General features: G+C 41.7%; 4 protein-coding genes and 1 non-coding gene across 10 annotated transcripts in view; 1 reads left to right on the forward strand and 4 right to left on the reverse strand.

The window, feature by feature from the left end:
• Positions 1–1,627: 1,627 nt before the first annotated feature.
• On the reverse strand, positions 1,628–13,986 carry Rbm23 (RNA binding motif protein 23). Of its 3 annotated transcripts, XM_076849993.2 has the most exons (14): positions 13,830–13,986; positions 8,853–8,928; positions 8,199–8,311; positions 7,664–7,711; positions 7,244–7,417; positions 6,770–6,823; positions 6,503–6,620; positions 6,258–6,410; positions 6,039–6,176; positions 4,966–5,031; positions 3,281–3,476; positions 3,091–3,198; positions 2,910–2,994; positions 1,628–2,825 (listed from the first exon to the last, which is right to left on the reverse strand). In XM_076849993.2, exons 2-14 carry the CDS (start codon positions 8,916–8,918, stop codon positions 2,822–2,824), a joined length of 1,323 nt encoding a protein of 440 aa, XP_076706108.1. In that variant the 5' UTR covers positions 8,919–8,928; positions 13,830–13,986; the 3' UTR covers positions 1,628–2,821. The 3 variants fall into 3 exon arrangements, with proteins under 3 accessions (XP_076706108.1, XP_076706110.1, XP_076706109.1); XM_076849994.2 differs by lacking the exon at positions 1,628–2,825 and having other exon boundaries at positions 2,906–2,994; XM_076849995.2 differs by lacking the exons at positions 8,199–8,311; positions 8,853–8,928; positions 13,830–13,986 and adding an exon at positions 7,872–8,188.
• Positions 13,987–15,513: 1,527 nt separating this feature from the next.
• Positions 15,514–23,455, reverse strand: Prmt5 (protein arginine methyltransferase 5). The gene is made up of 17 exons (XM_076848158.2): positions 23,325–23,455; positions 22,610–22,728; positions 22,225–22,310; positions 21,909–22,043; positions 21,090–21,202; positions 20,896–20,945; positions 20,532–20,695; positions 19,922–20,083; positions 19,673–19,750; positions 19,522–19,580; positions 19,317–19,439; positions 19,053–19,228; positions 18,108–18,217; positions 17,791–17,884; positions 17,511–17,627; positions 17,245–17,309; positions 15,514–16,074 (listed from the first exon to the last, which is right to left on the reverse strand). Exons 1-17 carry the CDS (start codon positions 23,432–23,434, stop codon positions 15,922–15,924), a joined length of 1,914 nt encoding a protein of 637 aa, XP_076704273.1. The 5' UTR covers positions 23,435–23,455; the 3' UTR covers positions 15,514–15,921.
• Positions 23,456–23,802: 347 nt separating this feature from the next.
• Positions 23,803–23,875, forward strand: Trnar-acg (transfer RNA arginine (anticodon ACG)). Its single transcript has one exon. It is a non-coding gene; the product is annotated as a tRNA-Arg (tRNA).
• A 19,157-nt stretch (positions 23,876–43,032) lies between these two features.
• On the reverse strand, positions 43,033–52,761 carry Haus4 (HAUS augmin like complex subunit 4). Of its 4 annotated transcripts, none has more exons than XM_076848161.2 (11): positions 52,619–52,761; positions 50,980–51,231; positions 50,778–50,854; positions 47,866–48,008; positions 47,646–47,777; positions 47,086–47,220; positions 45,149–45,245; positions 44,326–44,471; positions 44,058–44,188; positions 43,655–43,723; positions 43,033–43,511 (listed from the first exon to the last, which is right to left on the reverse strand). In XM_076848161.2, exons 3-11 carry the CDS (start codon positions 50,830–50,832, stop codon positions 43,328–43,330), a joined length of 1,092 nt encoding a protein of 363 aa, XP_076704276.2. In that variant the 5' UTR covers positions 50,833–50,854; positions 50,980–51,231; positions 52,619–52,761; the 3' UTR covers positions 43,033–43,327. The 4 variants fall into 4 exon arrangements, with proteins under 4 accessions (XP_076704276.2, XP_076704275.2, XP_076704277.2 ...); XM_076848160.2 differs by having other exon boundaries at positions 52,438–52,761; XM_076848162.2 differs by lacking the exon at positions 50,980–51,231.
• A 9,889-nt stretch (positions 52,762–62,650) lies between these two features.
• Positions 62,651–69,931, reverse strand: part of Ajuba (ajuba LIM protein) — a 10,306-nt gene continuing 3,025 nt past the window's right edge. Inside the window, exons 2-8 of the mRNA XM_076848163.2 lie at positions 68,729–68,830; positions 66,889–66,956; positions 66,709–66,771; positions 65,528–65,658; positions 65,393–65,444; positions 64,653–64,721; positions 62,651–64,194 (exon numbers count right to left, since the gene is read on the reverse strand). Coding sequence (XP_076704278.1) covers positions 64,069–64,194; positions 64,653–64,721; positions 65,393–65,444; positions 65,528–65,658; positions 66,709–66,771; positions 66,889–66,956; positions 68,729–68,830 — 611 coding nt within the window. The 3' untranslated portion in view covers positions 62,651–64,068. The remainder of the gene's footprint in view (positions 64,195–64,652; positions 64,722–65,392; positions 65,445–65,527; positions 65,659–66,708; positions 66,772–66,888; positions 66,957–68,728; positions 68,831–69,931) is intronic.

Consider the following 69,931-nt stretch of genomic DNA (forward strand, 5'->3'; position numbering starts at 1 on the left):
GGGAAAAATCCTACTTCTACTGATAAAGGATCTGGGTCACAGTTTTACCTCTCTACCCACCCATGCTCAGGTGGGAGAGTTGGAGGGAGATTTCTTTTACGTTAGGCTGGGCACAAGGGTGTTCACTGTCCCCTTCTCTCCCCTCTATAACTACCTCCTATAGAGTGATGAGTTAACAAGATGATACTGAGTCATACATAATGACACCAGCTATCATCCATGAAATGCCATCACCTTACATAGTGTAAAACTAGAGCGGTTGTCTTAGATTGTTTCCTTACTTCCACCACTGTCTTCCTCTTAGCAAGAGACTATATGAAGAACTAAGAACAGGGAGCAAGGAGAAATTGAGGTAGAAGGACCAAAGTAGCTAGGATGAGAACATAAGGAAACCAAGCAGAAGTGGAGGCTCATCTGAGAAGGTGGGCAGGGAGGCAACGCTTGTGGTCTAATATTCTGGAGGAGTCTAAGCAAGCACAAGGAGACCCAGTTCACAGCATCAGGATAACAATAATGGCCCACATTGCACTTCTCAAGGTGCATTAGCAGCTAAATCAATACCTATAGCGGGACTGGGCCATAGCCAGCAGTTCCTACCTAAAAATAGTGCATCTTCCTTCCCTTCCTCCAGGTCAATAGAGTAAACCAGGATAGGACCGGGAAGGAGTGGGGCAGTAGCAAAGAACAGGGGCAGGTGAGACTGCTGACCAGCAAGAATCAGGAACTAGTCCACAGTCCCACTGGCCACCTGACAAGCAAGCCTCCAGTGCTTAGTGATTTAGTATAGAAAGCAACCTGAGAGTCTAACATCTCTACAAAACATTACCCCACTTAGAAAGAAGTCTGAGAGCTGACAAATTAAAACCTATCTGCAATTATCCATATTTTTAGCATAATAAAGTCTTAACATTCTGTTGCCATAGAGATCAGTAAAGAATGAAGGAACCCCACAGAGCCCTGCCCAGGAATTCAGGCCTTCTCCTTTGGTTGGTTCCTAGGCTAGTAAGCTAGCTAGGTTCTTTCCCACCCCTTGTTATACAGAGCAGGCAAGGGAAGGTGTAACTCCCCTAAGGCAGGGCTATTCCTGAAATACTCTGCTCTCTGGAAATTCACCAGTCCCAAGCCTGTTCTCAGGCAAAGCTACATGAAAAGCAAGGATTCAGAGAACTGGCCAAAAAAATAATAGATGAAGTCAGGTCAGGGAAGCCCTGATATAATGTCCAGATCCTTTTAGATAGTGGATTGGGATACAGAAGGTGAAACGTAGGCACAAAACCTACAGGGTAAAACTATGAGCTTAAGAGACTTTTTTGGTACTTAAGCTCCTCAAGATCACAAAACACCTCAAAGAAAGGTACAGAATGTGCTACTGTCACACTGCCATCTGGTGGAAAAACAAGCTTTGTCCTTAGGCACAGATAGGAGTCAAAAGTCTATTCAGAGGGCAGGCAGGTATGAAGACCCTTGAGGTGATGAAGCCCTGCAAGGTAGTGCATGCCTGTAATCCCAGTGACTTGGGAGACTGACGCAGGAGTTTCAGAAGTTCAAGGCCAGCCTCCACAACTTAGTGAGACCCTATCTCAAAAAATAAAAAGGGCTGGGGATGTGACTCAGTGGTAAAATAAACCCTTGATTCAATACCTAGTACCTGCCCCCACCACACAAAAAGATGACAATAGATGGAGACCATGGCTAAGAATGGAAGGTAGATACAGATGGGGAATTCCACCAGATGTGAGCCTTCTACTTTTTCCATAAAGGTCAAATACAATAAAGAAAAGGCACTGGTATTATAAATGTTTTATATATCTCCCTGGAACCATCATGGTTTTGGCTCCGAAGTTTAACATCAGAACAACACACCAATTGAGACCACATGGATAGCAGCAGCCACAAGAGGGAGACTGGCTTTTATATAAAGTTTATATGTATATATATATATATATAATTTTTTCTTTTATATGTACACAGACACAAGGATATAAAATCAAGTGAGAAGGGCTCACCCATACTCAGGTAGGGGATGGGAGTGGCTTTAACCACCAGGGTTGAAACATCAGTAGAGGCACATAGGAAGTGGTGGGAAATAGCAGCCTCCCCTCCATCCTCACACCCTAGGCCAAAGGGAGGACTTGAGAAGAAGGACAAGTGTACAAAGGAAGATGGAAAGGTATCCCACCTTTTACTTAAACTCCTGAAAGCCCCTGAGGCTTCAATCCCAATTGCCTGGCAGGATAGATCACTACTGTGCCTCCCAATAAGATGATGAGCCTACAGTAGTAGTTCTGGCTTCAAGCTATAATTAAGTTGAGGCCTGAGCCAGGTGTCATAATGTACATGTCCATATCCATGCTATCTGCCAGGGTCCTTAAAGCAAAAGTTCAGCACCTTCAAAGTGCATCCCGTAACTCCAATGTCCTCCATATTCAGAGATCCTATGATAGTTTATAGGGTAAAAATATAGGAAGAGAGGTTAGGTCCTATAGTTAATGCCCTATGACCTTCCCAATGGAGGAAGAATCACTAAGAGGTGATGGGAAAGGGAAAGAAGGTGGTCTTGGGAAAAGATACACAAAGACAAAAGTGTTCAATGCAGGTGTAGATTGTAGATTCAACTGGGGGCTTTGCTCAGCAGAGTCCATTCCCAGTGGGGCATGGGCAGGAGCTCTTCTTGTTGTCTTAAGAGTGGCCCCAAGTTCCTCCAGAATCAATGTCCATGCCCTCAGGATGGCTTGGTCCCAAATGGAAGACAGGGCAGTAGAAGGAGAAGAGAGTGGCAGGACCCAGAGGGTACAGAGAGGTAGTTTGCTGTGCCACTGATTTACCTGTAACAAGGAAAAGAGGTAAATGAGAAGCCCAAAGAAAAGAGAATAACCAAAAAATAAAATGAGCTAAGCCTTGAGACTCACATGGTTTGGGGGGTAAAGAGGCTGGAAAGCTGGAAGCACTGGGATGCAATTGCCTGGGAGGCAAGGTTCAAAGCCGGACTCAGAGCTAAAACAAAGACATGTAGAGTGATTTGAGTGAGCAAAAAGCATTCCTTTCTTCCAAGCACCAACCCTTCATTCCCTGTTCCAAGCCTATGTCTACCAGTCAGAGCTGCTGGGTTCAGGGCCCCCAAAGGAACTGCTCCATTCAGTTGTAAGGCAGCAGCTTGGGCAGCAGCAGCAGCTGTGGTTGGCAGCTGGATTCCAGAGCCTAAAAGAAGAAGAGGTGGGATTAAGTATCAATCCTTGATCTAAAATTCAACCCTGTGTTCTCCACCCAGCAGATACTCTACCTTCTGCCAGTTTGGCCACAAGCTGCAAACGTCCACCTGCTGATCCCAGATCCAGCTCCTGGTCCCCATCAGGAAAAGTGATGTCTGTGCCACCATCCAGCCGCTCAGTCACTTGGCCAACCCTCATAGGTCGACCAGCAAGTTCAAAACCATTCAATTGTTCCAGGGCCCGCCGGCCACACTCAGAGTCAGAGAACTACGAGAAACCCAGGCTGTGTCAGTCAACTCCTGGTCAGACATGTTCTCAAAGCCCACTTAACATTCCCTGGTCCCGCTATCACAGGAAAGTTACATATTCACTATAGTTCAAAATTTTCTTTCCCAGGGAATGTAACCTAAGATCCCCACTGCCTCAAAATGATCGTCTGAAAAAGACTGAGTGGCAACTACTTTTCAATATTCCAGCTCCATTAAGATATCTACCAATGCAAAAAGTATATCACTTGTAAGGAATCTAGCCTGACAGGCTGTTTTACAAATGGGCATGTAAAATGGAAGTAAAGTCTTCTCAGTTTTTCATTCATCCCTCAGGCTTAGTAAGTTTTAGTTCTCAATCAAGTACTAGGAATCCGGGACTCCAGAGCCCAGACTCTGGTACTCCAGAGCCCAAGCTTAGGAAGAAACACAGTGTGGTATTGAGAGCAGATAGTATCTTCATCCCGACCCAGTGCTGGAAATTAAATGATGGGCAGACAGTCTCTGCTCTTTAGTCCTTTTTATCAGCCGCACCCGCAGTACCCAGTTTGAAGATTCCCAGTTGGCTGTTGGTATGTCAAGGCTGTTGACCAAACGGCAGCAACAGAAGCCTTTCCATGTGTGAGTCACACAGAATTAGAAATGGTTACTTGCCACTAAGGAATCATCAACACCACAGCTGGCTTTGTTTACTCTGGTATTCCTTGCTGTAGGGCCTGGCATGTGGTACTGACAGTTCCTAGGTGGTGGTGTAGGTGGCTTGCTTTTACCGGATACTTCTAAGGTGAGCAATTCCCATGACAGAACACAACCTACTGCTCTCTGCCCTGTAGGCAACTGTGAGGGCATACACTGTCTGGATTAAGCCCAGAAAATATCAGTTTCTATCCAATTTTGTGGCTGGCAGCCAGTTCTCAAACTGGAGTCACAAGGGGCTGGAAGAACCAGTTATAGGAAGTAGAAACTATTTTGTTGGGAGAGTCAGGAAAGGCTGCCCATTACTAGGGCAGCCTCACTATTCTTCCTACAGTGTTGTTCCTATAGTGGTGTTGTTCTCAATGGAGAAACTGCTTCAAATGAGGTAGTGCCGGGGGGAAGTATTAACTTCCTATTCCCATCCTTATCATGAGAATGCATTGATTCTATAAATCTGTCTTTAAACACCCATGTCTAACCTCCCCCTCATGCCCCCAACCTTTTAGCTGCAGCCTGGAAACATTACTATTACCCAAAGAGCAAGATGCAGCACCAGGGAAGCTGGTTGAAATTCCTGGACACCCCCATACCAAGGCCACTGACACAGTGTAGGAGCAAAGCCAAGATCTCAAGCAATGCACTCATCTCAAGGGGCAGAAGGCTAGTCCAAGCTTCAGGCACCAGGATTTATGGGTCACTTAGTTCCTAAAGGAGGAGGATGAAGCTAAGCTGCAAAATCAGACAAGTGGAAAAACCCAAAGAAAAATTTAAAAACTAGAAGACAAGAGACTCACCGTAATAAAACCATAACCTTTAGAACGGCCTGTATCTGAGTCTTTCATCAGGATAATATTGTCAATCTGCAGAGGAACAGGAAGGAATTATTAATTATATTTTCAGTAGCCCACAATCTTTCATCTCTCTTACTCAAATTATTCTAAATACCTCTCTCTGCTTCCGGATAACAAATTATATCTTCCCAAATCACCTCCTTTTTTTTAGTCGTCAATGAACCTTTATTTTACTTTTAAGCAATGCTGAGATTGAACCCAGTGCCTCACACATGCTAGACAAGCACCCTCCCACTGAGCTACAACCCCAGCCCCCCAAACCTTCTTTTAAAAAGAGACAAAGGCAGGGTGTGATGGTGCGCACCTGTAATCCCAGTGACTTGGGAGGCTGAGGCAGGAGGATTGTGAGTTCAAGGGCAGCCTCAGCAATTTAGTCCCTCAGTCACTTAGCAAGAACCTATCTCAAAAAACTTAAAAAGGGTTGAGGGGCTGAGGCTGTGGCTCAGTGGAGCATTTGCCTAGCACGTATGAGGCACTGGGTTTGATTCTCAGCACCACATATAAATAAATGAATAAAATAAAGGTCCACCAACACCTAAAAAATAAATAAATAAATAGGGTTGAGAATACAGACCAGCAGTAAAGTGCCCCTGGGTTGAAACCCCAGTATCAAAAAAGACAAAGGCCATCTTTTTCAAAAACACTTTTTCTAACTAATCTTATTTAATCTGGACCCTCTTGTTTGATTTTATTGTGCCTGACTTGGTTTTCTCCTGATCACCATGATTAGAGATGGAACCTAACTTTCATGCCATGGACCCATTTGCCAAGGACATATGCAATGAGTTAATCATAATTAGACAGAAGAGCAGTACATGCACCTACTCCACATTTTTCTCCTTCTTTCTATCTTTTTTTTTTTTTTTAGTTGTAGATGGACACAATATCTTTATTTCATTTATTTATTTTATTTTTATGTAATGCCAAGGATCGAACCGAGCACTCTACCACTGAGCCATAACTCCAGCCCCATTCACATTTTTCAATCCCCTTCACAAGTTTTCCTTTCTACTCACCTTGCCAAAAGGCTCAAAGATGCCCCGGAGCATGTCCTCAGTGATATTGAAGTGCAGGGAGCCCACATAGAGGCGCATTGGTCCACCAGTACCCTTCTGCAGATTGTTAGCCATGGCTGCCAATCGGTTTTTCTCAGCCTAAAAAAGCAGAAATACATGAAGGGTTGTGTTCCACTTTCCTACCCACCTTTTATTATGTCACCTTCTTAACCTGCTCACCTGTGAGGCCTGTACAATGATAGGTACTCCCAGAAGTCGTTGCCCAGTCAGCCCAATGGCCAGTGGCACAGACTGCATTTCACAGAATTCCACATACGCAATGCCTTTAGAACGACGTGAGTTCCGATCTGAGATGATACGCACATCACGAACCTATCCAGGGAGACAAGGAAAATCCTATTGAGAATAAAGGTAGATAGATAGAAGATAAATTACTCAGAGGAACACTGAGTTGGGAAGGTTACCTTGCCAACAGCAGAAAAAAAGTCCTCCAGGTCTCGAGGCCGGATACGGGCAGCTAATTGCATACAGAAAACTGTGCGGGCATCACGCTCCTCAGGGCTCAGATTATCAATTGGCTGCCTAAAACATAAAACATGTGAGACTGCTCCTCTCAATCCTTGGTTACTATTCTCCAGTTAACCCTCAAGTAAAACACATTCCTATAGTTTGGCTCTACCAACATTTTATTCATATTTCACAATCCCTAAAAGTGCTCATTATTAACCTACCTGACCGGGCTCTTCTCTTTGAAATGAGGGCTCTTACTGTGTCCATACCTACGTCTAGAAACAGAGAAAAACAAAAATAAAACGTTATTCAATGCTGGGTCTTTCATTATGAGAAAACCAGATTCCAGCACCTCATCTCATATATGAACTATTAATATAGGTGGAGCATACCTAATCTGAAAATTGAGGATTGCAGTCAAAACATAGGCATACTAAAATGCACTAAAGTTACCACCAATCCCATAGTATCTCATTATGTATATGTAAATATTACGAAATTGAAAACAATCCAGGATCCAAAATACTGCTAGTATCAAGCATTTCACCTAGGTGTACTCAACCTGTACCATCCCTCCAGTGACTGTGCAACCTGCCTATCACAGTGGGTGATAAGCACCCTCAGGCAGGATCCACAGTGCACTTGTTGTAGCCAGAGTAAGACAGAAGGGTGACATTGTTTAGAAATGGTGATACCCAGTGGGAAGTGGAGGACTCCTATAGCGCACACGATCTTCACGTCGCCGATCTCGACTTCGAGACTCAATATTATGTCGCCGATCCCAGCTGCGGCTGCGGTGATGACGCTGCCAATCTCGACTTCGGCTTCGACTGTTTCTCCGTCTATGCCGATCCCGTTCTCGGCTACGACTACAGATAAAAATAACCTCTTCTGAACTTTAACCTATAGCCTTCCATGCTATCTTCCCATTTTAACAATTCCCCAAATCTGGGCTGGGGTTGTGGTTCAGTGGCAGAGCACTTGCCTAGCATCTGTGAGGCACTGGGTTTGATTCTCAGCACCACATATAAATAAATGAATAAGGTCCATCAACATGCTTAAAAAAAAAAAAAAAAAAAAATTCCCCAAACCCAACAGTTTCCAAAATTACAGACCTGCGCTTTCTATCCCTGCTTCTACTATGACTCCGACTCCTCTTCTTCCTGTGAAGGAGCAGAAATTCTTACTACTGAGAAAGTTTTATTATCTTTCCCAAGGAAAAAGAATTAGAGTAAGCACAGAGTGAAACAGAAAGCACCAAAAGACCAAAGCCCAGAAGATAATCTGGCAGTAGTTCACATTAACTGCACAACACCAACTTACACAGAGCCCTGATTGCTGTCAGTCATCTGAAGTGGCCAATTTCCCCCCAAAGCCAAGCAAAAGCTGGTGTTTCCAAATCAGGGGTCCTCTTGCTATTTTATTCAAATGAAATATATCGATGCTAGGACTGATCCACAAATCTACACTGGAAAGCGAAGACTAGAAGATCATTAAACCAACTCACCAATGTTCCCATGACCCAGTGGAGCCATTACTAAATGTCAGCAGTCTTAGGAGCCACCGCCTCCCTATTCTGGCTGTTTCTCCAATGGATGCCGTTGTTTCCCTTCCCCAAGTTGCCAACCCGTTTCTTCACCCCACACTCACTTGCTTGTCTCCCCAGTGGTGGTGCTCACACTGGTACCACTGCCACTGTTGCCGGTGTTGCTGATGGTATTGCTAGGACTGTCCTTTTTAACCTCTTTCCTTTGCTGCTCATCCTGAGGAGTTCGCCAGGAAAATATCACAAGGTACAAGGTGGCAGACACACAGATTCCATTGGGCAAAAAGAACAAAGGTGGACAAGGAAGAAATCAAAAGCTCTCGATTATCTAGCCCGTTTTGGAGCACCTGGATCTCCTAACAAGGGGAATAATAGAGGAAGCAAGGAAACTACCAAAAAGGAAGAGATCAGAATGACAGACTTTGATGTCAAATGTCAGCTACCTAACATCTATTTCACTGACATTATGTCCCAAAAGAGTGAGAAACTGACTTTCTACTGTCACTGAGAGTTATCAGCAAAGCACATGATATCACCACCACATTATGTGCCCACCCCTGGCTTTCAGGGTCCTCTCTAAAAGAATGGTCCTTGAGTACAGGTCCCCAGCAAAGATTATGAAAGACTATGCCTTTTAAGAATAGTCACTGAGCATAATAAACAAGCAGGGAAAGAAGATTCACAAAATGTTTCAACTGATGATCCACAACTGCTCTTTCTTATTAACCCAATTCCAGGAGTCAGGTGGGGAATATTACCTCCTCTTTTTTATAGGGAGCTTCCAGCATGGCCTCAATCACTATATCAAAGTCATCAGATGCCATCGTGTCAGATCTGAGAAGATATTAAAACATAAAAATCTGATTTATATTTTTCCTTCCCTTCTAGCACCACATTCCTTTCCCCCTCCAAGAAACAGACTTCAGGAATACAGTTCTTTTTCTTAAAAATTTAAAAGGATCTTACCAGCTATTGTTTATCCTACATTTATTTTTACACCCTACAGATTTAAACTAGTTATGCTTTGTGGCTTAGAAACAGTCAAGGGTCTACCACTATGTTAAGGAAAGTAAGTCAAATTCAGAAGGCTAAAGGTCATATATTTTCTCTCATACTGGGGAAAAAGGAAAAGAAAAGTAGGGGCGGATCTCTTGAAAATCAAAAGGAGATCTGTAGAGGAAAGGGACCCATGTTTGCTGGGGAGTGACACTGGCCAAATTATATTGTTATATTGTGTATCTTGTGCATGTATGAACATGTAACAAATCCTACCAATATGTACCACTAAATATGGGGGAAAAAAAGAAATGGTCATGGGTCTAGAAGGAAACTGAATACCCAGGTAGAGACAAAATACAATATAATCCTTATTCTGTGAAGAGAAAACACTGTCAAATGTTTGTTTCATTTTGGGGGTACTGGGGACTGAACCCCAGGGTATTCCACTACTGAGCTATATCCCAAGTCCTATTTTATTTTATTTAAGACAGGGTCTCACTAAATTGTCCAGTCTAGCACTGAACTTATGATCCTTCTGCCTCAGCATCCCAAGCAGCTGGGATTCCAAGCTTGTACCACCACACCTAGCTGAAAATATTGGTACTCAAAATTACTATTCACTTTAAAAGGGACATTAGGCTTCCATTCTACTGCTCAAAATTCCCACCTGGCTAACTGGCTTAAATTTATAATGTAAAAAGACACTAATAGGGGCTGTGGCTGTGGCTCAGTGGCAGAGCACTTACCTAGCACGTGTGAGACACTGGGTTCAATCCTTAGCACCAGATAAAATTAAAGGCATGCTATCCATCTACAACTATAAAAAGTTTTTAAAAAGATACTAATAAACTTAAATCATAAAAATAGGCACACATTTCCAATAAAAAAGTAAAGGCGCAAGACCAAAAATCAGAAGCAAGACAAGGCAAAACCAGAATGATGCAAATTTGCCTTAAGCTCTTCCGCACATGACCCAAACATGAATAATTAGGGCCTCATCACTAAGCATTTTCAGTGCAACATAAACTAGAGTTTAAGCAATTCAGAAATGTATTATGATTAAGTCAGGCACAATAGCACACATCTATAATGTCAGTGACTAGGGAGGCTGAGGCAGAAGGATCGGCAAGTTCAAGGCAAACCTCAGCAACTTAGGCCCTAAACAGGTCTTTGGCTCAAAATAAAAAATTTAAAAATAGATGGGGATATAGCTCAGTGGTAAAGTATCATTGGGTTCAATCCTTAGTACCCACCCCAAAATACATATATGTGTATACGTGTATGTATGTGTGTGTGTGTGTGTGTGTGTATTTTTTTTTTTTTTTAGTTAAAATCGCTTAAACAATTCCACTTTGAAGCCTTTCTGTCTGGAAGACATGGAAAAAGTGCTCACATCCCCCAAGCTTTCACATCTAGCATCTATCTTCACTTAGGTTGTTTATCAGAGGTCTTTTAAATCAGAAAAGCAAAGATACCAAACAACATTATTATTAAAAATGATTGCTTTGGAATTATTGGATGAATCTACATGGATGAATCTCCAAATGATGCTGAGTAAAAGAAATCAGACCAAAACACTGAATAATTCCATTTATATAAAATTCTAGAAAATTCAGACAAATCTACAGTCACAGAAAGCAGATCAGTGGTTATGTAGGTATAGGAGCAGGTGAAGAAGGGCTGGGAGGAAAAGATTTTAAGAGGGCATAAGAAAACATTTGGGAGTAATGTTTTATGAGTGTTTACACATAATAAGACCCAACCAACTGCATATTAATGTCCACAGTTTTACTGTAGACATGTAATTACTTATACATCAATGATACTGTAAAAAGAAAACTAAACTGAAGAATTTCTATCAAAATCACTTTCCATATCCACAAAAGCTTTATCTTTCTTAAAGCAGGTAAGGCACAATCCAACAGTGCTATTCTAATTGCCCTCAAAGCCCATACCCTATATTGATGCTTTAGTATGTGTAATTATTATACCTACCTACTCATATGAATTGTAATTTCTAGGCACTGTTTTAAGTATATTATAGAGATAAGAATCTTAGAAGAAGATGAAAGAGGATGAAAATCAAACCAAAATCAAATAGGAGTCTAAAACCCAGTGAATTAAACTCTCATAACAGCACCTAATGTTTATTTAGCAATCAAAGGTAATATATGCTGCAGATAATATCTGACCCATTCACAGATTTTTTTTAAATGAGATTTTTTTCAAATGTATAAAGTCAAATAGCTCAAATAAAGGGGTTACTTCTTGATTACAGAGGTCTTCTGACTCCAAATCTAACAATTATATCAGGTTACCTCTTTCCTTTGGTTTAAACTTAAAAGAAATAAAAAACAAAACAGCATACTAAAATATTTAGTTTTAAATATAGATCACTGAACATAAATGTTCTGATAGGTTTATCAAAACAGTCCCATTTGTCACACCTTCAAAGCTTCTATATCTGTGGCTATACAGTATATGTTTCAAAATATCACAAACCACACTAATGACAACGTGTATTATCTAGCCCACTGTGGAAAAATGGGTCTAAAAATAAGTTTTCGACCTTAAAGTCATTTTTCAGTTACTTTGCCTGCCAAATCTACAAAGGTTTTTTTAATATTTATTTTTAATTGTAGTTGGATACAATACCTTTATTTTATTTATTTATTTTTATGTGGTGCTGAGGATCAAACCCAGGGCCCGCCATGTGCTAGGCGAGCACTATACCACTGAGCCACAACCCCAGCCCCAAATCTACACAAATTTTCTAAGTGTTAAAAATTCTTCTTTACAATCCGCTTTTTCCTCTCTAAATTAAATGCTTCTAATTTCAAGAACTGCTATCATGAGTGGAATCATAGAGCACAGGTAACAAAACATATACAAAAACTTTCAGTTAGGTGGCTGGGTGTAATACAATGTGCTTAGAATTTTAGCATGCTGGAGGCCCTGGTTCAATCCCCAGCACCAAAAGAAAAAAACAAACAACAAAAACCCCAGAAACTTTCACCAAAGTTGATAATCCTCTCCAAATGAACTCTATGTATGAAATTTTCACCCTGAAACACATCTAAGTACGGACATATTGTCATGTGCCATATAATGTTGTTTCTGTCAATGGACCATATATAAGACATGGACCATAAGATTATGCTGTTTAATAACAGTAGGGGCTGGGGTTGTGGCTTAGTGGTAGAGTACTTGCCTAGCATGTGTGGGGTACTAGGTTTGATTCTCAGTACCACATAAAATAAAGGTCCATTGACAACTAAAAATATTTTTAAAAAAATAACATAGTAGCCCTCCTAGTTTGTGAAAGTACACTCTGATATTTTAAATGGGAGGAAATTGCCTAATAACACATTTCTCAGAACATACCCCATTGTTAGGCAATGTATGACTGTAGAACATGTTAATGTGAAACTGGCAGTCTCTCTGGGTTGTGTCTTTTTACATGTCCTAAAAGCAACAAGTGCCAAATATACATTTTTTAGATTGGTAGTTTTCGAATTCTATATCCCAGTTTATGGGTCAAGGTGCACCAGTGTATGCTTCCATCTCTGATCAAAAAACTACATCAGAAGCCTACAACCACTGCTGTGCTTGAACTTTGTAAACACCACTGTTGAAGGGGCAGAGAAGAACCACTATTCAGGAAGAATACACCAAATCTTGGAGTCACTGGACTGATGAAAGCACCATTTCCTGGATTAAATCACTGAGGCAGCATAAACAACTCCAAAACGAAAGGCAGGTTAATTAATAAAAAGAATTAGACAAAAAGGACTACCCTCCCCATGTTGTGCAATGATCCAAAATTGCTCTTTTAAAAATGGTCCTATAGGGCTGGGGCTGGGGCTGGGGCTGGGTTCAGCGGTAGAGCGCTCCTCTAGCTTGTGCGAGGCCCTGAGTTCGATCCTCAGCACCACAAAAAAAAAAAAAAAAAAAAACAAACAAATAAAGGTATTGTGTCCAACTAAAACTAAAAAATTTTAAAAAATAAAAAATGGTCCTGTAAGGGCTGGGGTTATAGTTCAGTGGTAGAGCACTTGCCTAGCATGTGTGAAGCGCCGGGTTCCATCCTCAGCACCACATAAAAATAAATAAAATAATAATAATAAAAAATAAAAAACAAATAAAGGTATTGTGTCCAACTACCGTCGTTGCAAACGCCAGCGTCCCAGTGCTCCAACCTCATGAGGCCTCACCATAAGCCTAGGGAATGTGTGTAGTCGAAAGTTAAAAGCTCACAGAGGCCAACACATTAAACATAAGTTTTCAAAGAACTGGGAATTGAGGGAGAAATCTCAATCCCCTTATCTCTCTGAGTGGTGGCACCAGGCACCAACGGTAGAAACATTATATGGGTCTTCTCAGACTGCGGAGGGTCAAAGCTCCCTCCCCAGAATGAGCGACCCTAAGTGCCCCGGCAGCGAGGTCCGGAAAAGCGATGTCACTGGCATCCTTGAAGCCGCATCTTTACCGGTATAAGTTACAACCATGAGGTGCCGATATCTAAAGTCACGCCAGTGGACTACATTTAGATAGTGAACGTTTCCAGAACAAAATAAACAAAAAGTTGGGTTTTCTGTTTTTGTTTTTTTAATTTTAAGTTTGCCTGATTTGCTCATGACGCCATTTTCTGCCTGTGACGTCAGGGGGAGGCGCCGCACAGCAACGTCACACATAGGTGACGTAGCGGCGGGGGACACAGTTTCGGGGTTTCTCACCAGTTCCGGGTCCCCGCAGGGGGGTCCCGGTTCTCTCCGTTCCTTTAGGTGTGTGTGGGGCGCGAAGCTCAGCTATATCCTACGGTCTCAGCTAAAAAAGCAGCACAGCAGTCAGACCTGCTCCTCTTCCCGCAAAATGGCGGCACCTCCGCTATCTTCCAGAACCTTCCGCAATCTGCGCATGCGCCGGAAACAGGCGCTGGACCTCATCTCTTTGGTTTCGCGGCAACAGTCCAAAGTGAAGGTTTTCATTGGCTAAAACTCTTAAGTACGGGTGGAGTGAAACGTAAATGTCTCTTAGCAACCATCAAATTACCACTGATTGGCCAGCTTCTGAGAGACTCAAGGAAAGTGAAAACCCCTTTGGTAGTTGCCTTCACTCTCTCATTGGCTAAGTGACTTGCGGAAGGTGGGGAAACCAGGTCCAGAACAAGAGGGAAGGGCCCACCTGTCCCATTCTGGGGACTAGCACGGACTTGGCCAAAGCGGCGGGCGGAGCCAACGAGGAGGGACGGAGGGTGGAAGGATGTCCTTGGCAGTCTCTACTGATTTGCCGATGTGCGAGTGTCCGTCCTCCCAGACTGTTTTGTGGAGAGTAATTGTGCTGTTTTCTCATGGGGGATGTGGGCCTGCACACCCCCTTTCTCAGCCGGCTTTTTACCCAACACCTCCTGACTCGGGTATTTGGGACCTGTGAAACGTAGTCGTACGAGATTTGTCTGCCATGTTCTGCGTAGTCCCACACATTCAATTCAAATCATTGCTGTCCCCGCCCCCCCACCCCACCTCCCACCGCAAAGTAAGTTTGAGACTGTTTCTCAGTATATTTCCTTGGATTCAGTAGTATTTTGCCCTCTGACCAGGGATAACTGAGTCTACTCACTTTCCAAGGGCTTGGACACAATGGCTACCTAACATAGCTGGTAGAATCAGCTGGTTATATCGTGGAGTCAGAGGACCTGATGAGTTCTGATTCAACCCCTTTCAAATCCAGGGATGGTTTACCACTTAGATACATCCTCAGCTCTTTGAGCCAGTCTCTTAAATTGCTGAGGCTGGCTCTCAGCTTGGGATTCTCCTGCCTCAACTTCCAGGTCGCTATGATTACAGGCAGGTGCCAATAAGCTTGGCTAGATTTGATTTGGATATTTAATGTCATTGCATTTATTTTTCTTCTTCAAAATGGAAAAAAAATGGACTAACGATCCCAGGTCTTCCAACTGATTTTATTAAAAAAAAAAAAAAGGTATCTTCTTGCTGAAGATTCCTAGAGCTAGGCTTTCAGTGTCTCTTCTCCCAAGAGGTAACAAAAGGAGCTGGCAATGCAGCAGCTCAGGAAGGCAGAAGCCTTCATGTTTTTCCAAGGTGGTGAACTATGCCTCCTCCCCAGAGAAAAACCTAACCCCAGGTCTTAGTGGCAAGAACTCCCTGTAGCTAATCAGAAAGGACTATATGTAGGAGTCCAAATGTAACCACTTAGCATTTGAGGGTTTTGTTATTTCTTGTGGTGCCAGGGATGGAACTCAGGGCTTCATGTACTCTAGACAAATGCTCCACTGAGCTCCACCCCCAGCTCTCACTCAGCTTCTTTAGTGGAGAATAAAGCTAGAACCCTTTGGATCTTAGGATAATGGGACAGATCTGATTATGCCTGCATCTGAGTGAGGTATGGGAGGCAGGAGGGTAGAGCAGAAAAGGGCCATAACTTCACTTTATTTGTACTTCCTCTTACACAAAACCATCAAAACAGGAATACAGAAGGCAGGGAAGAGCTGAAAATTTGTTCAATCCACATGTTCTCAGGGTTATTCCACGAAGCTCTTGGAGCTGAATGCTCTTGGAGTTGATGTAACTTCAGATCCAGCACTACTAATTTCACACACCCTGGTCTGACGTCTTCACAGATTGGTGACTTGGGCTCTGCAATTTTTAATCCCTTGCCCACCTTGATATAAAGTAGGTAAACAAATGGAAATGCTCCTCTGATGGACAAAGAATTCGTAGATGTACTGCACCCACAGATGTACGGCACCTTCTGTGCTATAGGAGAACCCAAAGCTGCTTCCAAGGCTCTAGACTCTTGCACACAGGGCTAGAGGCCAATAGTATATGAGCGACCTGTGGGGTTGTGAATAGCAGAACAGACTGGTGCTGTCACAGCCCACTCATACCACACCTTCTTGGAATTGCTGCATCTCCAGAAACGCACACAGATGGTCTGGCCTTCACGCACGGTAATGGGCTGCTGTAAGAAGAAAGAAAAGAAGGTTCAGGGTAGAGCTAATGAATTTTAAGTGGCAATGTATCAGGGTAGGTATGGTAAATAACACAGTAAGCCATTCCAATCCTCATAAAACTTGTTTGAAATCTATCAGAATACAGAACAATTGAACATTGAATAAACAATTACCGGTGGAGATATTGAATAAATAAAGGTTGGATGAGTGCTGTGAATGTGTACAGGGTGCCAGAAAGCATCTATGAAAGAATGCTACTGGACACAGTGGTATACAATGTACACCTGTAAGGCTCAGAAGGTTGACACAGGATAACAAGTTCAAGGCCAGCCTGGGCAATTTAGTGAGACTCTAAAAATAAAAAGGGCAGGGGACATAGCTCAGCAATAGAGTGCCCCTGGGTTCAATCCCCAGTACTTAAAAAAAAAAAAAAAAAAAAAAAAAAAAGGTAGGGGGTGGTGATAACTAGGAGGCCAGGGAGTTTTATCTAACACTAGAAATATTCAAGTAGATCTGAAAGATGGGTGAAAAGATGAGCAAGGCAAAGAAAAGAGATGTGAAAACCTGAGGCAGAAAAGAAGGAATATTAGAGAAATAACAAAAAAAGGTATATAGGGCTGAGGCAGTGGGAGCCAGGGAACAGCAGCTGAAAGGTAGCCAAAAACTAAATCAGACCAACTTTTACAAGCAGTTTCAGATTTTGATCTTTATCCTATAGGGCAGTGAAAAGGCATTTAAGTGTAGGAGAACAATAAAATCAGATTTGAGTTTTTAAAACATGACTCTTGCAGAGAAGCCAGAGTAGATGCGGGAAGGCCAGGTACTGCAGATAACCCTACGAGGACCTACAAGGACCAGAACAGCACAACATAGGTCACAGCAAATATCATCCTGAGAAAAGGAAAGAAGCAAGCACCAATGGCAGAAATTACTCCTTAACCTAGTCTCCCCCCTCCCCCAATGCCTCCCAGGACTGGGAATTAAACCCAGCAAACTCTACCACTGAGTTAATATCCCCAGCCTCCCAGCCTCTTTTTTTTTTTTTTTAAAGAGGGTTTCACTAAGATGCTAAGACTGTCTTGAACTTGCAGTCCTCCAGCCTCAGCACCCCGAGTTACTAGGATTACAGGTATGCCCCACTATATGTGGCCCTACAAAGTTTTAACAGCAATTCCTACCTTAATGGGGAATAGGATGGGAAACCATGAGAACATCCCAGGAGAGTGAGTCTCTGGACGAATACCTGTGCCAACAAAATAAAGAAAACAATTGATATGTGTGTGACTATGCCTTTTGCTGAAGCTGAAAAGTGTCTCTTCTATAATCATGGAAACAAGTAATCAAAGATTTCCACTGACTCTGGGGCTTATTATGAATCTAAAAGAGACATGTACACAAACTCTCCAGACAGCACACCCTAATACCCTAGTCCCCAGACACTCACTCAGAGTGATGTCCTGATAAAGCACAGTCTCAAAGTAGCCTGCAAACCCATGTAGCACAGTGTTCACTTCCACAGGAAACTCCAAGGTACAGTAACGGTTGTTGTCAATCATAGGATCTGATAGGAAAGATTATGGGGGTGATGAGATGAGGAGTCAGAAGTCCTGGAAAACTTGGACTAAAGCATGAGAAGACCCAGAAGGGAAACCTAGATAGGGCAGACTTAAGAGAGCAAGTGGAGAAAGCAGGAGGGTAGGTGAGCTAACCATGCAGGAACCTACCTCTGTTGGGATGGCTAAAGGTGAAACAGGGCTGGGGCGCAGACAGCTGGTGAAAGTTGTGCAGCCGTACCACATAAGGCATTTCAAACTGGGCCTGTCCCAAGTGAGAGAGAGAAAGCAAGAGCTGGAGGACAAGACAAGAGACACCTACTTCCCTGGGGAGAAAAGGCTAAAGACCCAGGGACACAGAAAAAGATAAGTTTTACTTCAACCACTTTCCTCCATCCCCAACTTCTCTTTCATCACTTCATCTTTTCCATTGGAAGAAAACAGTACTAAAGAGTATCACTTCCTTCCAGAAGAGAATAGTTTTTTACCTCGGGGTCACGGTCCTTTTCCCGACAGGCTCGGACTTCATTGTACAGCTTGGAGGAGGAGATGGGAGCCAAAAAAGAGGTGTACTCCCCAGGAATGCTCACACCATCATCTGCACAGCAGGAAGGTCAAAGTAGGTAAATGGTATATATCTACACTAATCAAAGGTTCAAACTTCTCACATCAAAACTCATAGAACGGTGCCATCGCCATGACAGGAAGACAGCTTGATATTGTCACATTCACAGACTAGCCTATTCCTAACTTCTCATCATGAGGGATTCTATTTCTAGGTTAATTCATAGAGTCACAGATTAAAATTGAAGAAACCTAAGATACAGTCATGCATTAATAACAAGTTCTGAGATGTACTACTGGGTGATTTTTGTCATTGTGTGAATGTGATAGAGCGTACTTACACAAACTAAGATGGCTATGAAATCACTAGGTGACATAATCTTATGAGACTACCTCATCTATGCAATCCTTGTTGATGATACATGACTATATTCTTAGGTTGTGGTTGTGAACTTTTGGGGGGGGTCACAAAGTTCCACAAAAATTCCTGATGATGGGCTGAGGTAGAGTGCTTGCCTCACATGCACGAGGATCTGGGTTCAATCCCCAGCACCACAAAAACAAACAACAACAACAAAAATTCCTGATGAAATCAAGCCCAATGTACATATTATACCATATCTCAAGGGAGTCCATTGACCTCAGGTAAAGAATCTCTACTCTATAGCCTACTACTCTTATTTTACAAATCTCTCAGAGAGATGACTTTATTTGCTAAGGGCACATAGGCAGTGAGTAGTAGCTCACTCATATGGATCAAATCATGATTTGATCCAAGTCCAACCCACCTTCCCCTAAATTCTGCAATGTTCTGCAGGTTGCTGCCCCACCCACCATCAAACACCTCATACAACCCAATTTGGAGGCACCTTTCAGAAAGTGCTGTGCTCCATCCAGGCATTCAGGTGACAGTTCATTATCAGCAAAGGAACCCAGAAGCTCACTGACAATGATGTCTGCTTTCTCTGGAGCCACCCATTCCCGCATGTCTGATGAGACTACTGTCACTTGGCTTCCCCATTCTTCAAACTGCCAGTTCTCTAGCCTGAAACAAGAGATGATGCCAGTGATGATAATTCTTACAGAAACCTGCCAACAGGAACAAACTTCCCAGCAAGCAGGATGCTACTCACGTCACCACAGCATTTGGGTTCTTCTCCACAGCGTACAGCTTTATCCGCCGGTCAGCCTGCTTGGCTGCCCGCAGGGAAGCATTCACCAGGGGACCCCGGCCTGCTCCCAGCACCATTAGAACCCTAAGAAAGGAGAAGAGTCAAGCAAATCTGGCATATAGAGAAAAGACGCAAAAGAACCTGGGACTGCAGGGAGAACACTCACTGGACATTGGTATCCTTCTCCTCTTCCGGTACTCGGTCTAGCAGACATTTATAGATGGCCTGGGAGAAGAAGAGAAGACCTCATGGCTATAATCCCATCCTCACCGAGGTCATCCAGGCCCTGTGCTTTCCAACCTGGGCCCACACTGTACCTGCTGGTACTGGGAGTATTTGATAGGATCCTTTTCAAATACTTCATATGTCTGAGATTCTAGATTATCCATTAGTGGCTGACAAATGAGAGGAAAAAGACAAAGTAAGTTAGCCAGTTTCTGGCAAGATGATGCACCCAAACATCAAAAACTTCCCACTGTCTCATGAGTTTTGGTAGGATTTGGAGGTATCTAGTATTAAGATATTTTCTACCCCACCACCTGCCTGTCAATGCATCCCAAACCCACCTGGAGTGGGGACTGCAGATAGTCTTCATAGCCCTTGGCAAAGAGTTCATAGGCATTGGGTGGAGGGCGGTTCTGGCTTAAGTATTCCAAGTACTGGAGGTAAGAGCAAAACTCCTTCTCTGAGTGGTGGTTGGTGCCTGTGATAATGAACTGCACCTCCAACTATGAGAGAAGTCAGATCATTAGATACAGCCATCAAACCAAGATTCTGGGATACTGTGGTTTATGGCCAAAGAGCCCTATTATGAAATAAGGACAGACCAACAGTTCTCAAATATCTGCCCTAATACCAACAAAAGAAGCAAAACCACCAATAAAATTACAAAGCCATTTTATAGTATATTAAGTATCATATTAGCTCAAAGGGCCACATGGATCCTTGCTGTGTAACTTCCTAAATGAAAATTTCTGCAAAGTTCTCATGTGGTCTTGCTCCTTTTGAAAAGTTTCTGGGGTTCTTACTGACATTTGTCCTTTTTTTTTTTTTTTCCTTAACTGAAATTATTCTCCAGAAACCAGAGAAGAAAACAGCCCTGTAGGGGTTGGGGGAGAGGGAAAGCAGCTTACATATATAGTCAAGCTAGACCACCTCTAGAACTGTTTCACCCACCTTGAGGAGCCGGAATATCAACCTCTGGTGCACCTTAGAAAGAACAGGAAATCCCTTCTTGTTGGTCAGGAAAATGCTAGTAGGGAGAATGGCTGCTTTGATGGGCTCCCCAAGCCAACGATCAATGACATGATTAGAGGGCAGGTCAGCCCCAATTTCAAGAGCTACACAAGGGAAGAAAGAGACCTATCAACCACTGCCAGTCAAAAGCCTTTCCTTGCTCCTTTGCACAAGATTTGTTTCCTTTTCACAAGTACAAGGCAGATTGAGGAACAGGGAAAGTAATCAAAATGCTCAGTATACATGATAATGTTGACTTTTATTCTCAGGAGGTCATACTATCCCAGGACCCTTATGGACTTACCTACTGCAATCCTCTTGCTATAGTCACATAAAGTCCGGAAGTTGTGCCACCTGTCCAGAGTCAAATACAGAAAAATACTATCAAATGCATATGGCCTACCGATCACCATAGCTCAAGGAGAACTCTTATTAGTTCCACCCTGTACTTCCCCTCATCCTGTACTTTGCCCTGATACAGCAACAAAGGAGACATACCACATCCAAGTCTTCTCCTCTCCACTGTACTCTTCTATGTGTGTAGCTGGTGCATTCTCAATTATATCATCTCTCAGGTCCTCTGGTGCCACCAAGGGTACCCGCATCCAGAACTGCATATGAACAGGTAGCCTTTTAGAACTTTGTTTTGAATTAATTATGTCCAGAAAGTTTCCCCCAATTAAAAAGATTCAGATTGCAAATCAATCCCCTTGTAAGCCTTTCCCAATTTATGATTATGTCTATCTTGTACATATATTAAAATATTTAGCTATAGACGAACACAATACCTTTATTTATTTATTTTTTTAATGTGGTGCTGGGGATCAAACCCAATGCCTTATGCATGCTAGGCAAGCGCTCTACCTCTGTGCCACAACTCCAGCTTGTATCTTGTATATATTTTTTTAAAATATTTTTTAGCTGTTGATAGACTTTTATTTATTTATTTATTTTATATGTGGTGCTGAGAGTCGAATCCAGTGCCTCACACTTGCTAGGCAAGTGCGCTACCACTGAGCCACAGCCCCCATATTCTTATATGTACAAAAACCTGCCTTGTCTTTTATTTATGGAAAAGATTAACTGTAGGCTTCTATATCATTTTAAGGACTGGAGATCAAATCTAGGGCCTTGCAAATGCTAGGCAAGCAGCTGACCACTAAGCTACACCCCCGGCCCTATATATTCTTTGATAGGGGTTAGGGAGAGCAACTGACAAATCTGCCCAGTACACCACTGAACAGCTGGGCACTGGAAGGTACTTAGTACAGCCTGACTGGCATGATATGCAGCAGAAAAAGAGCCCCACAGCCATACCATGGAGGAATGGTGGCCAGTGTGGATGTGGTTGGTCAAAACTCTGGCCAGGTTTGTATTATCTTCCTGATTAAGGGGCAGCAGGAAAGCTGGAAGACCCAGATATGCCCCAAAATTCAGCTCCTGTAACATAGCCTAGAATGGAGATCAAGAGTAAAAGGTTAAGAGATAACAACCAAATAGTTTTTATTATACTGTATCTGTTGATTTACCTTGATATGCCAGGCTATGGGGTGTGGGACTACTCTCCCTTCCCAGCTTCATGAGAGACCTACCAATCTTTAGAAAGATTCTATGGAGAGTTCAAAAGTCTTACCGCCTCCGAGTTCCTGCGGATCTTCTCCACTTTGGAGTCTGGATGAATCCATGGGGAAAGCTTTCCCACAATTAGCGTATTCCAGTCTGCACTCCCCCATCCAAGAAAGACAAAGACTGAATAAGGTTCAGCACTTTTTCAATTTCTAGTTCTTAGCAGGGAACAGAGTAGAGATGAGAGACTTTTGCTATCATAGATATGGGACAGCCTGATGCAAAATAGGAAACTAAGGCTTTTAGCAAGCAGACAAGGAGAAAACAAGAGTTCTCTATATCCCAGGACTAACCAATATATCCAAGTCAGAAAAGGAAGAGTCTGAGGGCCCTGATAAAGCATAAATTGTCACTGCCTCTAATAATTAAAGGACACAGGGGATGGTCCCTACCCCTTCCTGACAGCAGTAGGTCTGATCGTGTCTGGGGGCCAGGCCGATTCTTAGCAGGTTCCTGAGTGAACTCCCTCTTGAAACGCGGGTGGAAGACAGGCATGCAGAGGAAATCAAACCTACAACCACGACAGACCCAGAATCATCATGTAATGTGAGCAGCAGTGCCCAGAGATCCAAAAACGGTTTAGACTATCATGCTTTTGCACAGCCTTTGCAGCTGCCATCATTCACCCCTCTGGGTTGCTGAGTTCAGCCCACCTTGGGGCTGCATTGTGCCTCAACTTTTCCAGAAACACAAACAAGGAAAAGATGAATAAGAAGAAAAGATGGAAATCTACGAAAAGCAGCATTCTTTCTTTCCTGATGTCACTGGCCTTCCAGGACTATCACGTTCAGATTTGCCCCAGTACTGCCCATGCCTCCCCACTCAAGATTAACCTCTTCTCTCCCTTACCCCCTAACACTTCCTCCCACTCCCAAACAATAATCTCAACCTCCCTAAACTGACTGTGCGCCCTTTTGAGTTTCCCCAACAACTCCCCCGACTTTTGGATTCAGTGACCCTCCACCCCATAAGTTTCTTTCCTCGCGTTCCAGGGGTCGAGGATTCTCCCCTCAAGTAATGGTTTCTCATGCCCTCATCCCCGATAGAGTCTGCCCTCTCAGTCCCCGAGTTCGGACCCCGAATTCCACTCGGAGGTCCGGCCCTCACCCCTGCTTGGCCACAGCCCCCAATGTGTCAGCTATTTCGGGGACGCAATTCAGGTCCCTCCCGCTGGACACGCGGCTCCCACCAGCACCACCGACCGCCATCGCCGCCATCTTTTCCCTCGCGCTGTCCACGCCGGGATTCCTTGATACTAGTAGCCAATCACAAAGCGGAAAAAGGTCCCCAGGAGGCGGGACGAGTCGCCTTAACAACCAGAGCGTCGTCCACGGCTCCCGAGCAGGAGGCGGAGGGGTGGGGGGGGGGACGGCTCCTCCCGCCAATCCGCGGGCTGCACAGTGACGTGCGGCGTGGCTCCCGTAGATCCACCAATCTCAGCTTCTCGTCTGTGACGAGCTCCAGTCTCCCAGAATGCCTCATGTATCCGTAGAACCCAACTATGAGACTAATGAGACTACACGTCCCAGGAAACCCTGCAGTGTAAGCTTGAAGTGTCATCACTGAGCCTAGCGCGATTGTCTCGGGGCCAGTGGCGCAATGGATAACGCGTCTGACTACGGATCAGAAGATTCCAGGTTCGACTCCTGGCTGGCTCGTTGGGACTGGTACTCCTTTATTGCAACCCTATGCACCCATTCTTTCTCTTTTACTGTTCCCTCATTATCTTCTTACTCTTGATTTTCATGTCTCAAATTGGTGAGCGCTCCCTGGCACTTCTTTCAAAGGTGTTTTTTGTATCATTACTTAAGTCCATCTGAACACAGAAAACGAGTTTAGAGGCTGGAACAATTAAATTAGAATTTGCCCCTTTAATGTGCTTCATTTTAAAACAGACTGCGGTAAATTAGCCACTAATTCCTACTGATTCTCTGTCTGGAACAGAAGATGTAAATAAATACCTAAACACACAACACACACACACACACACACACACACTTCAAGATAAAGAAAGGGAATCAATGGCAAAGGATTACAATGCACAAGATTTGTGGAACTACCTGGAGGGGACTCGATTTTTTTTTTCCATGTGAATAGCTGCTAGAGACACAGAAAAGGAGGAAAAGAATGAAGCTAGGAAAGACCTAGAGAGGATAATGGAGCACCTGAAGGCAGGGAGCCCCACAGGTGTTGAGCGCCCGTAGTGGGGGTTGCAGAGGAGAATACGTACAGGAGTCCCTACACAGGAATTGCTGATAGAATTCAGGGGCTGGCTAGCGGGGAGCCCAGAGAAAGAAGTCAGGGGGATGCCCAGGTTTCTGCACAGTAACACAGGCGAGAAACTAGAGTAATGCCCCTAAAGGGAGAATCAGGATTTGGGTTTGGATATGCTGAATTGAACATCTAGGGGGCGCTGTGTAATACAGAGTTGCATGAACATTGATCTGAATCAGACAAGATTTGGAAGTCTCCAGAGGAAAAGCAGTTTGAAGCCATAAGAGTGGATGATCATCGTGGCCCCGGAGGGCGGGGGGAGGGAACAGAGCCCTATGAAACACAGAAAGGGTGTGGAAAGGATATGCTTTGAGGATATTTATGTAAGTGCCCCAAGAGGATGAAAGTTAGAAAACCAAATAACTAAATGTACTACAAAGGGGTTGGAGGTGCTTTTGTCCCATTTTAAAAATTATTATTATATTGTTGTTACCATATCTTTTTCTGCTCCAGGATTCCATGAAGGATACTATGTTACATTTAGTTGTCATGCCTCCTTAGGCTTCTATTGGCTTTGACAATTTCTCAGCTGTCCCTTGTTTTTGATGAGTACTGGTGAGGTATATTGTAAGATGCCCCTCTTTCGTAGTTTATTTTATGTTTTTCTCATGATTAGACTGGGGTTGTCTGTTTTTAGGAAGGAAGATCAGAGAGGTAAAGTGCCATTTTCATTACATCATATCAAGAGTACTTGGATAGTAATCACCATGATTTATGACTGTTGATGTTAACTTTTATCACCTGGCAGAAGTAGAGTTTGTCAGCTTTCTCCACTGCAAAGTGATTCTCCCCTTCCCACTTGCCTAACCCCAACTTTCCATACTGTAGTCTTTGGAAGGAAGTTACTATGTATGTCCCATATCTAAGGAAAGGGGAGTTATGGTCCTCTCCTTTAGGGTGCAGTGTCTACAGAATATATTTGGAATTCTTTTCTGAAGGTCTTTCCAGTAGATAGTTGCCCCCAGGAAGTGGATGAGTGCTCTGTGGACATGTTAACAAGTCAAAAGGAGTTCATGAGGAGGCTTGCTGCTTATTTGCCGGTTTTTTGCCCAACCTTCTACATTCATAGAAGACTTATTACATGTTGTTTCTTCTTCAGATGCTAATTATCTGGGTTGTGGACCATCTGTGCTTCTGGTGTCAAACTGGTGGCTCTGTTGGTTGTTAGTACCCATTCCTGTGAGAGGAAAAGAAGGAAATCTATGAAACAGTTATGTCAGTTTTTCTACCAGTTAAAATAATTTTCAAAAGGCTTTGTCTAAAAAAGAAAGAAAGAAAGAGCCAGGCTGGGGCTGTAGCTCAATGGCAGAGTGCTTGCCTAAAGCATGTGTGAGGCATTGGGTTCATTACAAAAAAATAAACAAAATAAAGGCATTCTGCCCATCTACAAAAAATAAAAAAAGCTTAAAATGTTTAACTGACAAAGTAAGTTTACATGGGCTGAATTTCATTCGTCTGTGTTGTCCTTGTTTTTTTTTCATTCAAAATGGCCTCAGCCATGTGGCAAGCATCATGCTGAATAGTTCACAGTAATTCCAAACCACATTACTCCCATTCTTTGAGCTTTCATAGGCTATTTAAAAAAGAAAAAAAAAAAGTATGTAAGTGTGGGTTTGCCTATCTGAGCTGTAGAGAAGCAAGAAGGGAAAGACTGAAAAAGAAACAGAATCTCTTATAGGACTTGGCTGCATGTACTAGGCTTTAAGTCAAAGTTGGTGACATTGATCTTATGCTCTGCTTCCGTCTGCTCTGCCCTCCACACTGAACTCGTATACTCTGAAGCATGAGAATTACTGTTGTAGAATGTAGGCCTTTGCTGGGATGAAGATTCACACAGAGGGCAAATGCTTTGGTTACTTTTTCCAGTAGGAGCCAGTGACCAACAGGCCAGAGAGCATTAGAGATTTGTTTAGAAGGGAAGGAGTACTTTATTCTCAGATAATTCTCCCACCAAGCCCGCCAGTATTCCTTGCCTTCACGCCCAGTTCTATCTGATCCCCATTTTTTGGTCTTTGTGTAAACACCCCCAGTCCATTGTAAAGCCTCTTTTCATCTTTTGTTGTGCTCACCTTCTCCCTCAGTACTTGCCTCTCCACCAGACCCACCTCTGTTCACCTAGCTCACCTCAGTGCCTGTCCAGCCCGCCACACTCTTCAACAACACAATAACAGCAGGTTTGACCCTCCTACTGCTCCAAATTGCTTCTTCACAATCAAAGCTGTCCTCTAGCTACAAAGTGGCAGAGTTACTGAGGCAAAATAATCTGTGCCAATTTGCATTTTCTTCCTTGTCATCTCTATTATATGGTATTTATCTGTCAAAATGAATAGAAAGAGCAGGCACTGTTCTGAACATAGAAAAAGATGGAAAACTACCCAATTTATTTATGAAACCAGAACATTCCTAATATCAAAACCTATCAGAATAGCACCCCAAAAAAGCTATTGGCCAGTCTCACTTATGGATATAAATGTAAAAATCCTAAAATATTTAGAATTAATACAAAATTTAACAATGTATTAACATAATAATTATATAACACGACCAATTAGTATTTACCTCAGGACTTAACACAGGTTAGGTGTAAAGAAATTTATATAATGGGTCAAAAATAAACAAGGCAAGTAGTGGTGGTGGTGCACATCTGTAATCCAAGCTACTCAGGAGGCTGAGGAGGTAGGAAGATTATGAGTTTGAGGCCAGCCTTAGCAACTTAGTGAGACTCTATTTCAAATAAAAAATAAAAAGAGTTTGGGAATGTAATTCAATGATAGTGTGTCCTTCAATCACCAGTACTACCAAAAAAAAAAAAAAGTGATCCTTTTTAATAGCCAAAGAATAAAACATATTAAGTTAGTTTTATTTCCTAAAAACATTCTTTTAAAAAATATATTCTTTAGTTGCCAAGGATTTTTTACTTTATTTCTTTATTTATATGTGGTGCTAAGGATCAAACCCAGGGCCTCACACATGCCAGGCAAGCACTCTACCTCTAAGCCACAAATATTAATAGTCTGAATATTTGAATATTCTTCATATATACATATATCTATTAAATTCAACAACTCAGGTAAAGATAAAATAAGAATGTCTAGTTTCATAACTAAATAATCTTAGTATTCTGAAAAGTTTAATACAATGAGACTGGAAATAGAAAAAAAAAGAAGTTATAAATTTTGGAATGGGAGAAGTAAATTTATCATTGTTTGCAGATGATATGATTGAATGCATAGAAAACCTGTGAGAATCAATTTTTAAGTGATGAGAATAATACAATGCAGAGAAGTCAGGTGATGCAGACAAATGTGAATCAGTAGCCTTTTTATATACCAAGAAACACTTAGAAGACATAATTAATAAAAATATCCAAACTGGGAATGTAGCTCAGTGGTAAAGCATCTGCCCAGCATGTGTAAGGCAGATGATTACGTTGATCCCAGCAATGTAAAATAAATAAATGAGAAGAGGGGCTGGGGATGTGGCTCAAGCGGTAGCACGCTCGCCTGGTATGCGTGCGGCCAGGGTTGGATCCTCAGCACCACATACAAACAAAGATGTTGTGTTCGACGAAAACAAAAAATAAAATATTTAAAAAAATAAAATAAAATAATAAATAAATGAGAAGATCCCAGTAACATCTTAGCTAGGGGTATTGCCTGAGGAGTGGATGAGTTTAAAGCCTTGTTCATCCATGTACTAACCAAGTGAATGTAGCCTCTGGCTTCACTTTCCTCATTCATAAAATAGGAATGTAAATAGTAATTCTTATCTCAAAAAAGTTGTTATAAAGATGAAATTATTAATATAGTGAAGTTTTTAGACTCTACTCTGCACATGGTAAACTTTCCATATACGTTAGCTATTGTTACTAGGATTTTCCCTATCCACAATGATAAAAGTAACATTGAGATGAAATACTTAGTTGTAACTTTCTGAAAAAAATGTTAGGAACCTATATAAGCAAAATTACAAAATTTTGCTGAAAGATATAATAGAAGTCTGAAAAAAATGGAGAAATAAACCTTATTCTTAGAAAAAAAAAATGAATCCTATAAAGATGTCAGTGCTTACTGAAGTAATTTCTCACTTTTACAACATTCAATCATGATTTTAATGGAATCTTTTGTTACTTGATAAAAATAATTTTACTGTTCATTTGCAATAAAATCAGACAAGAAAAGCAAAGAAAACTCAAAAAGAGAGAGGGAAATCTCAAATTTTTAGCTCTTTACCTCAAACACTGTGAAACAAATAATATACAAACAAATAAACAGTTACTGTAGTTGGTAAAAAATAGAATAAAAGAGCCAAATCAATAGCCCAGAAATAGGCTGGTTATATATGAAACATATGTATGATTAAGTATATGAATTTAATTTGTGACAATAATAACAGCAAATATTAATTAACCTATTATTTTGTGTCAAATTGTGTGAAAAACACTTTACATTCACAAGAACCCTGGCAGATAGGAAGTGCTTTTTTTCTATGGATGCAGGAACTAGAGCCTGGAGAATCTTTGATCTTTTTTTTTTCTTTTCTTTAATATTTTTTAGTTGTCAATGGACCTTTATTTTATTTATTTATATGTGGTGCTAAGAAACCCAGTGCCTTGCTCATGCTAGGCAACTGCTCTACCACTGAGCCACAACCCCAGCCCCAGAACCTTTGATCTTAACATTAAAACATCATCCTGGGGCACAGTGGCACACCTGTAATCCCAGAGCTCAGGAGGATGAGACAGAAGGATTGCAAGTTCAAAGCCAGCCTCAGCAACTTAATGAGGCCCTAAGCAACTCAGTGAGACCCTGTTTCTAAATAAATACAAAAAAGGGCTGGGGTATGGCTCAGTAGTAGAGCACTCCTGAGTTCAATCCCCAGTACCCCCCCCCAAAATAAAAAACCACCCTAAGATACCATCTAACTCCAGTAAGATTGGCAGCCATTAGGAAGTCGAACAACAACAAGTGCTGGCGAGGATGTGGGGAAAAGGGTACATTTGTACATTGCTGGTGGGACTGCAAATTGGTGCGGCCAATTTGGAAAGCAGTATGGAGATTTCTTGGAAAGCTGGGAATGGAACCACCATTTGACCCAGCTATTCCCCTTCTCAGTCTATTCCCTAAAGACCTAAAAAAGAGCATACTACAGGGACACTGCTACATCCATGTTCATAGCAGCACAATTCACAATAGCAAGACTGTAGAACCAACCTAGATGCCCTTCAATAGACGAATGGATAAAAAAAATGTGGCATTTATACACAATGGAGTATTACTCTGCATTAAAAAATGACAAAATCATGGAATTTGCAGGGAAATGGATGGCATTAGAGCAGATTATGCTAAGTGAAGCTAGCCAATCACTTAAAAACAAATGCCAAATGTCTTCTTTGATATAAGGAGAGTAACTAAGAACAGAGTAGGGAAGAAGAGCATGAGAAGAAGATTAACATTAAACAGGGATGAGAGGTGGGAGGGAAAGGGAGAGAGAAGGGAAATTGCATGGAAATGGAAGGAGACCCTCAGGGGTATACAAAATTACATACAAGAGGAAGTGAGGGGAAAGGGAAAAAAATACAAGGGGGAGAAATGAATTACAGTAGAGGGGGTAGAGAGAGAAGAGGGGAGGGGAGGGGGGGAGGGGGGATAGTAGAGGATAGGAAAGGCAGCAGAATACAACAGACACTATTATGGCAATATGTAAATCAATGGATGTGTAACCAATGTGATTCTGCAATCTGTATACGGGGTAAAAATGGGAGTTCATAACCCACTTGAATCAAAGTGTGAAATATGATATATCAAAAACTATGTAATGTTTTGAACAACCAACAATAAAAATTTTAAAAAGAATTTTTAAAAATTTAAAAAAATAAAGAGAGAGAGAATTTTTTAATATTTATTTTTTAGTTTTCGGTGGACACAACATCTTTATTTTATTTTTATGTGATGTTAAGGATTGAACCCAGCACCCCACGCATACCAGATGAGCACACTTTTATTCTTTTTTAAATCATTAAAAAAAAAGAATAAAATCAAGGCACTTGCAGGTAAATGGAGTTGGAGAATATTATGTTAAGTGAAGTAAGCCAGTCACAAAAAAACCAAAGGCCAAATGTTTTCTCTGATAAGTAGATGCTTACCTCTATAGTGGGAGGCATGGAAGGAATGGAGGAACTCTGGATAGGACAAAGGGGAAAGAGGGCAAGAGAGGGGTCATGAGGGTAGGAAAACTGGTGGAATAAGATGGACATCATTACCCTGGGTACATGTATAATGACACGAATGGTGTGGCTCTACTTTGTGTATAACCAAAGAAATGAAAAATTGTGCTCCATTTGTGTACCATGAATCGAAATACATTCTGCTGTCAGGTATAACTAATTAGAACAAATAAATAAATAATTTTTTCAAAAATCAATGTTGTCAAAGAAAATTTAATTATATAGAGAAATGCTCACAATATGCCATTAAATCGGTGGTTCACACCTGTAATCCCAGTGACTCAGGAAACTGAAGCAGGAAGATCATAAGTTCAAGGCCAACCTCAACAACTTAGTGAGGCCCTGTCTCAAAAAAAAAAAAAAAATTAAAAAAGACTGGGGATGTAGCTCAGTGGTAAAACACACCTAGGTTCAATTCCCTAGCGCACACACAAACACACAGAAAGCCATTAAATGACAAAGATTACAAATTGTACATGCAGAATTACCTCAACTATGGAAAAAATCATCTTTTCTCTCAATTTTCAATATTGAGCATGATAAAATATTATAGACAGCATTTTTAAAGTATGTATTACACTTATGCTCTCTTTTTTGGCAGTACTAGGCATGAAACCCAGAGCCTCATACATGCTATGCAAATGTACTCTACCACTGAACTACATCCCAAGTCCTTTTTGTTGTTGTTGTTCTTTTTAGTCAAGTCCTTTTTAAAATTTGCTTTTGAGTCAAGGTCTCACTACTCACTAAGTTGCCCAGGCTGACTTCGAACTTGAGATTTTCCTGCATGAGTGGGTGAGTGGCTAAAATTACAGGCATGCACTATTGTGCTGTTTCTTTCTAGTTTACATCCCTTCTTTCAAAGGTCTATCCAATGCCCTTCTCTGTAGGCTTCTGTAGCTGTCCAAGCTTCAGCAGTTACTCTCATATCATAACAATAATATGGTAGTCCTCCTAGCCAGATTAATATTTATTAAGCTCTACTCGTGCAAGAACTTTAAACATATTATCTCAATCCTCAAGATTAAATTGTGAAGTAGGAATTATAAATATACTCATTTTGTAGACGAGAAAATGTTTCAATTAAATGGAAGAGCCATAATAAGAAATCTGGTTCTTCTGATTCTCAGAGAATTTATTTTTCTTTTATGATAGCATTTGCCAATGTGGTCCAAGGACCAAAATGTGCATTAATACCTCCTATGGGAATATATGAGGCAAGATTCTCTTTATTTGCTTCTGCCTAAGCTGCATATCTCCACAAAGAGAAGCAGATATGAGAATCTAGCTGCTTCTATTAAGGCAGATATCAAAGAGATTTGCTAAAATATGAAACAATTCCACTCTCTTCTCTCTCTTGGAAAATTGTTATTTTTATTAAAATGTGTTATTTATGTTAGCATGCAATGGACTTTTTTTTAAGAGAGAGGGAGACAGAGAATTTTTAATATTTATTTTTTAGTTTTTGGTGGACAAAACATCTTTATTTTATTTTTATGTGGTGCTGAGGATCAAACCCAACGCCCTGTGCATGTCAGGTGAGTGCGCTACCACTTGAGCCACATCCCCAGCCCCAACATGCAATGACTTTTAAAAACAAATGAATTTTTTTTTTTTTTTTTGGTACCAGGGATTGAACTCACAGGCACTGACCACCAAGCCAAATTACCAGCCCTATTTTGTATTTTATTTAGAGACAGAGTCTCACCAAGTTGCTTAGTGTTTCACTGTTGCTGAGGTTGACTTTGAACACAGGATCCTCCTGTCTCAGCCTCCCGAGTTGCTGGGGTTATAGGCATGCGCCACTGCACCCTGCTAATGAATAAATATTTTAAGTATTCTAGCTTTAATTTTTAATGTAGGAAATATCTATAGATAAAACTTATAAAAACAAAAGCTCTTGGGAGGCTGGGGCTCAGAGGTAGCATACATGCCCGGCAGGTATGAGGCATTGAGTTCTATTCTCAGTACCACATATAAATAAAATAAATAAAGGGCTATCAACAACTAAAAAAAAAAAAAAAAAAAAGCTCTTTTTTTTAACTGATAAAATTTTTTTTTTCACTTTTGAGTTTTTACACTTTTCTTGATTGTTCTGTGTAAGGTGAAACTAGAACTGTTTAAAAGACATACACAAATCTAGTACATCAATAACCAGGGATTTTTCTTTTTTGCTATACTATTTTCACAACCACAGGTGTGAGATAATAATAACCATCACAGAAGCAAACATTAGGCAGAATACTGGTAAGGAAAACAAAGCAGAGAGCTACCAGATATACAGACAGCTTGGTTCCACATTCACTACTGCATTTTCAAGTGCCAAGTATTAACTGCACAGTTTTGTTCAGCTAGAAAGAAAAAGATTTTATTTTTAGTTTTTTTTTTTTTTGGTTTGTTTTAAATCAGTGCATGAATTTTTCTTTTCTCATTTCAGCAGATGGACAAACAGATGAACTCTACAGCTATATGGAATGCTAAGGGTAAGGGGTGATACTGTGAGACTGACAGGCCTGGCTATTGTTGATTCTCTCCTTTGCAGTGCCCATGCAACTTCCAGGCATTATAGGGTCTTGTGTAGACATGTCTGAGAACTGAGCTGGATGAGTACACTTTGGAGATCTGGTGATAGGCACTAACAAGCATTATCAGGGTTGGTTGTAATAAAGGGAGAAATCATTAGAAATACTTTTTTGATTCAGATCGTGGTATGACTGAAGAGCAACAATTGTGCTGAGAACTGGAGGAAGACAGGGATATGGTGTGAGAAGCTCTTCTCAACTCTGAAGCAAGCTTTACTCACCAAAATGCTCACCACTGTCTTGCGCCCCCTTCCCACAAGGCATAAAAAGTAAACAAAAGATACAGATTTCCAAAGGACTCTTTAGAATCCTAAAAAATCATTAGGAGAGTAAAGCAGTCCTGAGACCAAAACAATTGAGAACATCTGCTTTACAACCACCTGCCTCCAACTTCCAATATTTTAGATAGGTCAAATGTGTTTCTTAACATAGTGATGGCTATTCAAGTTTGCCTGGTAAGTGCCCTAAAGAAGTTGAAACAAAGTGTTTGTGGGGACTTAAACAGTAGTGAGAACTTTTCTAACTGGAATGATAATGGCAAAGCAGAATTTGAGATGGGTCTCAAAGGTGATAGCATTTTATGAGAAGAGTTCCCTCTAGAAACAAGCACAGGAAAGCATAAAGTGGTAAATGGGCCCATCACAGATTTTAGTGTGCTAGTGGGGTGGGTCCATCAGGGATTTTAGTGTGCAAGGGGGGTGGAAGATTGGAAAACGGGGCTACACCTTGAAGGCTTGAATCCATAGATAAACCATGTGAACTGTTTGGTATGTAATGGGGAGATCTGAAGTATGGTTTTTAAGGGGTTTTTGTTGTTTTTGGTACTGGCAATTGAACCCAGAGGTATTTTATCACTGAGCTACATCCTAGCCCTTTTTAAAATTTTGAGACAGGGGGCTGGGGATGTGGCTCAAGCGGTAGCGCGCTCGCCTGGCATGCATGCGGCCCTGGTTCAATCCTCAGCACCACATACAAACAAAGATGTTGTGTCCGCTGATAACTAAAAAATAAATACTAAAATTCTCTCTCCCTCTCTCACTCTCTCTTTAAAAAAAAAAAAAAAATTGAGACAGGTTGGTTTCAAACTTGGGATCCTCCTGCTTCAGCCTCCCAAGTTGCTGGAATTACAAGTGTGCATTATTGTGCCTGACTGACCTGAGTATTTTGATCAGAGAAATGACAAAATGAAGTTAAAATTATAAAATATTTATGAAAAGAAAACCAAAGTCATCATGAAAGTTGAGGTGGCAGTGATAAGCATATTAGGTGGGAAGAGAGGCAGTCAGGACAATTTGCAGGGACTCAAAATGAGGCCCCGAGTAGGTTGGGGGAGTGAAGGGGAAAGATGGCCATTGGCTGTGCTAGCTCATCTCTTAGGGATGTAGGTCTAGGACACTGGCAAAGCCTTCTGGTTCAGGGACTGGCCACACTTTGCCAGCTCAATGCTTCCATTTGTTAGCAGGCTCTATGTAACTTCAAGTCCCCGGTATTTCACTAGAGACCAGTATTTAGGTTGCACTGTCAATGTACATGGAAGGATGGTGCTTTCCAGTGGTATAGAGGTATTCATCTGATGTATGGAGCCATCCCTTCCATCCATCAGGAAACTCGGAAGGCCAAATCCATACACATGATGTTGCTTTGAGGGTATATGTTTGGATCCAAGCATCAGAGGGTCTTTAGGGCTGCAGATTCTGGAGCCATACTTCCTGGGTTCATGCCAGAGCTTTTCAATTTACCATCTTTGTGTCTTTCTACACCTTACTGATCTTTCTACACCTTACTTAGTTTTCCCTATTGTAATGGAAGACAGTAATACTATTTAATTTCAAAAGTTTACTAATATAATTAAATGACCTACTATATGCAGAATGCTTAGAAATCATATCTGATATCTAATAAAGTTTCAAAGCCATCCCTCAGTGCTGAGAATCAAACTCAGGGCTTCACATTTGCTAGGTAAATGCTCTACCATTGAGCTATATTCCCAACCCTTTTTGTTTTATTTGAAACAGGGCCTTGCTAAGTTGACTAGGATGATCTTTACCTTCAAGTCCTCCTGCCTCAGCCTCCCAAGTAGCGGGGTTACAGGCATTTGCCACCACACCAGGCTTCAAAATTCTTGTTTTATGGAAAGGAATTACAACCATGGATTTTTCCTGTCCCCAGTGTAACCATTCCTTCTGGTGACCTAACTCAGATCCCTCGTTCAGTGTCCATTTCAAACAAGTTAGAGCTAGATAAAAACTGAAATACTGGGGCTGGGGATGTGGCTCAAGTGGTAGCGCGCTCACCTGGCATGCGTGTGGCCTGGGTTTGATCCTCAGCACTACATACAAACAAAGATGTTGTATCTGCCGAGAACTAAAAAATAAATATTAAAATTCTCTCTCTCTCTCTCTTTAAAAAAAAAAAGAGAGACAAACTGAAATACTGGTTTGACAGTGAATTTAATATGTTTATTACAGTGCCTAGATTGTATAGATTCAGCTTGACATGATTGCTGCCATCTTGAAGTTTAACTGCCATGATTGTCCCGGAGTGCTTCTAGTCTGTTTTTCCTGTATAGTTTCCCAGAAAACTATAAATAGACAAAGCCATTAGAGTGGTATGTGGAGCTTTACAATCAGACCCTGGCTCCAGGAATGTGCCTGACTGATATTAGCTTAAGATAAACTAGGTACATTCCAGCTGGGATGAAATCACTTTTGTCCTAACCCATACATACACCCCTTTTTCTCACCCAAATTGCAGGGATCCAATTGGCCTGTTGCTACCCAGGACCCTGATTTAATTAGGAAATCCCCCGATAAATTGCACTCTGCTATCCTTGATCTATCTTGATCTATCTTGATCTATCTGTCCCTCCAGTTTCACACCACCTTGAAGACAGTCCTCTGACACTAAGACTTGATTGTTCCAGAACACAGATATTTCATCAAACATTTATCTAGATGTTGCAGATGAAGTTAACACCTGCAATCAGTTGACTTTAGTAAAAGAGATTACCCTTGATAATGTGGGTGGGTTTCATCCAATCAGTTAAGGCCCTTTGGGGAGTGCAAGGGATAATAGCAATTGAATCCAGGGGTACTTTACTAGTGAGCTACACCCCCCAATCCTTTTTTATTATTTTTTTAGATGGGGCCTCGCTAAGTTGCTGAGAGTAGCCTCGAATTTGTGATCCTTTTGTCACAGCCTCCAGAGTCACTGGGATTATAGGCATATGCCACTGCACCCAGCCAGTTAAGGCCTTTTAAGAGCAAACTGAGTGATCCTGAAGAAGAAATTCTGCCTCAAGATTGCAGCATCACTTCTGCCTGTTTCTAGCCTGCCAGCCTGTCCTACAGATTTCAGACTTTCCAGCCCTCACAATCATGTGAGCCCAGTCCATATCAAGTTCAATTTCTCCTGAGAACCTTGACCTTACTCTCTGGATAACCCTTTTCTAAACCCTAAGTAGTTTATTTGCTTTTGGTTACATGTTCTTTCTTCAGCCAGGCTTTGTACATTTAGGTCTTTTTAAACTTCAGCTGCATTTTCCTGACACCAGACTTTAGCACTTAGGCAGGACCTTAGCCATTCAAATACAAACCATCTTTTAGGGTAAACTATTTCTTTTTTAAAAAATATTCTTAGTTATAGATGGACACAATACCTTTATTTTGTTTATTTAGTTTTATGTAGTGCTGGGGATCGAACCCAAGGCCTCACATGCTATGGAAGCACTCTACCACTGAGCTACAACCCCAGCCCCCTTAGGGTAAACTCTTTCTACAATTGCTAATCTAGTCCATTATGTGTTGACTCCTTTATCTCCACTATTTCAAAGTATAAGGAAACCTATTGGTTCCTTGAACAAACTTAGTCTAAATCCTTCAAAATGGGTAACAAGAAGAAAGCCTTCCTGTATGAGGAGCAGCACAGCATGGCTGGACCCCAGGAATTCCGCTCTTCTTTGGAGATGTCCAGATTGGCCTCTAGGGGGCGCTGAGTTCCCAATATATCGTGGCAGGGTCATTTCTCAGCTTACCTCCACAATGAGCCTTCCTTGAGTACACAAGCAGATTGTGTTTGTCCAAGAAGCCCAGAGTTTCCTCATCCAGAGCAATCCTACTCCAAGTTCTGTAGGTCATTTCCTTCACTCTCATCCAAGGGAAAGATCAAGACTTATCAGATGTGGTAAGAGGCAAGTGAAGGGTATGACTTTGAAAGAGTAAAGAGGCAGGACCTGTAATAAGTGTATGTATACACATTTATATATTTTTTTAAAAAAATATATATTTATATATACTCAACAAAGCATATTTGCAATTGGGCAATCTGGAAACAATCTAAATATCTATCATGAAGAGAGTGGTTAAATTATGATGCAACCATACTCTGATGATCATATTCATTACTATCTGGCACTATACATACCAAATCACTCTGGTTACTCTGAGGAGGTAGGCTGGGCTGGGGTAATGGGATGTGTGCTAGGGGTGGTGAGTGTGAGCATGTGTGGTCCAATGTTTTTCTATCATATATACTTCTATTTTTTCTTTCTTACAAGGCATATGTTTTTGTTTTTAAGCTGATAAAGATTTTTTAATAATAGTTGGTACAGAATTGTTGCAGAAAAATGTTTAATTTTCTTGAAGATATTAAAAATAGGCTAGGCACGTTGGTTGGCACATGCCTGTAATCCCAGTGGCTTGGGAGACTGAGACAGGAGGATTGAAAGTTCAAAGCCAGCCTCAGCAATGGCGAGGTGCTAAGCAACTCGGTGAGACCCTGTCCCTAAATAGGACTGGGGATGTGGCTCAGTGGTAGAGTGTCCCTGAGTTCAATCTCCAGTACCAAAAACAAAACAAAATAAAAATATATTAAAAATAGCTCACTGTCCATCTCTATGCTGTTTTAGGGAGATAGAGTGGGAATCACTGCCTTGTAAACCATTTTGTTTTCTCAGCCAGTTGGAAATCTAAACACGCTTAAACCCCAGCTCTCATGTCTCAATTGATATAAAAGATCTTACTTAAATTTCTGTCACATTAACACTTTAAATGAAATTTTTACAGGTGGGGTGGCACATGCCTGTAATCCCAGCAACTTGGTTCAAGGCCAGCCTCGGCAAGTTCAAGGCCAAATTGGGCAATTTAGCAAGACCTTGTTTCAAAATAAAAAATATAAAGGGCTGGTGATATAACTCAGTGGTAAAGTATCCCTGGGTTCAATCCCCAGTGAAAGGAAGGACGGAAAGAAGGAAGGAAGGTAGGTCTTTCTTTGGTACATAATTTACCAATTCCTAATTCTGTGCCTTTTCACACACCACTCCTTCCTCTTTGTCTTTGTTGCTTTTTCCAAAATTCCATCCCATACTTGCTTCTATAAAGCTTGAACCAAATCTGCTTTCCATATCAAGGTTCTACCTTATAATTCCCGTTTCGCTTCTCTTGGTTCACAACATGTTTAGCTCTACTTCCTGTTACTTTATATTCTTGGACTGTTTTTGTGTGTCTGCTATTGTCTATAGGTTATAAAATTGAAGACAAGGCCCATTTCTTTATTATTGTTGTTGTTGTTGTTATTGTAATTATTATTATTATTCCAAATGCCAAAACCTAGCTTGCTTCAGGACAAGCACCTAATTAAATGAATGTCATAATAAATATCAGGAAGATCTATTCTGAATTTTAATGTTTTTTTTTTTTTTAGTTTTCAGCGGACACAACATCTTTATTTGTATGTGGTGCTGAGGATCAAACCTGGGCCGTACGCTTGAGCCACATCCCCAGCCCAGGAAGATCTATTTTTGAGATTTTCAAATTTCATTTCTAGATGCTACAACCAAGAGAAAACATACCTTTATAAATTAAAGAGATCCCATTAGTAGTAATCTGGCAATTACCACCTAACCAAGCAATCAAACTCAGCCTAATTAATAGTGACATATTCTGGCCTGATGTGGCTTCAGTGATGTGAAGTATGTAATAGCATCTGTTAAGTACTTTTTGCAAAGATCTTTTATCCAAATCTAATCAAGCCTGAAGACCTAACTCTAATTTTTAGGAAATACAGGCTTATATCTCTGTCCCATACAAAAAAATATTTTTTTCACAGTACTGGGGATTGAACTCAAGGACATTCTACCAATGAGTCACATCCCCAAACCTTTCTACTTTTTTCTTTTGGGAGTGTATAGTGTGTGTGTGTGTGTGTGTGTGTGTGTATGACATTGATAGGCCTTTATTTTGTTCATTTATTTATATGCAGTGCTAAGAATCAAACCCAGTGTCTCACACATGCTAGCATGCTATGCAAGCACTCTACCACTGAGCCACTACCCCAGCCCCTATTTTGTTTTGTTTTTGAATCAGAGTCTTGTTAAGTTACTTAGGCTGGCCTTGAACTTGTGATCCTCCTGCCTCCTCCTCCTGAGTAACTGGGATTATATATATGCATCACCATGTCCAGCTGTCCAATAGAACTTTCTGCAATGATGTAAATGTCCTATATCTTCACTGTCAATAAAGTACCAACCAACCTATTAGAAATTTAATTTAATTCATTTTAATTAAATTATTTTTATCATCATCATCATTATATGTGTGTTACTAGGGAGTCAAACCAAGGGACTCATACATGTCAGGCAAGCACTCTACCACTAAACCACATCCCCAGCCCAACCCCAAGCCGTTTTTAAAATTTCTTATATTTTGAAATAGGTTCTCACCATATGACCCAGCTATGCCACTCCTCAGTATTTATCCTAAAAAAATTATAAAGTTGGGCTGGGGATATAGCTAAGTCGGTAAAGTGTTTGCCTTGCATGCATAAGACCATGGGTTCAATCCCCAGCACCACATACACACACAAAAAAGAAATCCAACTGCAAGGTTGTATCTCATACCAATAAAATCAGAATGTCTAAAGGCTGGGGTTGTGGCTCAGTGGTAGCATGTTTGCCTAGCATGTGTGAGGCACTGGGTCCAATCCTCAGAACCACATAAAAAATAAACAAAATAAAGGTGTCAATTTAAAAAAAATTATAAAGTCATCATACTACAGTGATACATGCATACCCACATTTATAGCAGCACAATTCACAACAGCTAAACTGTGGAACCAGCCTAGGTGTCCATCACTGGATGAATGGGTAAAGAAAATTTGGTATACAGACCAAATGGAATTTTATTCAGCCATAAATAAAAATGAAATTATGTCATTTGCAGGAAAATGGATGGAACTTGAGAACATTATGTTAAAATAAGCCAAACTCAAAAGGTTAAAGACTGTATGTTTTCTCTCATATGTGGAAGCTAGAAAGGAAAAAGGTAAAGAAAAGTTGGGGGAAAATTTCATGAAAATTGAAGGGAGATCAGTAGAATATAGGAAAGTGACTAGGAATAGGGAGTAGGGAAGGGAAAGGGAAAATACTAGGGAATGATATTGGCTAAATTATATTATGTTGTATTCATGTACAAATATGTAACAACAAGTCCCACCATTATGTACAATTATAATGCAACAATAAAAAATGTAGGGAAAAAAATAAAATGCACATATGTCTGATCTAGCAAAAAAAAAAAAAAAAATAGGATCTTACTAAATTGCCCAGGCTGACCACAAGCCTCTTGCCTCATCCTCCCAAACAGCTAGGATTATAGGTTTTGTGTTATCACACCTACCTGATATCTGAATTTTATAGAGAGAAAGAGAGAAGGGAGATAAGAAGGAAAGGAGGGAGAAAAGCAAAATACTGGCAATTGCTAAATATAGATTAAGAGTACATTGCTGGGCACAGTGGTGCATGCCTATAATACCAGTGGCTCAGCAGGCTGAGACAGGAGGATCGGGAGTTCAAAGCCAGCCTCAGCAACAGCGAGGTACTAAGCAACTCAGTGAGACCCTGTCTCTAAATAAAATACAAAATAGGGCTGGGAATGTGGCTCAGTGGTTGACTGCCCCTGAGTTCAATCCCCAGTACCAAAAAAAAAAAAAAAAAAAAAAAGAGAGGTACACTGTCAGTTGGGTGTAGTATAATCCCAGCGACCTGGAAGGCTGAGGTAAAAGGATCACAAGTTCAAGGCCAGCCTGGGCAGGTTAATGAGACCCTGTCTCAAAATCAGAAAGGTTGGGATGTAGCTTGGTGATAAAAGTACCACTGGTTTTAATCCTCTTGCAAAAAATAATTTTTTTAATTAAAAAAAAATAAAAGGGGCTGGGGCTGGGGCTCAGAGGTAAAGCACTCACCTAGCATACATGAGGCACTGGGTTCAATCCTCAGCACCACATAAATATAAAATAAAGATATTGTGTCCACCTATAACTAAAGAATAAATATTAAAAAAAAAGTACACTGGTAGCCAGACACAATAGTACACACCTGTAATCCCAGTGACACAGGAGGCCGAGGCAGGAGGATTGCAAGTTTAAGGCCAGCCTTAGCAACTTAGTGAGATTTTGTCTCAACATAAAAAGAAATCAAAAAGGCTGGGGAGGTAGCTCAGTGGTAGTGCTTCCCTGAGTTCAGTTCTCAGTACCAAAAAGAAAGAGTTCACTGGTGCTCATCCTTCTATTCTTTCAACTTTTCTATAGGTTCAAAAACTTCCCCCAAAAAAAGTTGGGGGAGACATTATAAAATTAAGCAATATTGACTCTAAGCTTTTTTCATTATTTATTTGTTCATTTTTTGTGGGGATCAAAATTCGTGTATAATAGTGGTAAACACCATTTATAGAAATATATAAGTTGACTTCAAGACCTTAATTTTTCCCACGCCAATGCAGATCATCATTTCACCTCAATAGAAGAATGCCGGGGCTGGGGATGTGGCTCAAGTGGTAGCGCGCTCGCCTGGCATGTGTGCGGCCTGGGTTTGATCCTCTGCACTACATACAAACAAAGATGTTGTGTCCACCGAAAACTAAAAAATAAATATTAAAATTCTCTCTCTCTCTCTCTCCCCCCCTCTCTCACTCTCTCTTAAAAAAAAAAAAAAAAAAGAAGAAGAAGAAGAAGAAGAATGCCTGAACCAGTCTCCCCAAAAATTGGTGTGGAAGCTGAGTAGGTTCTTTAATTCAGAAGGTTAGAGGCCTTCTGCTTTTGTTCCCATTCCCTAATTTCAATGCCAGTCAAACCCATCTATCTTGCTGTAAGGTAGAACTTGGTTCCTCAGGGTAATCTCTTCCCACCCCTGCTTTTGGAGAGACATATGGCCCTCAAACCACAACCAGAAAGAACCAGGAGCACAAGTGGCTTGTGTCCTTCTATAACTGAGTTGAATGCCTGACTGCTTTATAGTAACTTCCCTACCGTTAGCCACAGTGACAGAATAGTTTCCTATCTACCTCAGCACCTAGCACTCCTCTGAAGATTATTGTTCATCAAGAGCAAGCCCAGATTTAATCCACTTCTGCCTACCCAGAATGAAGCCTCTAAGACTCAATGAGGGCAGGCTGGCACTTCTACCTCCTATTTGTATAAGCATTATAGATCTGGCTCTATTTGGATTCCCTAAGTTCTTCCTCCTTATCCACACAGTCTTTTTTTTTTTTTAATTGGTTTCTTGATTATTTATGATAATTATGAATTTATTTTTTTATTTTTTATTTGTGGTACTGGTGTTTGAACCCTGGGCCTTGTGCATGTTAGGCAAGCACTCTACCAACTGAGCCATATCCCCAGCCCTCCACACAGACTTTGATGTTCTTTTTCCATCTTTACTCAGGGAAAATAACTAAAATCCTAAGATATAACATCATCATTTTATTCATGAAATAATCAAACACAACACAGGACTGACACTGACAAACAGCTATGCATAAAATTATATAAATCTGCTTGCTACATTTTCCAAAAAAGACCCAGTCATTGTAAACAAGGGAAATAATTCAGGAGGATGCCTAAAGGACTGCAGTGTTTTCAGCAAGTGCCCCCCACCCCCTTATAGTGAAGGAAGCCCCAGGTGGAGGTGGTCCCTTCAGCAGAAACAGGAGGCAGCAGTGGTGTGCGTAAATCATGCTTCCTGGCTCTGCAGACACTCAGTGGTAGGCCTTGTTGAATTCCTGGAGGGCCCAGCGCTTGTTCTCAGTTGCCTGCTTGAGCTGGGTGTACTCTTTTACCAGCCTGTCAAACTCCTCCCCAAGGACCTCATAGGTATTCAGAACCTGTCGAGATTTCTCCATGTCCTGCTCTTGTAGGCGAATGGCTCCCTCTAAACGGTCCCTAAGAGCCCGGGCAAAGAAGGTTCAATATAAGGATGCTTGTCCTCAGAAAGTAGACAAGAAAAGAAACATGCTAAAATGAACAAGTCAGGAGGAAGTGGGAACAAGCTGTGGATAATTATACAGATTCCTGGGAGTTCTCACCTAATAAGACGATGAACTTCCACTTTCTCAGCAGTGTAAGTGTCAGACAAAATCTTTAGCTCCTCCATCCTGACAGAGGAAAGAAAGAAATGTCATGAGTTAAGAATGAACACAATGCCTACCCACAGTCAAGATGCAGGCTAAACAATGATGGGATAAACAAGGTTACTGTGAATCCTTGAGCAACTGATCTTACAGTAAAGCACCTATTTCATAAGTCTGTAAAATAAAAGACTCAAGAATATTAAAAAGCTTTTGGGTACTCCAAAGGCTAATGCTGCTGTGCAGCATTTATTGGATATCCACAAAATGTTAGGCATAATAAAAAAAAGAGATAAGGATGAGAGATGGAGGGGTGAGGTATAAGACAGTATCCCTTAGATCCACAAGACTCACAGCTTACCTCAGCTTAAGGATCATGGCACTGCACTTGATTTCCAAGTACTGGGCATTGATGCGGTCTAGCTCAGACTGAGTCTTCAGTCGGTGCTCTTGAAGAAGCCTCTGCAGCAAAGCAAGGCAGCGGAGAAGTACCTGATCCCCCAAGAGTAAGCAGAAGAGGTGTAAGAACAGAGAGTAGAAAGGAGGGCAAATCAAATCCTTGACTTGCCTAAATGTGCTGTGGGGTCAGAGTAAAGGAAAGTGGAGACTGTCACATTGCCTCCACACACCTGAGAGTAGGTGGCACTCTTTTTCTCCAACAGTACCAGCTGCTCCTTCTGCTGGTTCTTAGCATCCTGGCATTGCTGCTTCTCACCCACTAGGACCTCTGCCAGTTTCCATACCTTTGCTGCCTTCAGGGTTTCACTGTCAGCATCTGGGCAAAGAGATAAAGAGCTGGTGAAATTCTAATTGCTACTGTCCTCTGTAAGGCTTTATTCGATGTCCCTGTACTACATTTAGCTCTGAAGTCTGACTTCCCAGGTTTTCTTCTGATGCCTGGTTCTCATAGTCAGGTTCTCTTCACTCTTACTTTGGATTCCTGGTGTGTGTGTGTGTGCGTGTGTGTGTTTGTGTGTAACTAGGGACTGAACCCAGGGATGCTCTACCACTGAGCTACATCCCCAGCCCTTTATATTTTTTATTTTGAGACAAGGTCTCACTAAGTTGCCCCGGCTGGCTTCAAATTTGCAATTCTCCAGCCCCGACCACCCAAATCTCTGGGTTACAGGTGTGTACCACAGTTTTACACTGGCCCTGAATTCTTAAGCCACAGATGGGAGGGAAAAAGGTAAGGGAACACCTATAGGCCTGACCTCTCCTCCCTTTGCCTTTGTGATCCTCCTGAGGAGAGACCTCATCTCTTCCTGCAGCAGGAGAACACTTCCACTTGTCACCTTGCTAAATCAAAGGAGTCCTTACAAAAACATTTATTTTTATTCCACCAGAAACAAACACATAGGTATCTCTGATACTTCAAATACATTATTTTCAAAACAGTAGACCATGAACCCTGAAGGCCAGTTGTGAGCAGAACAGAGGACCAGCACTCACCTGAGTTGGGGTCATGGTAGCAGAGTAGAGTGAAACATTTCCTCTTGAGCTGTTCCTCCACTTCCAGCTGGAGACGAGCTTTCATCTGCACAAAATCCTATAGCCACCAAAGCAAAAGGCATTGCAAACAGACTGTTAGAACTAGGGAAATATCACCAATGAATATGTGATGATACAACCTTAATATTAACCACAGAAAACATGTCAAGAGCCATCAGAGAAGTGGGGTGTGGCAGAGCACATGTAATCCCAGCTACTTAGGATGTAGAACAATCACAAATTTAAGTTCATCCTATGCAAATTAACAAGATCCTATCTCAAAATTAAAAAAAAAAATTTTTAAAGAGACATCAGGGAGACTCATTTTTAGTTTATCAAATCAGCAAAAGGAGGGACTGGGTTGTAGCTCAGTGGTGGAGAACTTGTCTAACATACACGAGGCCCTAGATTTAATCCCCAGCATCATAAAAAAAAGAAACAAGTAAAAAGACTGTCAAGATCTGAGGTTGGGGGTCTAGGGATATGGCATGCGCTCGCCTGGCATGCGTGAGGCACTGGGTTCAATCCTCAGCACCTCATAGAAATACAATAAAGATATTGAGTCCACCTAAAACTTATATATATATATATATATATATAATCCCATTGTTGGTGAAAATATGGGAACTAGGAATACTAGAAACACCTTTCTGAAGAATAGTGTGGCAGTATGTACCAATGTGTTCTGTGTATGTATGTATGTTCTGATCTAGTGATACCATTTTTAGCACAAATGTTAGGGAAATAAAATATATACAAAGGCAAAGACACATGAACTAGCATGTTCATCTCACTATAGTTTATAACAGCAAAAATATGGAAATAACCTTAATACCCATCAACAAGGTTAAACAAATTATGGTATATCCATATAATGAAGTCCTAGCAGTGATTTAAACTAATGGTATAAGAACATATGGGGGTTGGGGATACAGCTCAGTTGGTAGAGTGCTTGCCTTGCATGCACAAGGCCCTGGGTTCAATCCCCAGCACCAAAAAAAAAAAAAAAAAAAAAAAAAGAACATATGGGCTGGGGTTGTGGCTCAGTAGTAGAGCACTTGCCTTGCACATGTGAGGCACTAGGTTTAATCCTCAGCACCACATAAAAATAAATAAACAAAATAAAAATATTGTGCCTATCTATAACTAAAAAAAACAAACAAACATGGCACTAGGGTTGGGATTATGGCTCAGTGGTAGAGCACTTGCCTGGCATGTGTGAGGCACTGGGTTCAATCCTCAGCACCACATAAAAATAAATAAATAAAATAAAGGTAAAGGTATTATATTCATCTACAACTAAAAAAAAATCTTTTTTTAAAAAAGAACATAGCACTATGTGCCTAGACACTATGCTAAGAATGCTATCGCAGGTATCATCCTATTTATTTATTTATTTATTTGATGATGGGAATTGAACTCAGGGGTGTTCAACCATTGAGTCACATCCCCAACCTTTTATTATTTTTTATTTTGAGGCAGGTTCTCACTAAAGGAGGATCACTAAGTTACTAAGGCTGGCTTTGAACTTACGATCCTCCTGCCTCAGCCTCCCAAGCCTCTGGGATTACAGGCATGCACCACCACATCCTGCTCATTCTATTTCTTGATTTGAAAAAAAATCCACAATGTATTACACCAAAACAGATTACACTATCTATGTATGCATAGAAGGTATAATATTATTTATATCAAGCTTTTATAATAATAGTATGTTTTCAGATGCAGTATTCCATCTTTTATTTGCTTCTATGTAATATTTTTCTTATTCTTTGAGTTTGCCCACCATAGATATGTATCATTTTGACAAAAACAATTAAGCTTAACAAAAAATCTTAAAGATATGGGGAACAATAAAACATTTTGCTTCTTTGTTCCCAGTATTCTTTCCTCCCAACCTCTGAGGGTGGCATGAGCTCCAGAAGGTCCGCCTTCTCCAGCCCTAGCAATGGAGGTATCTCCTTCTCCTGGCTAGGACCTAAGAGGTGTGTCAGTTCAGTCACAAGAAGCCGCTGTTCAAGGGTCTCATGAAACTGAGAAAAAGAGAATAGAAAGCAAAAAGAGGTGACTATAAAACATCTCCTACTCCATCTGTTCCATCCCCATGAACCAGTTCTCATACTTTCAGAGTTCTCTTCAGCTGTCATCCCCTTCAGCTGTGAATGCCTTCTGTCAATCCATTTCAAAACCTTGATAACACACTCTTTTCCCCAATAACTACAGTCCATTTTTGTTTTTCTTTTCTTTTGTTTAAGGCAGAGACAGAGGTGTTTTTAGAAAGTGGATACACATTCAAGGAAGAATGTAAGCTATCTCAAGAGTGACAACCCGTTTTGTTTTTAATAACCCATTCCTCAAAGCTCTTCTTTGCCCTAGATCACATTATCAAAGCAAGCCACATTTGGCCTGGTCATTTCTATAGTTGGTAACACACCTTACCTCATCTCTTTGGCCTCACCTTTTTGTCCTCAGATGTTAAATTTGTGTCTTGTGTCTTCACATAGTAGTCCACAAGCAGCTCTTGAATGACTCTCTGTAAAATCTCAGACCTCAACCATGTTGTCTTATGCAGTCGAATTTCCTTCCATGCCTAGAAAACCAAAAATATCCCTGATAGAAACCTCTCTCTTGAAAGAACTTTCCCTTCCTCCAGTCATCCCTTCTCTCAGGGCCCTTACCTGAGCCTGCTCTTTTGCCAGGAGGAGACTTAAGCCACTCTCATCCATATGCTGTGAGAGACTCAGCAGCAGCTTACTGAAATAGGGGTTCTGTAACAGGTCCTCCTCCCTCAGGTTACAAGGAGGAAACTGCTTGCTACACACTTAAGGCACAGGGACAAAAAAATCAAAAAGATAAGGATGCTTAGTTTATATAACTGAACATAATACTCACTTCCAAAACACCTCGGTTTTTGGTTAGAAAAGTTTCTAAATCTCATGAATTTAAAAGGAAAAACTAACAAATTAGAAACTAGAAATAATACTCAAAGTAATATTTATTTTATATCCAAAGATGTAAAATGAAACTCATTTCTTTATTTCTCTCTCTCTCTCTTTTTTTTTTTTTTTTTTTTTTTTGTGGTACTGAGGAATGAACCCAGGGGCATTTTACTCCTGCGCTACACCCCTAGCCCTTATTTTTTATTTTGAGACAGGGTATCGTATTGCTAAGTTGTTGAGGCTGTCCTTGAACTTCTCATCCTTTTGCTTCAGGTTCCTGAGTCACTGGGATCACAGGCATAAGCCACTTTGCCTGTGGATAAAACTCATTTCAAAGGGAAATGAGTACCCAATAAAGTTAAGGACTTAGGTAATGGAAATGCATGGGCTAGGGATATAGCTCAGTGCTTAGCATTCATGAGGCCCTGAGTTTGATCCCCAGATCCCAAACACACAAAAAGAAAGGCAGGAAGAGAGGGAAGAAAATGGAAATGCAGTTGGTAAAGATGGGAGAAAAAGAATCAACAAGTGTGGCATGGTGGCACAAGCCTGTAATACCAGCAGCTCAGGAGGCTAAGGCAGGAGGGTCACAAGTTCTAGGCCAGCCTCAGCAACTTGGTGAAACCCTGTCTCATGAAATAAAGAAGGTTGGGCTGGGGATATAATTCAGTTGGTAAAGTGTTTTCCTTGCATGCACAAGGCCCTGGGTTCAATCCCCAGCACCACAAAAATAATAATAAATCAACAGTAAAAGACATTTTAGGGGCTGGGATGTAGCTCAGTGGCAGAACATGTGTCCAGCATGTGTGAGGCACTGTGTTCAATCCTTAGCACCACATAAAAATAATAAAATAAAATAAAAGCATTCTGTCATCTACAACTACAAACAAACAAACAACAAAAAAAACTTAAAAAACACAATACATTTTAATAGAGATCATCCAGTACCCCAAATTCATTCAGAATTACTAGAGTTATTGAACAAAATAGAAAAACATACATTCTAAAATTCCAACTTGACTGTGATTTCTAGTCATATAAGCAAGCCTAAGAAAAGATATACCTTTAGAGTATGTAAAAAAAATAACAAATTCTAATTATTTTAAGTAGAACTGAGTAATAATGCATGTAGACACAGAAGAGCACAAGCATGAGAAAAAGTGAGGGAAATTAGGATTCTCTAGTTATTCCATATAGTCAGAGCTTTTTTTCCATCTCTTTTCTGGGTGCTCTCTGCTGGAATCTTCTACATCTACTTACCAAACACTAAAATTTTCATCCTTTAGAACATCATACCTAAGGTTCTTTTAGAGAATAATAAGTTTGAGCCTCAGTATCTCTTTCCCTTCTTCCTCTCACCCTCTCTCCCTCTCTCCCTCTTCCCCCATCCCTTCCCCCTCTAAAATATTGAAGGATTCAATATGGAAATAGTAAAAATATAGGAAATTCAAGTTCTTGGAGAATTTAAGAAATACAAGATTCAAGATATGGAGAGAACTCAAGATACAGAAGGAGCTGAGACTTTCTGTGTGTGATGGGGATACTAGGGATTGAACCCAGGGGTGCTTTACTACTGAGCTATATCCCCATCCCTTTTTATTTTTTATTTAAGGCAGTATCTCATCAATTTTCTCAGGGCCTCACTGAATTGCTGAGGCTGGCTTTGAACTTGCAATCCTCCTGCTTCAGCCTCCTGAGTCACTGGCATTACAGGCATGTGTCATTGCACCCAACAGGAGCTGAGATTTTGAAGAATAAGATGTGAGAAAATTCGTTGGGAGTGGGGCTGGGGTTGTGACTCTGTGGTAGAGGGTTAACCTAGCATGCATGAGACACGGGGTTCAATCCTCAGCACCACATAAATATAAAATGAAGACATTGTGCCAACCTAAAAAATATATATATTAAGAAAAAAATTCGTTGGGAGTGGTGGCACACACCTGTAATCCCAGTCGCTCAGGAAGGTGAGGCAGGAGGATCATGAGTTCAAAAGCTAGCCTCAGCAATTTAGCTAGGCCCTAAGCAACTCAATGAGACTCTAAATAAAATATAAAAAAGGGTTAAGGATGTGGCTCAGTGGTTAAGTGTCCCTGGGTTTAATCCCCAGTACAAAAAAAAAAAAAAAAGATATAAGAAAATTCAAGAAGGAAGCCTTCAAAGAATTAGCTAGCCACCCTTATCTTTAAAATATGCTTGCTACTGCACAAGCATATAGTACACCAACTCCTGTTGAGTTAGGGTAATCTGTTTCCATTAAGAGACTGTTCAAGAATTCCCATGTATCCTAGTTTTCCCAGAAGCTTAGACTTTTGTAATAGAAAACAAACTGATAAGACATCACAAATCCTTTTTATTAGCCGGCAAAGTGGTGCTCGCCTGTAATCCCAGCAACTCAGGAGGCTGAGGCAGGAGGATCTCCAGTTCAAAGCCAGCCTCAGCAGATTAGCAAGGTATTTAGCAACTCAGTAAGACCTCCTCTCTAAATAAAATATTAAAAAGGGCTGGGGATGTGGCTCAGTGGTTAAGCTCCCCTGGGTTCAATCCCTGATTCAAAAAAAAAAAAAAAAAATCCTCTTTATTAAAGAAGGCAAGAACCTGAATAAGACCTCTCTGGGTAAGTCAACAAACCTTTTGCAAATATCTACCCTTACCTTGTTGAAGTATTTCCATCCCTTGTCCAGGGGAACAGAAATCTCCAGATGCCATTTAATTTTCTTGGGATTCTTATCTGTGTGGAACCAAATGAAAGAAAACAAAAGATGAATAAATAGCTGGCTGCTCCAGATTAAACTATCTTGGCATTGAGTTTCTTTTATCCACAAGCTGGGAAGGAACCTCAGGGATGCTACTTACAGAGAGGGCCTATATCACAAATCCAGGGTTCCAAGCTCTCACACTGTTTCATGGACAGGCTTACAAGTGCCAAAATGTTTGGCATTCCAAGCACATAAATGTCTCCACTTGTTCCAAGCTTTCTAAAAAGAGGAGCTTGTTTCTAAAAAAGAAACTTTCCAATTCACCAAGGTCTGAACAGGAGGATCCCCCACCAGCACCATTATTATGTTGAAGTTAAAACTGAGCTACTGCTTTCCAGTTATGAGTGAACTGGGGAAAGAGGAGAAAACAATCAAAAGTCTGTTTTTTTCCCCCAAAATAACTCAGCTACCAAATTCCACAATAATTGTGTGTGTGTGTGTGTGTGTGTGTGTGTGTCCATCATTGAAGAATTGTTGGTAGTTTTTAATCATTAAATTCTAGAATCATCCTTCAGGAATGACAGATCATTCCACAGTTGCACAACAACTGGTTTTCACATAACAGCATTAGTAAAGAGCACCTGGAGGAAAGAGCATGACAGGAAGACTGACAGGTCAGTGCAGACAGAGTGAGGCAAAGGTGTAGTTAATGCAGCGAGACTGGGTCCTGAGCTCCAGCTGTTTTGCCAGAATAATGGAACACACAGAAAAGAATGACCTTAGAGGGGCAGTAAAGATGAGCACTGTTTGGACTCAGAAGACAAAATTCTTCCTTTGACATTATTTTCCATGTTATGTTTTTGCTCCACCCTCTACTCTTGGTGAGGTATCAAACTCCAAAGGGCAGCTGAGTCTCCCAAAGCAAAACAGACATTGAAGGTCATTATGATTTAACACTTCATGTTCACAGAACATTTGGTTTACTCACTCCTTTTATGAGTAACATCAAAGTAACTACTCATTTGTTTTGTAACATGGTCTACTGGGGGCCGCAGCTAAGAAGGCTTCTAGAATGCTAGTACTTAATCTACAGCTCCACTGTTGCTTCTGTGTGAATTTAAGGGAAATGCTTTTTTTATGCCAAACTTTTTTCCACCTGCAAAGCTATGATAACTACTCCTGCCTTGGATGAGACTTTTAAGAATTAATAACACAATCGACTTGTCAACAAAAGCCACTATTTAGTTAAGCTCAATATTTTTAACAATTCGGTTTATTGTTGATCTAAGCCAGCAAATAAAAAGTTTTGCAGGCAAATTTCGCACATGAAAATGAGGACCAATCCAAATTTCAATAAGTCAGCTGTTCCCTCCCTAGAGGTTTTTTTATGGGTATTTTTCTTTACCCTTTTAAAATGTTACAGGGCGTGAACGGTGGCGGCAATCAGGCTCGATTCTCCACCCTCTGCACTTAGACGTGTTAAAACGCTGCTACAGGGACCCAAGCATTTAAATGTTCTGACTCAGGCGTCTTTTAAATTCTTAGAGCTGTTTTTACACGCTGCACTGAACGTTAAATTGATTTTACAGGTATTTTCACAAGATGTGACCCTTACAAGGCCCAAGATGAATCAAAATGCAGTACGGGCTCTCCGGCGCCAACTCTTCTTCTGTCTGGGCGGCCAAGGATTCTCAAGGGCGAGGGCGGCCTCCGCGGCCGGAGACCGAGGGCTGGCCGGATTGACCCTCCGAGCGCTCCTCTCCCGCAGCGCAGCCCGCCACCCCTCGAAAGCAAACCTGCACACTCTGGGGAAGCTGTAGCTCCCGAGGCAGTGCCGAGGGGGGCTGGGCGGGCTGGCGGACCGCGTCGACACCCAGCCAGCGGGGCTCCGGAACTTCTCACTCGGGCCCCGCGCAGAACCGGGGGGAAGCCAGGTCCGGGAGGACCGCGCGGGAAGGCCGGGTCAAAGGGCTGGAGCCCAAAGTGCACAAGAGGCCGCAGGGAGGGGGGCGGGGCCAACTCAAGGCGGGAACGACAGATCCCGCCCCTCTCCTGGCGCGCGTCCTTGGTTTCTAACGGCCGCGAACTGGGGTTGTGGAACTGTCTGCGGAAGAGCGGTCTCAGGAATGTTGTTTGGTGCCTTCTTGGTACCTTTCCCAGTTTACGGACAAATGTTGGGAAAATGGTATTCATAAGTCACATTATTGAGGGCCTACGATGAGTCAGGCGCTATGTCAAACGTTTACTTTCCTCGTCTTGCTTCATTTAGTTCTTACAGCTTCCTACGGGGAAGTTACCATCATACCCATTCTACAGAGGGGAAAACTAAGGCGCGGAGAGGTTAAAGTCAAGGTAGCAGCCCAGAAACCTAAACCTGCCATAACGGTCTGCTGAACCTTCCTAGACCTGCCTCCATCCCGCATCCTGCGGGTAGCCCCGTCTGGGCTTGGCTCACCTCTTGCCTCGCACAGCTCTCTGCATTTTGGGTCTGCTATCCTTTCTCAGGCTCCTTTGCCCTCTGCTTTATCTCTCATTCTTCGTTTACCTCTGTCTTAAACCCAGCCCCCACTCCCACCTGCACCCTTTTTGCAAAGTTGACTGGAATCTAATCTAGTTAGGAGATGAATTCTAAAAAATAAAATAATGGGCTGGGAGTGTAGATCAGTGGTGAAGTGCTTGCCCAGCGTGAGGCTCCAGGTTCAATCTCCAGCACTAGGGAAAAAAAGAGAAAAAATAATGTGTGTGTGTGTGTGTGTGTGTGTGTGTGTAAACCACACCAGGGTTATCAACTCTTGCATTAGAGAAGAATCTGGGGGACCTCTCGGGGCAGGTGTGCTGACAAATGGAATGTTTCACTTTTTCCTATAGTACCAGCTAGAAAATTCTACCAGTATACATAATGGAGGAATGATGTGGTCCAGTGCAGAAATTTCATATCCTTGGTCAGCTTCTCAGCTGCCTCCTTTGATGTTTAACACTAGAGTGCTGTCATTTTCTAAAGCTTTTAAAAATCATTTATGCTTCTTCAATTCTGTAGTGCAGCATCATTAAATATCAGGCATAATGTCCCTAACAAACAGCACTTGGACAAAATAGCAAGCATGCTTTGGTGACTGATCAGAAACCTACTGAAATTTCATCTCCCAAATTTGTCGAGTTCTCAAATATGGACTACAAAGCTTTGGCTAAGTAGCTCTGAAGTACTTGGGGAATGAGGAGGCGAAGCATGCAGAAGTCTTGTCTTCAGGCGGCAGGATGCAGAAGACAGTGGTGGGAAACTTTGAATTGGATCAGACCTTTCTCTCAATTGTCTGTTCCCTGTCTCTCTCTAACAAGCTGTGTGACCTTGGGCTTCAGGTTTCCTTATCTGTCAAAAGGAGGAAATAACATATTTCAAGCTTCTCCAATCTCATAAGTGTTGATGTAATGATCAAATGAGATAATGGCTAGAAAGTGCATTGGAAAGACTACAAAAGTGAGATGTTTTAAATTGACACTTATTAAGCACTTATTATTAAGTGCCTTGGCAGAGACAAAAATATATATATATGACTTAGTCTCTGCTCTGAAGAAGTTCATAGTCTTGTTGAGAAGATGCACATGAAAAGAAAATAATACAAGGCAGCAAATAGGTGTCAAAAGAGCAGTTTAGATTAAAAAAACTAGAGAAACTTGAAGAGAATACAGAATTTTTTTCTGCAGAAACAGATAGGAAAGACTGTGAAATAAATCTTATTTTCGCTAGGCCTGAAAGGAGAGAAAAAATTTGGATCATTTAGAACGGAAGAAACATCCCAGCAAATGGAGGCAGAGACAAGAAGTATAAACTGCATTTCAGGTCCAAGAGGAGATAGAACCAGCATGAGGGATTTTATGGACTAGCATAAGACTAAAGTTGAGGCTTATAGACCATCCTGGCAGTTAAAAATGCAGTGAAGTACTGTGAAAAAAAATCTTACAATCAGACACCATCTTGTGTCCTTGAGCAAGAAAGAATTATGAAGAGAGGTCCTAGAATTTTCTCTCTCTTCCCCACTTTTCTGTCTTTCTCCTTCCCATTTTCCAGAACATATTTTTAAGCTTTCTTGAGGTTTTTTGGCATACGATATTTAAAGTGTACAATTAAATAAATTTTGCTATAATTATATGCCAGTGAACCCATCACTACTCAAGATAATGAAAATATTCATCGCCCTCCTAAAGTTTCTTTGTGCTGGATATGGTGGCACATGCCTGTAATCCCAGCAACTGGTTGAAGCTGAGGCAAGAGGATTGCAATTCGAGGCCAGGGTTGACAAAGAGACCCTTTGAAACTTAGCAAGAACCTGTCTCAAAATAAAAGATACAAATGACTGGGAATGTAACTTAACGGTAAAGCACCCATAGTTTCAATCCCTGGTAACTAAAAAATAAAAATAAAAGTGTATTTATGTCCCTCTGCAATTCCTCTCCATCTTTTCTATCTTTGGTCAACCTCTGATTTGCTCCCTGCCATTATAAGTTAGTTTGTACTTTCTAGATTTTTATAAATAAATACTCCTTTTTGTTGGCTTGTTTTTTTTTTTTCATTCAGCATAATTACTTTTGAGATTCATACATGTTACTAGTATCAATAATTCATTTTTTTAAGTTCATGTCTTTTTTGTTGTTGAGAGGTAATATGAAATCTCCTTTAAAATCTTGATTTGTTTGGGTTTGTATTCAAGGAGGCACTTCCTCTATCACCCCAAGTTATCAATCTCAGGGCATATAGGATAAGAGGCATTTATTTGTTGAAAAAATGAATTTATTTGTTGAAATAATAAATTTTTAAACACTCCCCTCCCCCAGTTCTAATACCTTAAATGGTTTTGTTTCTTCTGTGGAATGCTTGGCCTTTATAGGTCAATGTCATCAGTGTTGTTCATCTCAGTTTCTGGTATGCCATATGCAAAATACAATCATTCAGCTTCTTAAGTGCTCTTTAATGCTGTGGCCAAGACATGCTCAAGTATGCTTTTTTTTTTTTTGGAGTACTGGGATGCTATACCACTGAGCTATATTCTGGCCCTTTTGATCTTTTTGTTTTGAGACAGAGTCTAACTAAACTGATGAGGCTGGCTTTGAACTTGCTATCTTCCTGCCATAGATATGTTCTTAACTTGATGATAAATGTAAATGGGAGTCTGAGAAAAAGTTCACTTAACTTTTCAGACTTGAACAGTTCTTTGTTGCATTGTTTAAAATTACAAAGAAGAGCCTGGAATTCCAGATACTAAGGAGGCTGAGGCAGGAGAATTGCAATTTTGAGACAAGTTTGCCAGACTCTCTCAAAACAAAAACTAAAAAGGGGCTGAGGATGTGGCTCAGCGGTAAAGTACTTTCCCAAATATGGAGGCCCTGGTTCAATCCCCAGCCCTGAAAAATAAACAAGCAACAACAACAAAAACTAAAAAGGACTGGGATACAGCTTAGTGGTAGAGAACCCCAGTACTGAAAACATAAAATAAAATTACCAAGAAGAATGAAAATTTACAAGGATATTGCAAGTTCAAAGCCAGCCTCATCAATTTAGTGAGTCCCTGTCTCAAAATAAAAAGGGTTGGGGGTGGGGGCTGGGTATACAGCTTAGTTGGTAGAATGCTTGCCTCCCACGCACAAGGCTCTGGGTTCAATCCCAAGCACCACCAAAAAATAAATAAACAAAGAAAAAATAAAAAGGGCTGGGGATGTAGCTCAGTGGTAAAGCATCTTTGGGTTCAATCCTCCCTTACTATACCACTTTGAAAGTATTTGAATATATTTTGATATTATGGACTGAGAAACTAGTTTCAGGAAGAAAAAATTTTACTTGCAGTCAAAAGATTTCAGAATTATTTTCAAGAGTGGAAAATGAAGGTATTCAGAGTGACAACGATTGATGACTAAGCCAGAAAATTTCATGCCCATTGTTAAGTACATGATTTGAGAAGAAAACAAGAAGATAAAATATGTAATCAACCTATGGCATCAAATGAAAATTTCAGAACAAATGTTCATAATGTGCCATTTTTGCAATTGCTTAATGCTTCAAAGAAGATTTCAAACCCTGCCCTTTGTGTTTTCAAGGGTTGCCTATCTGATCACAGAAACTTGTTATATAAACTGGTTTTACTTTGAGAACCTACAGAGAACTAGCATATAAACTAGGCCTGATAAGAAATTTTAGATATTAAAAAAAAATGAGAAATTTGACTAAAAAATGGGACAGACTGAAACAGTAACAGTTTTTACCAAAGGAATATGAGAGGAATCAGAGAGGAAGACTAGTGTATCATTTTGAAAAGCTAGACAGGAAACACGTGTGCAGTTCTTGTTATAACAATTGGGTATGCTGCTATAATTTGAAAGCGTGTGCCAAGCTGATAAAAGTATTTCCCTGGATTTTAAACTAATGGTAACACTGTCTTACACTGAGTTGCATATGGGGGAGATTTTCTCCTTCAAAAAATCTTATTAGAGGGGCTGGAAATGTGGCTCAAGCGGTAGCGCGCTCGCCTGGCCAGGGTTTGATCCTCAGCACCACATACAAACAAAGATGTTGTGTCGGCCGAAAACTAAAATAAATAAATAAATAAATAAACATTAAAAAAAAAATTCTCTCTCACTCTTCCTTTAAAAAAAAAAAAAAAATCTTATTAGAACCATTGGGAGAAACAGACCATCCAAAGGGCATTTAGAGTTTTATGCCTGGGAAGAACTTAACATTGTGAATTTTGAAATGTCTTCTATGATTACGTATTTTGGTTAAAAAAAAAAAAAAGCAAAACTTTGAAGAAGTTGGCAATTTAGTATACTTTCTATATTCTATTTACCAAAGATAAATTTTTCTCATCTAATTTACAATATGCAACCAGAGTAGCTAAGGAGATTATTACATCTGGGTTTCCCATGACTGGTTTGCCTTATTTAAAAAAAAAAAAAAGAAAAAAAGGAAGGCACAGATCATTCTGGAATTGATGTTTTTTTCTTGGGTAGCATTTCAAAACTAATATATTGGTTTCTTTAAATGATTAACAATTGAAGACTGTATAGATAGGGAACTCATCAGAATCATCCAAATCAAGAGTTACTGCCCTTAACATCTACAGGAGCCAGGCAGGTATACAATGTGTGAAGGACAGACTTTAGAGTGTGGGTACTGTGACTAGGTAAACTAAGGGAATATATCAAATAAAGAAGTACCTATCAGGACTGGTGTACCCATCAGGGCTAGGATGTAGCTCAGTGGCAGAGTGCTAGCCTAGTATGTGCCATGGCCCTGGGTTCCACCCCGACTTTCATAGACCACCCCGACCCCTTACACACAAAGAAATGAGGAATGCATGCTGGGTATTAAAGAATTAAAATAAAACTCTTAAAAAAAAAAAAAAGGGGGCTGGGGATGTGGCTCAAGCGGTAGCGTGCTCGCCTGGCATGCGTGCAGCCCGGGTTCGATTCTCAGCACCACATACAAACAAAGATGTTGTGTCCGCAAATAATACTAAATACTAAATAAATACTAAAAAAAAAAAAAAAAAAAAAAAAAAAGGATCATCCATCATTCAATTCCAGTGGACATCTAGACCTGATGTCTAGTGATGTGTGTGGTCACTCTATAGAGTGGCAACAGCAAAGCCACTGCTGCCAAGTGGTAATGGAAGCCCAGGGTGATATATCTTCTGATTATTCAAAAAACTTTAGAGATGCAGTTCTTCACAAATAAGAATCAAATTTTTATATGAAATCTCCCAAATTGTAAATGTTGGCAACAAGTTATTTTATTTGTAATAGCTTACTTTTATTATTGAGGCAATACACATGTATTGCATACAAATAGAAAATGTAGGATAACAAAAAACATATTCTCATCACTCATATCACTGATAACATCTTAGTGAAAATCCTTTTAGATTTTTTATTCACAAATAAATAGACATTTTATTTTTTGGTACTGGGCATTGAACTCAGGGGCACTCAAACACTGAGCCACATTCCCAGTCCTATTGTGTATTTTATTTAGAGACAAGGTCTCACTGAGTTGCTTAGAACCTTGCCTTTGCTGAGGCTGGCTTTGAACTCCCGATCCTCCTGTCTCAGCCTCCTGAGCCACTGGGATTACAGGCATGCACCACTGTGCCCGGGTAGACATTTTAAAAACAAAATGTGATTATCCTACAAATATGGATTTGGAACCTGCTTGTTAATTTTATTTATTTATTTACTTTTAGTTTTAGGTGGACACACTATCCCCATTTTACATTTATGTGGTGCTGAGAATCCAACCCAGTGCCCGTGCATGCTAGGTGAGTACTCTACCACTGAGCCACAACCCCAGCCCCTTGTTAATGATTTTGATTGTTCTAGCTCAGTAAATCTTCACCTAAACTAATCTCCTGTCCATATTTCAATGTTTCTAATTGACTCAAAATATCTTCTATAGTAATTTATTTATACCAATAGAGAATCCAAAACTGTGCATTGAATTGTTAACCCCTTAAGTCTCTCAGCAGTTTCAACTTTTTTTTTTTTTTTTCTGTATTAGGGATTCAACTCGGCACCTTGCACATGCTAGGCAAGCACTATACCACTAAGCTCCATTCCATCCCTTTTTTCAAATTTTGAGTCAGGGTCTTGCTCAGATTGCTTTTGAACTGACAACCCTCCTGCCTCAGCATCCTGAATAGCTGGTATTCCAGACATGCACCACCAGGCCCAGCCTCACCTATTTTTTTTAAAACACTAATTAATAATTTTTGCCAGAATCAATAATTCTATTGGAGTTCACAAAATGCTTCCCTGCCCCTCCAATTCTATCTTTTCTTCTGCACTTATTAGCTGGCATTTTCTTCTTATCAACTAGGGTTTAATATAAAAAAAAGAAAATAGGGCTAGGGCTGTAGCTCAGTGGTAGAGCACTTGCCTAGCATGTGTGAGGCACTGGGTTCGATTCTCAGCACCACATAAAAGTAAATAAAGGTCCACCAACAACTAATAAAATATTAAAAAGAAAATAGACAGGGCTGGGGGTATAAACTCAGTGGCAGAGTGTGTTAGCATGCACAAAGGCCCTGAGTCCAATATCCAGCACCAAGAATAACAGCAACAATTCTTCCAGTGGTCTAAACTCAATGCATTTGGGGGCAGAATTTAGCCTGATTGCTGTCACCTTCTGATCTACAGTCAAAACCAAAGTCTCACTCATCAATGCTCTGTACCCTGCGGCATTAGGTCTTTTATTTGTAACAATCAATTACTTTGCACTTGTTGACAAGTTGCTTGTAATCTTCTCAAGTCATTTTATGTGTGTGTCTCTCTGGCTAGACTGTGACCTCCTCAAGGGCAGGGACTGTCTTGCAATATATTTCTCGTGCTTTTCCTAAAGTCCTACTAAAGGTACTTTGACTAGTTAGTCCTAATTAACGAAAAAGCACTGGTAAGAACCCAAAGTTTTCAATATTGTTGCTCGTGTTTCTTGTCTTTCCTGCATTCTCTGTCATAATGAAGTGTGAATCTCACTTACAATGATAAATAAAGCTTTTCTGCTCACTTGTGGAGTTCCTGTGATGAAACATAGGAAGAGAGGGAAACAGTCCTTTATTAGTCTTCAAAAGTTAGTCTTCATTCAGCTGTGACCTTGGGTAAATCACATCATCACTCAGTTTCTATTTCTTCATTAATAAAATGAGGTAACTGGATTATTTTCTAAAATCAACCTCTCTTGGTTCTAACCTCCTAAGCCTAACTAGTACCTTTCAGTAGTTATTCCTCCTGACCTGTCCCTCCCTGCTTGTATGGCACCCTGGTTCCCTTCATTTGGGTCAGCACTATCCTTTCCAAGTAAGAATGGAGGTGAAATAACACCTGCAGTAAACAGAATTTGCCTCTGATGATTGTTCTCCTATCACAGTTAGACTGATCTCATCTAAAAGTCCCAGTAACAACTTGCTTTTGTTTTCAAGGTCAAGCCTTAGTCCTTTACAATTGGGGCCAAATGCACATGTTCCAAGGTCCTCAATAAGATTGGCACAGCAGAGGCCCAGTCTGCAAAGTAGAAAATATCAGAGAGGACTGAGATTGGCTAGACCTTTGTGGAGCCTTATCATAAGAGCTCTGAATAACCCCAGCCAGCTCTAGGGTATTTATTGGTGTTTCTAAAACGAAAAACTAAATAAAGACGTTTTAGCTTACCTGTTTTTTTTCCCCCCAATCTTTTATTTCAATACTATTGCTCTTCTTTTTGTTTATAGGTACAGTCTGAAGGCCTTATCCAACTGGCTTTATGTGCTTAGATATAGCTTTCTCTACCTCCTCCCAGACTGAGGAATCCCCAATCTAATTATAAATGGAATCTTGGCATTTCCCTAGCCTCAAGAGCTCCAGGTGGTGGAGGGCAGGACAGTCAGGTCTCTAAGGACTTAAGCAGAGAGAGAACCTCCCCAGCCTAGTTCTTGATAATCCACATTTGGGCCCATGGCAACTAGAAGTGTCCAGAGCAAAGTGTTTAACTCTGCTGTCAGACCCTTTCTTCACCTCAGAACTAGTGGCTGCTGATGAAAATTGGGTGGCAAGTTGACCAAACAGTGTCTACCTTCACACTACCTCATGAATTTCTCACTATTAATTAAAGAGGAGTAGTCTCCCAGCAAACAGGAAAAATGGAGGCTCCAGGGTGGGATGCAGGACACACATGGGGAGCCCACCACTGATGATGTGGGGCAGCTGGGGTTATTCTATCACAGCCTGCTCTTCTAAGGTGTTATGTCTTCCTTGGGAAGAGAGGAATAGCAGCCTATTGGCAAGAAGTGTCTTAGGGAGTCCCAGGGCTGAGACAGATCAGCACAGACCTAGAAGGAAAAGATCCAGTTAGATTAGGAACAGAGGGAGGCCAAAATCACAAGAAACAAAAGGTCAGATGACAGAGCAGTTAGGATCCCCAGAGTAAAAAAAAAAAAAAAAAAAAAAAAAACTGAAGGGACAGATGTAAAGCTACACAAGTTTTTTGGTTTCCCCAGGCCTACAGAACAAGTAGTCTAGTTTTAGAAAATTTATCTCTAAGGGCTGGGGATATAGCTCAGTTGGTAGAGTGCTTGCCTAGCATGCACAAGACCCTGGGTTCAATCCCCAGCCCCACAAAAAAAAAAAAAAAAAAAAAAGAAAGAAAAAGAAAATTTATCTCTAAGAAGTACATTTCACCCACTAGTACCCTGTTGAATGAACCTGACCTCTCCCCCTCTCACTCAGAGGCCCCTTTTATGGAATTCCCAGGATGACTGGACATCATCTTGGAATAATCCCCAAGTGTGGAATGTCTGTCCTGAGGAGTCAGCATTTTCAGTATGAGACTAAGTGATAGAGGTTAAGAAAATGGATCTGGCTGGGAATATAGCTCAGTTGGTAGAGTGCTTGCTTCACATGCACAAGGCCCTGTGTTTAATCCCCAGCACCACAAAAGAGGAAAAAAAAAAAATCAATTCATCTACAATTAGCCTAAAATGAATATATATCAAATCTGCAGCATTTTGAAAGACTTAGCAGATTCACCCTTTTTACTTATTACTGCTATTGTCTATATGACCTTTAATTGTTAGTAAATGGAGTATGCCTCATGCCTATTCATTTGTTTATGATATATTGGCATTTTAACATTTTAACAGCAGTAATACAGAAGTCAGACCAAAGCATCAAAGTCCTACTGAACTCCATTCCTTTTTTTTTTTTTTTTTTGGCACTGGGGATTGAACCCAGGGGGTGCTTAACCACTGAGCAACATCCCCAGACAGGGTCTTGCTAAGTTCTTTAGGACCTCAGTTGCTGAGGCCGACCTTGAATTTGGGATCCTCCTGCCTTCCAAGCTGCTGTGATTACAGGTTTGCACCACTGAGCCCAGCTCCATTACATTTTTAAAGGCATCTAACTATAAAGAAATACTGGACTACAAAACACAAAAAGGGATACACAAAATGTTTGTGTCAATTGTATTTATTGCTAGAAACTTTAAACTTTTTTTAAAAAAAAGTGTTTGAAATGTAGATAATATAGCAAAAGACATCCAAGAAATCTCATTTACAAAGTGCTGCAAATTTGATAATTTTATGTTGCTGTTAACTCAGGAGTAACTCTTGGATGAACAGATGTAAGTCCTTGAAATACCCAAAGCATGACAAAAAAGAATAGAATATCTAAAAGAATATACAAACACCCAAAAGGGAACTGAGATTCTGGCAAATCGGTCATTAAATGAACTGAACTTTAAGCATAAATTTTAAGAGCTCTAGCTTTAGGTGAATTCAAGTTTCAGCCAAACTGACTAGAATCAACATGTTTTGCTCCCTCCTGCTCCCCCCCCAACCTGAGTTTTGGGGTTGCAGTGTATATAATTTGAGATCCCTCTGAGAGATGGCAGGTCTGGAGCTACTGCTAGAGAACCAAGTATAAGAATGACCTGAGAAGAAGGGAATAACTGTGAGTGTATGCAGGCAAGCACACACACATGTATGAATGCACCCATGTGCACATATACTGGGCTGTAGGGCTCAGTGCACCTAAACCTGGGAGTGTGTAGGGAGAGGGACCAGCCTGAAGCTTCCTAGACATCCCGCCCAATAAGCTACACACAGAGAGACCTGCTCATTACCTCCCCAACTAAGCAGAAGAGCAACCAAGTACAGGCCCACATGAGTCCCTGAGAAACAGGCAATACCGGCAGCAGGGCCACCAGGAGTTGGTCTCCATTCCCAGCAGAGGGATGAGGAGCTTTCCTGGTTCTTAGAAAGAAAAAGGCTAAGAAATAACTTGTTAATAAAGTCCAGGATTTCCACCTCTTCATCCAGATATAGAGATAGGAGACTGTGACCCAAGTCTGATGCCATGTGTGGGTCACAAAAAATGAGGCATTCCCACGATGTCCTCTCCTCCCATAATCGAGAACATTGCTTGACTTATGTACGAACATACACTGGAGATATACATCATAATCAGACGTCCAGAAAGCATGGAACCCGTCTGAGCATATGCAATAGATCAGGATGCACATGTGGGAAGACCAGTCATCCCCACCCTGGCAATCAGAATATTCTTACTCCACATCCATTTGGAATGTTATGTTCTTTGGGTCCCTGGCCCTTGAGGCCCTCCCCAGAGGACTATTCTGCCAGGATTGCAATGTATCCTTGCCTCAGCCTCAGAAGGGCCCCACTGGCCAGAGAAATTTGTCAATGATGGCGATGGCAACAGTGGTGACTGCAGCTCAGACATAGTTGGTAGGGGGCTGTCGGGCATTGAGTCGCTGCATGTGACAGCCGTGGCAGAGCAAGTGCCCATCTAGAGGGAAACAGCAGCAGCCTTCCTCGTCACTCAGCTGCATCCGGCAGTCCTGGGGAAGAAAGAACCTAGTTCACCTTTGCCCAGGAACCCTGGACACTGAGGACATCTAAGAGTCTGCCCCGCTCAACACTAGACTCCTAAAGACTGGAAGTAAGGGTTGGGGTTGGTGGGTAGGGCTTGCCAGTGGGAAGTTGGAAGAGAAACCTAAGAAATACCTCATCTGGACACCAGGTGTCGCTGCAGCTGCAGAAATAATGAGACAAGCCCCCATTTCCAGCAGTTAGCAGGAGTTCCCTAGTCTTAAAAAAAGTCTTGAATCTGGGGAAGCCAGATTCAGAGAGACTTAAATACTAGGAATAGAGAGAGTGACTGGAGGACGAGCAAAAGACCAGAGATAAGTCAGGACACCTTCCTGGTTTTCTCCGAGAAAGAAGCATACCTGTTCTAGTACTTAACTCATCCCCTCCCTCCCAATTCCATTTTTCTGCCCTGGACCCCAACACTCACCTCACAGTGGTAGCACTCAAAGTGATAATCACGGTCCATGGATATCACCCTCACAATGTCCTCACAGCCCTGAAAAATGCAGACCCCCATGGAGATGAGAGCAGCATGGCACCTCCAACTTCCCTCCCTCTGCACAGGACTCCTCCTGCACCGATAGGAAGATGGACCAAGGCCACCAGAGTCTCTCTACAATCAAATAATCATAGGTAGCTTTGAGATGCTTTGGCAAATCCTCGGGGCACTTCCCCTCCCCCTCCTTGGTGCTTCCCCCATGCTCCTATGTGAAGAGAGGGGGTAAGCGGCACAGAATATAAATAAAGTAGGCCAAACTGAGGGCAAAGAGGACCAATAGGGTCCGATTCCTCAAGGGCCTTTGGCTTCCCTCCCTAAGCATACCTACAACTTAAATCATCTCTGGTTCCATGCTACCAGCCTTGAAGATTCTTTCACCTTTTTCCAGCCCCTACTTTGGGATTCGATGACCTCAACCTCACTGAAAGCTCTCCTCTGTTGGGATTGGGATGGAAGATATGGAATCTGAGCCCCTTGAGGCTATTGGACAGTCCAGGCCCGGATGTTAGGGTCAGGGTGGTGACCCCAAGAGCAAAGTCACACGGGAATCTTCCTAGAGTGCATTCCTCAGCACCACCACTTCCCAAGGGAACCCAGGCCACATATCCTTACCCTTTCTTAGAGGCAGCAGCACTGGCTACCTTGCAGAAGAACCCAGACATACTGACCTCTGAAGGGAGGATGGGTTGACCACAGGCTGCACACTTAGGGGCATAATTTCTAAAAGAAAAAAACTAGTGATGAGCTGAGATTGAAGAATCCCTGGACCCAGTTCCACATGACACCCCCAGGGTTGGACTCACTTGTGGTAGTCAGTGACACAGTACACCTGGTTGGAGAAGTCCACTGTGAAGGGGACGCCATCTAGGCACTTGTTGCAAACGATGCATCGGAAGCAGCCTGGGTGATAGGACTTCCCCATTGCCTGAAGGATCTGGCTCATGGGGTGGAAGAATTAGTTAGTTTCCTTCCAGCCCCAGCTCTCTAGCTACCCTTTATGTTCCTTACTGCTCCCACTAACCTTGTCCAACCCCTTCCTGTAAGCTTACATGTAATTTGAGGGGACCAAGGAGTCTTAAACATAGATGCCCTGTAAAAAGTAGTAGAGACCAACTGAGTCATTAGAGTTCAAACCTGGCTACAATACTAGGATCACCTAGGGAGCTTTTAAAAAATTACCAATGCAGCCAGGTCACAGCAGAGCTCACCAGTAGTAATCCCAGCAACTTGGGAGGCTAAGGCAGAAGGACTCGAAAGTTCGAGACCAGCCTCAACAACTTAAAGATATGCTCAGCAATTTAGCAAGACCCTGTCTCAAATTAAAAAATAAAAAGGACTGGGGATGTAGATCAATAATTTAAAAACAAAACAAAACAACAAAACAAACACCAATGAGTGGGTTCTACCTCAATCTTCTATCACAATTCACAATTCTGGTGAGGGAACCCCACATTAAACAATATATTATATATATATTTTTATTCTTCCCATGTTATCTGCTAGGCTGCCAGGATTAGATTCATTGATCTGATCCAAACCCTTCTTTTTATAGAAAAGAAAACTGAGTTTTAACTGATTCAACCAGTATAAGAATAGGGATTAAGACCCAGGATATGGGGTTGGGGTTGTAGCTCAGTGGTAGAATGTGCACCTAGCGCGTATGAGGCACTGGGTTCGACCCTCAGCACCACATAAAAATAAATAAATAGAATAAAGGTATTGTGTCCATCTACAACTAAAAATTAAATAAATAAATAAAAAGACCCAGGACACCACACTTCTAGCTCAGGCTGGAGGGCCTGGTTGTGCCTGCAGCATCAGAGAAAGGTCAGGTCACAGAAGCCTAGGATGGGACTCCATCTCAGGGGGATAGGGAAGGCACTATAAACAATTGCTCTGGGGAGGAATGGCAAGAAGGTGATTCATCTGGTGATGGGTTTCTTTCCTGCAGTTTCACAGGATCAGCAGAAGACACATCCCCTACCTTCTCCAAAATCAAGTGACCACAGACACAGCACTTCTCAGCTGCTTCCTGAAACCCTGAAAACTAGAGAAAAGACAGGTGGATGTTACCAGCTGAAAATGATGGGCAGAACTCTGGTGGGTTGCTAATAAGGGAGTTCCAGTGAGAGCCAGTTCCACATCCAGGGGACCACTCACTCACCAGATAATCTTCCTCACAGTACACAGAGCCGTTGACACTGTAGAAAGCCTTGCAGCGCAAAGTTCTCCCTAGAACCAACGGAGAGGAGCTTGAACCTATCCCACAGCCCAGGCACAAGGCCCACTCTGGTATTCTTGCTACCCAGTGATGCACTGTACAGGCATAGTGTGATTAAACTGCCCATTAGTGCTTTTCCTTCCCACACCCCTCCAATTTGCTTTGACTGCATTCCAGCCAACTTCTCTCCTCACTCCTTTGGCTCCTGCATCCTCAACAGTTCTCTACCATCCTCCCCCAAATGAATGCTTTCCCCTCCAGTGCCCAGTACATAGAAAGCCACCTGGGAGAACAAAGCCAACTGCATGCTGGAATACATAGAAAGGATTTCTGAGCTAGGTGCTGTACAATGTGCATGGAAAAAAAAAAATCACATTGTCGAGGCTGGAGTTGTGGCTCAGTGGTAGAGCGCTTGCCTAGCATGTGTGAGACACTGGGTATGAGCCTTAGCACCACATGAAAATAAATAAAATAAGATATTATATCCAACTACAACTAAAAATATTAAAAAAAAAAATCAAATTGTCACAGCCTTTCAACCTAGGAGTATCTTTGCCTCAGCACAGACATCCTGTGCTCAAAGACCTGTCTAGCTTCTTGAGATAGACTATGGAAGTCAGGACATACTGGAGTTACTGCAGGAACAAAGTGCTTTGTTGGGATCAAAATGGGTACCCTTGCCTGATGTACTGGTCTGTTTCCTCAAACTTGGAGGGACCCAGAATCTTCAGGATCAAAGGCAGCCCAGGACTTTTTGCAAGCAGACAAGGCAGGACCATTTCCCATCTGACCAACTACCCAGGAACTGCTCTGTGCTGTCTCAATTGTCAGGGATGAGGGAGGAGTGAGAACTGGTGGAGAATAGTCAATTTTCCTATCTTTCGCCCTCTTCCCATCAAAATTTCCACTTCCAGCTGTCTGGTAGTTTAGAAGACCTGACTTAGAAACTCATGACATAGGGGAGGAAAGAGAAGGAAAGACAGACATATCCAGAAGAGGCCCTATAAAAGACAGATGGAGGAGCCTAAAAAGAACCAGGCAGAAGCTGGGGGAATGAGAGAAAAGCTGAGTGCTGGAGTCAGACAGGCAGAGATAGGAGATTAAAGGTTTAGCAAAAGAATCAGAATGGGTAAGCAGTGGGGAAGGGGTAATGAGAGGTGAGGGAGGGCGGGGTAGGGGGAGTTAAGGCTGCTGGGAGCACCCCCCCACTGAGGGCCTCCTGAGCTAACAGCAGCAGCGGGCATTCCTGGAGCGTGATGTCATCAGCTTGGCATGGCCTGGTGGCCTGCACTCTAGCGAGGTGGCTGAACTCTGACCAGCCAAGAGAAAACCCCCTCTCCGCCCCCCACAGCTCCCTACTCCCCCAGCCCACACCCCACCCTTCCCACATTCCAGTCTTTCACTGTCGCCCCAGGCAACTCGCTGCCCAAGACCAAACCCCACCAAGGAGAGACTGGAGGGCTGGGCGGGAGTCCAGGCTGGGCAAGCAGGGAGGCACAAGAAAGAGGGAGGATTGGAGAGGAAAGAGGCTGAACAGGGGCAGGGAGGATGGACTCCAGAAAGCAGACCCAGCATGGGGGAAGGAAAGCCAGGTAGAGCTGAAGGGGTAAGCAAGAGAAGGTGGGGCAGCTGTGGGCCTCCAGATACATGGTAGGAACCCAAGTTCCCAGCAAGGTCTTGAAGCAAATGAAGAGGCTCAAGCTCTTCCCTGGTTCCCCCCAGCACTTGTAAGCATGGATGTGGGGAGAGGTAGGGGGAGTACTTGAGTGGCAGCCACACTCACCACAGGAGCAGCAGACAAAGCACTGGGTGTGATAGAGACTGTCCAGGGCCTGGCAGGCATTGCTCTGCCCATAGATGCCTTTGTTGCACTTGATACAGGTGCCTGAGGGGAGAGAAGAGGTTGTCAGCATCACTTCCACCCTCTCCAAACCCCAGTTCAAATCCAGGAATCCCCAAGCTTTCCTGAGTGCTTTTTCCTGATGTGTCAGAGGACACAGGCTCTCTTTACTGGGCTCCCTCCTGAGGAGAAGAGCAAGAAATGGGATGTAGCAAGGTCTCTGGAGGGGTAATTCCATTCTTGTTTATTTTCTGAGCATCTATTTTGTGCCTAGTACAGTACCCAATTCTGAAGAATGTCAAAGATAAGGTCCTTGGCCTTCAGATGTTTAGTTTCTGTTAAGCAGAAAACACTAAACAGGCAAGTCTGGGACAAATGGTCAGAGATGCACAGGGGCCCAGCAGAAGACATGAAAAAAAAAACTTCCTACAGAAAGGAAGTTAGGCCCAGGAGGCCTCTCCAGAACTTCAGTTTTCCCATCTATAAAACAAGCTGCTATTGAGGTATGGAATGATTTCTCTCTGATGCACACTTTCAAGAACAGAGAGTAGGACCTCGCTCAGCAGAGGGCCTTGTGAGCATAACTCCTGTGTGGAGGTGGCTGCTGAGAATGCAGGGACCAGGTTTGCACAGGAAGGGGGAACGTGGCAGAATCCCCAGTGCCTCCCTGCCATCTATCACACAAGAAACAGAGCTGAGCTGCAGTTCCCCCAACATCCCCTACTAAGATACATGCACCTGGTCTGGCACCCGCCTTTCCTAGGTGTGTTCTTTCTTCCCTCCACTCCCCAATTCCAGACCCATGAGTGAGGGCTAGGGCCTGTCTTTGGGGAGCAGATCCCAACGGGCCCGCCCCACCTTTCTCCCTGGGCACACTGCCACACTCCCTGCCTGTTGAGGCCCATCCCAGTCTTTGCCCAGGGGCTTGGGAGCCTGTGCAGCAGCTGCAGCAACTGATGGGCCCAGGCCTGTCCTGCTCCCACCCTCTGGCAGCTGGGCAAGGCTGAAGCCAAGGAAGAGGGCCCCTACTAGGGGCAGCAGTAGGAGGGTACAGTCAGACTAGGACTGAAGCTGGTAGGGGGCTCTGTCAGGAAAGACAACCTGATGTCCAGGGATAGGAGACCTCCATCTCCAAATTAAAAATGT

The sequence above is a fragment of the Callospermophilus lateralis genome, chromosome 3 (assembly GCF_048772815.1).
Source record: "Callospermophilus lateralis isolate mCalLat2 chromosome 3, mCalLat2.hap1, whole genome shotgun sequence".
Lineage (NCBI taxonomy): Eukaryota > Metazoa > Chordata > Mammalia > Rodentia > Sciuridae > Callospermophilus > Callospermophilus lateralis.

Coding starts and splice junctions, on each gene's coding strand:
- Prmt5 (XM_076848158.2), bottom strand. CDS start 23,434: ATGGCGGCGATGGCGGTCGGTGGTGCTGGTGGGAGCCGCGTGTCCAGC. Junction 22,044..22,224: donor TCCGCAGGAACTCGGAGGCG/GTAAGACTTTTG, acceptor TCTCCATTCTAG/GCTATGTTACAGGAGCTGAA. Junction 19,440..19,521: donor GAGAAGGATACCAATGTCCA/GTGAGTGTTCTC, acceptor CTCCTTTCTTAG/GGTTCTAATGGTGCTGGGAG.
- Rbm23 (XM_076849993.2), bottom strand. CDS start 8,918: ATGGCATCTGATGACTTTGATATAGTGATTGAGGCCATGCTGGAAGCT. Junction 6,411..6,502: donor TTTTTTCTGCTGTTGGCAAG/GTAACCTTCCCA, acceptor CTCCCTGGATAG/GTTCGTGATGTGCGTATCAT. Junction 6,177..6,257: donor TCATTGTACAGGCCTCACAG/GTGAGCAGGTTA, acceptor CTGCTTTTTTAG/GCTGAGAAAAACCGATTGGC.
- Haus4 (XM_076848162.2), bottom strand. CDS start 50,832: ATGGCATCTGGAGATTTCTGTTCCCCTGGACAAGGGATGGAAATACTT. Junction 47,221..47,645: donor TAACATCTGAGGACAAAAAG/GTGAGGCCAAAG, acceptor TCTTTTTCTCAG/TTTCATGAGACCCTTGAACA. Junction 44,189..44,325: donor AGAGTGCCACCTACTCTCAG/GTGTGTGGAGGC, acceptor TTGGGGGATCAG/GTACTTCTCCGCTGCCTTGC.